Source organism: Melitaea cinxia, chromosome 30, assembly GCF_905220565.1.
Source record: "Melitaea cinxia chromosome 30, ilMelCinx1.1, whole genome shotgun sequence".
NCBI classification, from domain to species: Eukaryota; Metazoa; Arthropoda; class Insecta; order Lepidoptera; family Nymphalidae; genus Melitaea; species Melitaea cinxia.
In genome coordinates this window covers 6,591,395-6,646,169 of record NC_059423.1, presented here as the reverse complement: position 1 = coordinate 6,646,169, position 54,775 = coordinate 6,591,395, and the positions used below count along the sequence as shown (strand labels likewise).

Sequence of the window (54,775 nt, the reverse complement as noted above, 5' to 3'; positions counted from 1 at the left end):
CCCACAATTAGGAATTCTAAACATTTTTGAATATCATATCAAAAATTGACCGCTCCAGCGGGATTCGAACCCGCGTCTTCGACATACCGTGTCGACGCTCTAGCCAATTAAGCTATGGAACGATATACTCGCCAGAGCGAAACTTTTGATATGATGATTTTTACTTTCGGTTTAAGCGAACCGTGGCGCCGTCTATAGTGAGTTCTTTACAGAGACTCGTAACTATTCAAAGTTTCATATTACAATGAAAATCTTTGACAGGAGACGACACCATGCTATTTTTAATATGTACGATTTTTTTTTTTTTTTATTTTTGTGTTACCCACAATTAGGAATTCTAAACATTTTTGAATATCATATCAAAAATTGACCGCTCCAGCGGGATTCGAACCCGCGTCTTCGACATACCGTGTCGACGCTCTAGCCAATTAAGCTATGGAACGATATACTCGCCAGAGCGAAACTTTTGATATGATGATTTTTACTTTCGGTTTAAGCGAACCGTGGCGCCGTCTATAGTGAGTTCTTTACAGAGACTCGTAACTATTCAAAGTTTCATATTACAATGAAAATCTTTGACAGGAGACGACACCATGCTATTTTTAATATGTACGATTTTTTTTTTTTTATTTTTGTGTTACCCACAATTAGGAATTCTAAACATTTTTGAATATCATATCAAAAATTGACCGCTCCAGCGGGATTCGAACCCGCGTCTTCGACATACCGTGTCGACGCTCTAGCCAATTAAGCTATGGAACGATATACTCGCCAGAGCGAAACTTTTGATATGATGATTTTTACTTTCGGTTTAAGCGAACCGTGGCGCCGTCTATAGTGAGTTCTTTACAGAGACTCGTAACTATTCAAAGTTTCATATTACAATGAAAATCTTTGACAGGAGACGACACCATGCTATTTTTAATATGTACGATTTTTTTTTTTTTTTTTTGTGTTACCCACAATTAGGAATTCTAAACATTTTTGAATATCATATCAAAAATTGACCGCTCCAGCGGGATTCGAACCCGCGTCTTCGACATACCGTGTCGACGCTCTAGCCAATTAAGCTATGGAACGATATACTCGCCAGAGCGAAACTTTTGATATGATGATTTTTACTTTCGGTTTAAGCGAACCGTGGCGCCGTCTATAGTGAGTTCTTTACAGAGACTCGTAACTATTCAAAGTTTCATATTACAATGAAAATCTTTGACAGGAGACGACACCATGCTATTTTTAATATGTACGATTTTTTTTTTTTTTATTTTTGTGTTACCCACAATTAGGAATTCTAAACATTTTTGAATATCATATCAAAAATTGACCGCTCCAGCGGGATTCGAACCCGCGTCTTCGACATACCGTGTCGACGCTCTAGCCAATTAAGCTATGGAACGATATACTCGCCAGAGCGAAACTTTTGATATGATGATTTTTACTTTCGGTTTAAGCGAACCGTGGCGCCGTCTATAGTGAGTTCTTTACAGAGACTCGTAACTATTCAAAGTTTCATATTACAATGAAAATCTTTGACAGGAGACGACACCATGCTATTTTTAATATGTACGATTTTTTTTTTTTTTTTTTTATTTTTGTGTTACCCACAATTAGGAATTCTAAACATTTTTGAATATCATATCAAAAATTGACCGCTCCAGCGGGATTCGAACCCGCGTCTTCGACATACCGTGTCGACGCTCTAGCCAATTAAGCTATGGAACGATATACTCGCCAGAGCGAAACTTTTGATATGATGATTTTTACTTTCGGTTTAAGCGAACCGTGGCGCCGTCTATAGTGAGTTCTTTACAGAGACTCGTAACTATTCAAAGTTTCATATTACAATGAAAATCTTTGACAGGAGACGACACCATGCTATTTTTAATATGTACGATTTTTTTTTTTTTTTTTATTTTTGTGTTACCCACAATTAGGAATTCTAAACATTTTTGAATATCATATCAAAAATTGACCGCTCCAGCGGGATTCGAACCCGCGTCTTCGACATACCGTGTCGACGCTCTAGCCAATTAAGCTATGGAACGATATACTCGCCAGAGCGAAACTTTTGATATGATGATTTTTACTTTCGGTTTAAGCGAACCGTGGCGCCGTCTATAGTGAGTTCTTTACAGAGACTCGTAACTATTCAATCGAACCCGGGTTCGAATCCCGCTGGAGCGGTCAATTTTTGATATGATATTCAAAAATGTTTAGAATTCCTAATTGTGGGTAACACAAAAATAAAAAAAAAAAAAATCGTACATATTAAAAATAGCATGGTGTCGTCTCCTGTCAAAGATTTTCATTGTAATATGAAACTTTGAATAGTTACGAGTCTCTGTAAAGAACTCACTATAGACGGCGCCACGGTTCGCTTAAACCGAAAGTAAAAATCATCATATCAAAAGTTTCGCTCTGGCGAGTATATCGTTCCATAGCTTAATTGGCTAGAGCGTCGACACGGTATGTCGAAGACGCGGGTTCGAATCCCGCTGGAGCGGTCAATTTTTGATATGATATTCAAAAATGTTTAGAATTCCTAATTGTGGGTAACACAAAAATAAAAAAAAAAAATCGTACATATTAAAAATAGCATGGTGTCGTCTCCTGTCAAAGATTTTCATTGTAATATGAAACTTTGAATAGTTACGAGTCTCTGTAAAGAACTCACTATAGACGGCGCCACGGTTCGCTTAAACCGAAAGTAAAAATCATCATATCAAAAGTTTCGCTCTGGCGAGTATATCGTTCCATAGCTTAATTGGCTAGAGCGTCGACACGGTATGTCGAAGACGCGGGTTCGAATCCCGCTGGAGCGGTCAATTTTTGATATGATATTCAAAAATGTTTAGAATTCCTAATTGTGGGTAACACAAAAATAAAAAAAAAAAAATCGTACATATTAAAAATAGCATGGTGTCGTCTCCTGTCAAAGATTTTCATTGTAATATGAAACTTTGAATAGTTACGAGTCTCTGTAAAGAACTCACTATAGACGGCGCCACGGTTCGCTTAAACCGAAAGTAAAAATCATCATATCAAAAGTTTCGCTCTGGCGAGTATATCGTTCCATAGCTTAATTGGCTAGAGCGTCGACACGGTATGTCGAAGACGCGGGTTCGAATCCCGCTGGAGCGGTCAATTTTTGATATGATATTCAAAAATGTTTAGAATTCCTAATTGTGGGTAACACAAAAATAAAAAAAAAAAAAAAAAAAAAATCGTACATATTAAAAATAGCATGGTGTCGTCTCCTGTCAAAGATTTTCATTGTAATATGAAACTTTGAATAGTTACGAGTCTCTGTAAAGAACTCACTATAGACGGCGCCACGGTTCGCTTAAACCGAAAGTAAAAATCATCATATCAAAAGTTTCGCTCTGGCGAGTATATCGTTCCATAGCTTAATTGGCTAGAGCGTCGACACGGTATGTCGAAGACGCGGGTTCGAATCCCGCTGGAGCGGTCAATTTTTGATATGATATTCAAAAATGTTTAGAATTCCTAATTGTGGGTAACACAAAAATAAAAAAAAAAAAAAATCGTACATATTAAAAATAGCATGGTGTCGTCTCCTGTCAAAGATTTTCATTGTAATATGAAACTTTGAATAGTTACGAGTCTCTGTAAAGAACTCACTATAGACGGCGCCACGGTTCGCTTAAACCGAAAGTAAAAATCATCATATCAAAAGTTTCGCTCTGGCGAGTATATCGTTCCATAGCTTAATTGGCTAGAGCGTCGACACGGTATGTCGAAGACGCGGGTTCGAATCCCGCTGGAGCGGTCAATTTTTGATATGATATTCAAAAATATTTATTGAAAGATTTTTTATCGATTAAAACAAAACCACGATATACCTTAATATTATTATTAATGTCGAAATTGCCTTAATTATTCTAAATTATTGCCTCCAAAAAAAAATATTTTAAAAATACACAATCAACAAGACTGTTCACGCTTAAAACGCAGATTTTTTTTTTGTTGATTTAACACGCACAACGCTAAGTTTACACAAAGCGAGATATCGATATTTCAATTTGTAGTATTTATTAGTAATTAAAATTATAGTGAATTAGTTAATATTGATTCAATAGGAAAAGCTGTTAATTAAATTTAATCTACATTTATTTTATCAAATATGAAATGGCTGAAAGATTTGTTGTTTAATCCAATGACAGTTGTCAAAATGGCGGATTAAAAATAAGTTGAAAAATCATTTCTTTTTATGAAATATTAGCAAATTTTTTAAACAATTTTTCGTGATATTTTATGATACTACATTAATTACAGTTTTTTTTTCTTCTAAAAACACTGAAGAACAATATAAAATGACAATAGCTAAATTTTTTAGATCATTTGACAGTTCTTTTAAATATGTTTTTTAAAAAGAATTACGAGGAAAATGAGCGCCAAAAAGTAATTGAGGTCGGGCACAGCAGGAAATGTCCTGCTTATCAACCTGGAGCAGCCCGACTGGGGAAGTACCTCGACCTCGCTGAAGATCACAGCTAAATAATACTGCTCTTAAGCAGTATTGTGTTCCTGTGTGAGTAAGGTGGAGGGAGATTGGGGGTAGGGTCGATAACGTGCTTACGATGCTTCTGGCACGGTCTTATATAGAGATCAGGAAGCTAAGCCCAATTTCATTGGTGAGAGATTAGTACGATAGTGTCATAAATTTTAGTTCGCGTCACCGCCGCTGTACGTCGCTGCTATCGCTGTGTGCGGTCACGTGGTGCGGTGTACACGGAGCGCGCCGGTTGAGTGACGTTTCAATGTAATTGGTTATATTGTAAAGCATGAATACGTCACGTGTGAAGACCATCGATCATCATGCCTCTGGTGGCTGTAAACAATTAAGCCCATGGCACCCCCCACCACTGTCGTTGCCCGACCTGTGTATAAGACCGTGGCTTCTGGTGTAACAGACGTCTATAAGCTACGGTAATCGCTTACTATCAATTACGAACTAGTTATATAAAATAAATATTATTCATATTACTTTTAATTATTTTTGTTTCAACTGTCACACTTTCTTCGTCTAAAAATATAAATGTATGATATTAATTTCAAATAAATGTTCTTTTTAGATTATTTTAAAAAAGACAATGTACGTGTATAAAAATGATGTAAATATTTTTTAATTAAAATTGTATGATTTAATAAAATCTATATATTTGGATTCTGTGTTTTTAATAAGTGACTCGTACTTAAAATTATATTTTTTTATATTTCGCTTTGTGTAAATTCAGCTCGAAAGAGTTTTTATTACATTTGTATAGATTATATAATAGTTTTTAGTTATGCATTCATTCTCTCTCACAGATAATAAATTTTGAATGTCTTAGTGAATGTAATTTAAGTTTTTTTTTTATATATTTGATTTGTAGTTCGTACGATATACATAATTAATGTAAATATATTTTTGTAAAATGTTACATTTTTAATTGATTACAATGTTTTTTAAACTTTTGTTTTTCGTGTTTTATTTTACCTGTATTTAGTTGTGATTTTAGAGAAAAAAAGGTATTCTGCCTTGAAAATTCTATTTATGGGCTTTTCTTGCTTAATTTTTATGGATACAACAAATATGACACAGTGCATTTTGTCTTGACGCTACGTTGGCGCAACGGTTACAGCCATGGATTGTATTTACCTGTTGCGCTGGCGGTTGCGGGTTCGATCCTCGCACATGACAAACATTTGTATTGGCCATACAGGTGTTTGCCATGGTCTAGGTGTTTGTGCAGTCCTAGTGGGTCTCCCCACCGTGCCCCGGAGAGCACGTTAAGCCCTCAATCCCGGTTGTTATCATGTACACCTGATAGCGATCGTTACTCATAGTAGGGAATATATCCGCCAAAACGCAATGAAGCAGCGTGGTGGATTAAGCTCTGATCCTTCTTCTACATGGGGAAAGAGGCCTATGCCTATGTAGTGGGATATTACAGGCTGAAGCGAATTTTGTCTTAAGAAAAAAAAATACAGTCGAATTGAGGACCTCCTTCTTTTTTGGAAGTCGGTTAAAAATAGTAAAATGTTGATATGGAATGATGTATGATAACTGTCGTGACCGCGTAATTGCGGCTATAATTTCCAATAAAAAACATTCTACGAGAAAAAGAATTCGTTTCCATGTGTATGCAGCAGTTAGTGTTAATATTTCACTTTTTATCGACGCTTTTTAGGGTTACGAAAAATGTTATGCACGGATTCCGCGATGCTTGAAGCCATTGTCTTCGAGCAATGCGTCCTGCCTGTGTGTTAACACTACGTACGTAGGTATGTTAATACGGTGCCGAGACGTAGACACTGACGAAGGGACTGGTCCACAAGTTTAGGGTCGCTCAACGTCCAATGGAACGGGTTATGCTTGGGGTATCTCTCAAAAATAGTATTAGAAATGAGACTATCCGCGAGAGAACGAAAGTAACCGATCTGGATTATCTGGAAGAAATCGATATTTAGCGATAAGATCGCCTTTGTACATCTTGTATTGTATCTTTCTTTATATGTGTTTGTATTTCGATGTACGTTAAGAATAAATAAATAAATAAATATAGCCGACAGAATTATAAATTGTGTTTGATCTAAAACAAAACAAAAAAATTAATTTACATTAACAAGTCATGAAATATGAAAATCACCACCTTAATGGAAGTAAATTAAATATGCATTAATAGGCATAACCCAAAAACTTGCCGGATTTTGATCAAATTTAAATGGGATCACACGACCAGCTCTCTAATATAAAAAAACGAGTGTGCTTTAGAGCACACAACTGAAGTAAAACTTACAAAACGTAACTCTCTCTCTTTCTATCTTCACTAACTTATATATCCCTCTCAACTTCCGTTCGCCTCGCCCGATCACACTTTTCTTAAGGCTCTCATCACGCATTCATCAGCTTAATTCCCAAGTCAAGCGTGCGTAAAGAAATTTTACTTCGAAAAGAGTCATAAAAATCTGTGTAACCAGTATAAATTTATGAAGTAACATAATAATACAGCCGAATTGAGGAAGCTCCTTTTTTAAAATCCGTTAAACACTATTTATTACATAGTGCGTTAAAAAGGTATAATCAGTCACAACACCAACTATTGAAAATTTTTGTATGGGTCATACCATACATATATTTATCGTGATTTGAACATTTGTGTTCAAGTTGTGTTTGTCTAGGGGGTGATCTGTGTACCTGAGACACAAAATTACCACCTGAGAGCCGTCAACTGTCAATTATTTATTTACTTAATAGTATAGAAATAGCAATGATTAGGTACATAGTTATCGGCGTGGATATTGAGCGCTGATCTTCAATTTTACTTCAACATTTCCTGGATAAGGCATTTAGCGCGAACTTAGTGAAGTCTATAGAATATTTAATGAGTGCTAAATACTTTTAAATTGTATTTATTTTTATTTTTGCACTGAACAAAACTATCTTCTGTTTTCGACCTGAAGCGCACAACGTTCTCAATCCGAGTCGAGCGCTCAATATCCATGCCGATACTTTTGATAATATTTTAACCTCGTAAGGTCCGACCTAAAATTAGGTACCTTTCAATTAGTGTCTAACGTACTAAAATTAGCTTAGAGTAGTTGTTACCCAAGACTATTCTCTCTGCCGCAGTCGCCTGCCATTGAGAACGCAACGACTTTTTGTTAGAAAATGACAAGTTGACATTATTAAAATTAATGTTGTTATTGTTTTTCATTTTGTCCCCTTTCGGGGCAGGCAAAGATCTAAGACCATACAGCCTATTCAGACGTGTTTATTGTTAAAATTAAGGGTTGATATTATTTTGATAGAAGTTATAAACTGCGTTCTTGAAATGAAATAAAAAAAGTGGGTTACATCTTGTGTCATAATTCTAGGCCACTGGGCCGTCATTTCATGAATTTAGGAACTATATTGGGTTATAACATACAAATGTTTTGTTCCTTTGGGAACATCCATTAATTACGTGAGCTATTTTTCGATCAGTTTAGACCCCACCCCCCTAGGTGAGATTTAAAGAGATTTGCCTTCCTCTCCCCCTCCCCTTACGTGAGATTGACACTGAATATAATAGAGATTGACGGGTAATAATAAACTGTTCAAGTATACTATAGCTAATTTATTTAAATTAAATGAAAATCAAAGCTAAAACTAAATGATTTTAATAGCAATGAGATTTACTTTAGCGGGCAAAATGACCACTAAATATATATATATATATATATATATATATATATATATATATATATATATATATATATATATATATATATATTTTAAATATCTGTAATATTTTATATTTTTTGAAGTTGATGTGAGATTTTCGATTATCCCCTCTCTGTTTAAATCGAGATTTGGTGAGATTTCATTGGACCCCTCCTCCTATTCTGAGCTCACGTAATAATTAATGGATGTCCCTTCCTGTCCGATGTCCTACCACGGCAACGTTGTGTTCTACTAATTTACTATTATATATTTTTATTACTATTATTTATATCTAACTAGCGACCCGCCCCGGTTTCGCACGCTTGCAAAAACTACCAGTATTCATCTACTATATTATGCATGTATTATACATATAAACCTTCCTCTTCAATCACTCTATCTGTTTAAAAAAACCGCATCAAAATCCCTTGCGTGGTTTTAAAGATTTAAGCATACATAGGGACATAGGGACAGAGAAAGCGACTTTGTTTTATACTATGTAGTGAAGCGTAAATAGACAACAATTTTGTACAGGTGTATATCCATATAACACCAGTTTTTTTATACGTCTAGGTTGACAAACAAGCGTACGGGCACTTGATGGTAAGCGGTTACCGTAGCGTATATAGATACGCCTGCTCCAGAAGCATTGCAAGCGCTGCTGACCCTACCTACCTACATAAAAAATAATCGCCAAAATATTTAAACGCGTTTAACTTCTGAAAGTCCTCTCCAAATTGGCTAATTTTTGTTGTTTTGGTTATTTCTCAGGGCAAAGTTTGTATAAAACAAAACTTTAATTTTTTTATTATAATCACACAATTAAAAAACCAGTACTAGCTCGCGTGGTCATCTAGTATCAAAAATATTACAAGTACGTATCCACATCTGTCTCTCGAAACGAAATTAATTATTAAAATCAAATAATAGCGTGAATAAATCCCCACCACCTGACGTGAACATAAATAAATCCTCCACGAATAAATCAAAACTTACACGCTCCGATGAGATTTGGCAGCGACACGAGATGGGAGGGATTTCATATTATTAGTCGTGATATACAAGTACAACGGACTGGCGGGTAAACGCAGTTTCGCTTACTTATTTTTTTTTTTGTTTACTTACACTATTGAGTAATAGATGGCGTTGAGGATATATTATTAGGGCTAGGGATTTTTCTTGGAAATGCTAGCTGGGTATTTGTGTACTACTAAAAATATTTTAATAAATAAATTACCTACCATGATAGCCAGATGATTATAGGATGATGATAGACATGATAGGTTTTATAGGACAGACATATGTTTAGGGACTATTGTTGTGTCGAAATGAAAGTCTTGATCAGAAGGTGTCGATCGAATATATTTGCATAAAAAATGGTAATATTTATATAAAATAATTTACAATAAAAAGTAAGTATCACAATAGTTGATTAGTTTTTATGACCAATCACAGATAAGCCTTGCCTCTCTTTCTCGCGCGTGGCTCTCTTTTTCCGCGCGTGCCGCTGCCGATTACTCGTGCGCTTCGTCGCGAGTCGGAGGCACGGTAGCGCAGAGTGATAGCTATAAATAGATCATACGTTCCCGCGTCTCGCCCTTTTCGGCGGCGATCGGCGCGGCGAACGGATCTCTGACGTGTACTTCACTCGGCGGCGGCGTGATTGTACTTCGTGAAGATCATCATGAAGAATACGTGCGAGTTAGCTTGAAGACTTCTGTGAAGATCTGTGCATGTGATTGCTGGTGCATCCGCTTGCATGGTGTGCTGTGCTGCTTTCAAACAGTTCTTTTCAGAGCTAACAATCTTGTTTCACGAACATTAAAACAGTTCTTTTCAGAGCTAACAATCTTGTTTCACGAACATTAAAACAGCTCTTTTCAGAGCTATGTGCTTTCTGTTTCACGTACACGTCAATGTATCTTGGTAATGGTTAAGGTTATGAACGGTGAAGGTATTTTTAAGGTAAAGGTATCGGTAAGGTTAAATGGTAAAGGTATCGGTATGGTTAAATGGTAAAGGTATCAGGTAAGTTATCTTGAAGCGTCATTGAATTACTATTACTACTTAAGTAATAATAGTTCGATGTGGTAGGTAGCCACAGTGCTCCCCCTCAAGTGAAACGTACTGGAAGCTTGACGGAGCGGCCGGCTCGCGTTGTGACTTTATTATTATTCGCGGTCGGTTGTGACGTCACGCTGCCGTGCGGCTTGTCGGAAGTATTCTGTGGCGAGGTACTATTTTGTAGTGACGTGTCGTTAGGTATGTTTTCTTGTAATAAATAAGCGGGCTTGAGACGATCTATTGATATGTTAGTTTCGCGATTTTGTAGTTGTATCGTATATACTTTCTCTGTTCTTCTTATTACGCGATACGGTCTTTCGTAGGGTGGTTGTAAAGGTTTTTTAATTGCGTCGACTCTAACGAATACGTGGCTGCAGTTGCGTAGGTCTTTATGTATAAAAATAGATTGCTTGCTATTATGATGCGTCGTCGCTGCTTGCGGTCTATTTTGTTCTATTGCCGTTCTTATCTTGTTTACGTAAGTATAGTCGTCCGTAGTTGTAGGTATCGATGTAGTGAAAAAATCACCCGGTAGACGTAGGTTATAGCCGTATGTAAGTTCGGCTGGACTAACTTCGGCGTCTGTGCGTAGGGTGGCTCGTAATCCTAGTAATACAGTAGGTAGCTCGTCGATCCATGACCTTGTACTTGAGAGTTTCGTGCGTAGCGCGGCTTTTAATGTGCGATGCCAGCGTTCGACTATACCGTTGCTATGCGGATGATACGGAGTTGTACGATTTTTTGTTATTCCCATAATTTTCATTAAGTTATTAAATAGTTGACTTTCGAATTGACGGCCTTGATCGCTAGTTAATGTTGATGGACATCCGAATCTTACTATCCAGTGTTTGTAGATAGCTTCGGCGACGGTCTCAGCTGTTATATCGTCGGTAGGTATTGCTTCGGGCCATTTTGTTTCTCTGTCGATCATTGTTATGAGATAGCGGTAACCTTGCGTTGTAGTAGGTAAAGGTCCTACGATATCGACATGGATGTGTTGAAAACGTTCGGTAGGCGGGAATTTTGATGTAGCACTGTGTGTATGTCGTTGAATCTTATTTTTTTGACAATCGATGCAGCTTCTAGTCCATATTGATATGTCGCTATTCATTGACGGCCAAAAATATTTTTGTGATATCATCTTTCGTGTCGTACGCGTTCCAGGGTGGCTTATGTTATGTACGCTTCTAAATACATGTTGTCGATGTTGTTCGGGTATGTATGGTCGTATATGCGATGATGAAGTTTCACAATATAGTTCGATATCGGTGTTCGGGATAGTTATTTTCTTTAGATTAATATTTTCTTGAAGTAATAATTGTTTAATAGTAGTATCTTGTTGCTGTGAGGTTGCTATTTCTTCGTAATTGATTGCGGAAGGACATGTAATTGTTTCTATGCGACTTAGAGCGTCGGCAACGATGTTTTGTTTGCCGCTTACATGTCTTATGTCGGTTGTAAATTCGCTAATAAATAATAACTGTCTCGTGCGTCTCGGTGTTTCTGTAGTTGAGTTAATCTTATGCATTGCGAATGTGAGTGGTTTGTGATCGGTGAATATGATGAGTGGTCGTCCTTCGAACATCTTGCGGAAGTGTTTCACAGCCATGAATATTGCTTGGAGTTCTCTGTCGTATGTTGAGTATCTTGATTGCGCATCGGAGAATTTTTTTGAATAATAGCCGAGAGGTTGCCATGATTTGTTTACGTATTGTTGTAGGACGGCGCCAGCTGACTTGTCGGACGCGTCGCAGAATAACGCATACGTAGCTTGATGTGACGGATGAGCAAGCAAAGCAGCGTTGCTAATGCTGTTTTTGCATGCTTCGAATGCTTGTGTTGACTCTTCGGTCCATTGTATGACAGTCTTGTCTCGCTTCTTAACGTTGTGTAGGTATGCATTGAGTGGCGCTTGAATAGATGCGGCGTTAGGTATGTGGTCGCGATAAAAATTTAACATACCGAGGAAACGACGTAACTCTTCGATGTTCGTAGGTTTCGGATACTTCATGATGATGTCGATCTTCTGTGGTGGGGGTTTGATACCGTCTTTTGAAACGTGGTATCCTAAGAATTGAACTTCTGTTTGACCGAAGTGACATTTCGATGGATTTATTGTGATGCCGTGTTCTTCAAGTCTTCGTAGCACGGTTCTGAGGTGTTCTCGGTGAAGATCTTCGTTTTCAGATGCAAGAAGTACGTCGTCGATGAAAGGAAATACGTAAGGCAGTCCGCTTAATACTTGATGTATGAATCGCTGGAATGTCTGCCCTGCGTTTTTTAAACCTGGACACATTCTCGGGAATTCGAATAGTCCCATTGGCGTTATTATAGCAGTCTTTTCAATATCCTCTTCGCGAACGCAGAGTTGTTGATATGCTCTGTTGAGGTCTATCGTTGAAAATATTGTTTTCCCAGCGAGTTGATAAGTGAAATCTTTGACGCGTGGGACGGGATATCGATCGGCCTTGGTGATAGCGTTTAATCGGCGATAGTCACCACAGACGCGTATGTCTCCGTTCTTTTTCGCTACGACGTGAAGGGGTGACGCCCATGGACTCTTGCTGGGGCGACATAGACCTTGTTCCATCATGTTTTGAAATTCTTTTCTGACTTGTTCATAGCGATGCGGTGGTATAGGACGTGCACGACAATGTACGGGTGGTCCTTCGGTTTCGATATAGTGTTGGACGTTGATCTTGCTGTCGTTTATGTTCATTGCAGTCAGTCTTGTTATGCCGGGGAATTCTGAGAGGATATCGTGGTAAATATTATTGCTGTCTATGCTTCTTACTGTAGGTATAGTTGTAGCTCGAACGGGTGCTTTGACTGTTAAGTTAGTAACGTTATCGATGAGTTTCTTATTTTTTAAATCGACGATGAGTTGATGATGTTTTAGAAAATCGGCTCCTAGTATCGGCTTTGACACGTCAGCGACTATGAACTTCCACTTGTATGGACGGCGAAGGCTGAGGTCTAGTTCGAGTGTTTTTTCACCGTATGTCGATATAGTGGTGTTGTTAGCGGCGTAGAGTTTGAATGGCAGCGGTGTAGTGAAATGAGTTTTTTTTCTAGGTAGAACGGATATGTTAGCTCCCGTGTCTACCAAGAAAGATGTTCCTGTTTTCTTGTCTGTGACAAATAGGCGGTAGGAGTATTCTTGAGCGCCGGATTCCGCCTCTGCCAGCGTTCTCTCTAGTTTTCCGATTGCTTTCCTTTAGACGCGAAGGAACACGGTGACCTGCAGTTTCTTGCCTGGGCACCGTAACGTTGGTGGTAATAGCACACTGACGATGGTGAATTGTCTCTCGATCGAGATTTATATCGAGGGTTGTAGGAGCGGCTTCGAGAACGGTTTCTTCTGAAATTATGTTGCGGTTGTCTTGATTTTAATTCTGCGATTTCTATGGAGAGTTTTCTTATTTCGTTTATTAAGAAGTTTGTATCAATATTCTGAGATGCGGACGTATGAGGTGGTAGTGTTGTGCTGACAGCGGCGACTTCGCGGTGTTGTTCTAGCATCTTGTCAGCGAGGAGTGCGAGTTCTTCCAACGCAGTCTTCGTGCTGAAGGAATCGCTCACGGCTAGAACTGAGCGGATGTGTGGTGGTAGGTGGTTGGTCCACAGGATGCGTAGCGTGGCATCAGGGATTCTATCGCGGGCGAGATCGCGCATTCGTCGTAGTAGGTGTGATGGTTTCTGATCCCCTAATTCCATTTCTGACAAGAGCTTTTGAAATTGCCGGTTGTCTGACTCTTCGTATGCAGTGATGAGACGTTCTTTAATCGCTTGGTATGGCTTGGATTCGGGTGGATTGTAGAGAAGGTCCGATATTTGTTCGATATCTTGCTTCTCTAGTCGAGCGATTACCATTTGCGCTAGCTGTTGTTCGCTTTTCTTCTGGTCGTGAATGGCGGCTTCGAAGCTGTAGAACCATAATCGAACACGGTCGCGCCAGAAAGGTGGAATTCGCAGCGAAAGCGAAATGTTCGCGATTTCTGGCGGCTGGTCGACGGTGGCGGCTGCGGCGGGCAGGGATTCGATGGTTCTTGATTGATCCATTTTTCACGAGCAGGGATTCTTCTTCTTTACGAGCAGGGATTCTTCGTGTTCTTCGTCGGGTCACCACTTTAGGGACTATTGTTGTGTCGAAATGAAAGTCTTGATCAGAAGGTGTCGATCGAATATATTTGCATGTTTTTTTTTTTTTTTTTTTTTTTTTTTTTCGAAATGATAGTAGCTGTTGGCCCTACTGGCCTTTACAGCGTCACCGGTGAGGGGGGCCGGGCACTTAGGCAACCGGCCGCGAAGGAAGATGTGGGCCCTTTTCGGCGGGCACGGGGGTGACGTTCGTCCTAAGGGTGTCTCCTAGCGAGATCGCACCTCGGCTTAGAACGTCGTCGGGATGGAGGAGGCGCTATGCGGAGCGCTGCGGCGAGTTGTGGACGGTCGATGCGCCTAAGCGTATCCGAGCCGTCCTAACGCGGGGGACCTCGTCTTCGCCGGCGAAGGCGGTGCGTGAGTGTTCGGTGAGTGGGTGTGTTACCTATGAGAGGGGCGTTGGCTACGGTTATTCTATCATCGGGGTCTGTCAAGACGTGTTTAGGACGTCTAAGTCTCGTCTGTACGCTTCCTCTACCTACGTAGGAGCAGGCCTCTGCTACAAGAGGGTTGGGGTGTCGGAGTGCTCTCTCAAAAAACCTTGAAGAAAGATTTTTGAGATGCTTGGCGATTGAATCGATCCCAAAGTCCTTATGGAGGTCGACGTTACGTACGTACCACGGTGAGGCCGTGGCCGTGCGTAAGAAGCGGTTCTGCATCGCTTGCAGCCGTTGGATGTAGGTGGGGTGACAGTGGGCGAAGACTGGACTCGCGTAGGTCATGATAGGACGAACGCAGAGTTTGTATAATGTCGTCTTATTTCTAAGAGACATTTTACTCTTTCCGCATAGCATCATATACAGCCTACCGAGTACGAAGGCGGCTCGGTTACGAACTCGATTTATGTGGGACTTGAAAATAAGTTTACTGTCTAGAGTGACTCCGAGATATTTGGCTTCTTTTTGCCATGGGATCGGTTTCCCGAAGAGTTTGATTGTCTCCGGGCGCCCTTGTCTCCAAAATAAGAATTTTGGGTTTCGGGTGAAGTGCACCGCTGAGCTTTTCTCGGCGTTGACCTCGATTCTCCACTTCCTGAACCACTCGCCTAGTGCGGTGGTCGCAGATTGGAGGCGTTTGGACATCATGGCTACGGAGACGGAGGTCGTGAAAATAGCAGTGTCGTCTGCGAAGAGAGCCAGCTTGGTGGCTGAGCTTTGGCTGGGTATGGGGATGTCGTTCGTGTACAGAGAGTACAGGAGCGGAGAAAGTAGGGATCCCTGTGGGACGCCGGCGCGTATCGGCCGAGGCGACGATAACGTGCCTTCGACTCGATAGCGGAAGGTGCGATTCGACAAGTAGTCTCGTATGATGAGCACGAGTCTGTCTGGTATTTTTAGATTGTACAGCTTGTAAATTAAGCCGTTATGCCAGACTTTGTCGAAAGCTTTCACTATGTCGAAAAAGAGAGCGCCCGTCGAGTGGGCTTTCGATTTAGCGAAGCCGGACAGGATATGTTCGGTGATGCGGTGCACTTGGTAGACTGGAGAGTGTCCGGCTCGGAATCCGAACTGCTCATCAATGAGCGGAGGTTCCATGGTCTCCATGGCTTTCTTTAATCTATTCAGGATTATTTTCTCGTACACTTTACCGAGCGTATTGAGAAGACTTATAGGGCGGTAGCTAGTAGGGAGGTTCCTGGGTTTGCCAGGTTTGTGAATACCTATAACTATCGCTTCTTTCCACTGGTCGGGAAAGGAGCAGCCAGCCAGGAGGGAGTTATAGATCATTACTAGGAGGGCGAGTAACTGCCTTGGAAGAAGCTTAAGCGTCTTGTTTGAAATCCTATCGGGCCCCGGAGACTTTTTCGCGTGAAGGCCTTTGAGGATCGATTCAACCTCCTCGACGGTAGTCGGAGGGAGTGGTTCGTCAGTAGGCGGTGAAGCCGCCTTGCGCTCTACTTCGAAGTCCACCTTTAAGAGGTGACTTTGATCGACCGGCTCAGTGCTTGGCGAGCATTGGCTCTCCAGGCTACTAGCAAAACACTCGGCCTTATCCAGATCGTCGAGGGCTGGAGGGAGGTTCGGACGTAGCAAGGGGGGTATCGTGGTGACAGTGTCGCTTCGTAGAGATCGCGCTAGCGACCAGTAAGCTGTGTGCGAAGGCGTGAGCTCTCCGAGGCGCCTACTGTGGCGGTCGTCCCTGAGTTCGGCGAAGCGTGCTTTCACCTCCCTCTGTAGGGCACGGAGTTTCCTCCGATTGTCGTCAGTCGGGTAAGCGTCATGGGCTCTAGTCTGCGCGTTCTTGCGCCTGATCAGGTCTTTCAACTCCTCCGAGAGTTCCCATCGCTCGCCAGGGCGATTAGGAATCTCCCTTGAGCAGTGATCGATCTTTTCTTTAATAAAAGAGGTGAGATTTAACGCGGCTGCTTTCGCGACATCTACGGAGTCAATTGTGTCGGGTATTCTATTTAAATTCTCGTTGGAATCAGTATTATTTAACTCGATGTCGAGTTTCTTAAAATCTATTATGATTTTAGTGGGTTGGAGGAGATTCGGGTCTGGTCCTAGCTGGATTAGGACGGGGCGATGGTCAGAGTCTAACTCGGATAACGTCTCTATGGTTCGTAACTGTAAGGTCACTCCCCTCAGGATCGCTATGTCGAGTATGTCGGGTGAGTCATTGTTCCTATTGGGGTAGCGAGTGGGCGTCATAGGGGCGATCACTTCGAAGTCGAAGGTCGGTAGTGACGTCAGTCTGTCTAGTTCCGTGCCTTTGGTATTTGTTTTACGGGAATTCCAGCGGGGGTGTTTACAGTTTAAGTCGCCGGCCAGAATGACCGCGACGTCCAACGAGAGTAGTGATCTTATGTCACTTTCTAATAGGGGTTTGCTCGGAGAGGAGTAGGCGGATATTATTGTTATGGGCTGATGGCCCGTCAAACTGACTCGACACATTGACACCTCGATGTTGAGAAGCGTGGGTGGGTCGAGCGGAATGCAGTGCAAGGAAGACTTATAGTAAATGATAGTGCCTCCGCGGGCGGAGTCCCTATCATTCCTAACGAGCCGATAATTAGATATCCTAGGATTTCTAATTGACGGCTTGAGGAAGGTTTCCTGCACTAACATGACGTCGACGGGGTGGTCCCTCAGAAATTGACGTACTAAATCAATTTGCCGGATAAGGCCGTTTGCGTTGAAAGTAACAACGCTGAGCGATCGCGGTTTGTTCCTAGCGTTTGTAGCCATTAAAAACTACAAAGGGATTGCTCTATGAGCGCCGCCATGCTGTCAAGGTTAGCCCTGACACTATCTAAATAAGCCTTCATGCCTAGCAATTGGCTTTTCGTGACTGTTTCCGGCTTTAATGCCGGAGAAGTGGTGACTGTAGGGATGCCGTTGGACAACGGTCTAGCCCAGGCTCCCAACGGGTTATTGACCTGAGGGGTCTTTTGAATGGATGCGGGTGTGTGCTTTTCCGCCCGCGGGACTGTTTGCTCCGTGGGAGGAGCAGAGGGGACTGTAGTTTTCGCCGGCTGGGATTCGGCGGAAGCGGGGCTGGGCTTGGAACTCGTGTTCGAGTTCTTGTGGGCTTTGATAGCCCGTGGGCGTCTGCGCGGGGCCTTCGGGCAGCCGCGGTAATTCGCTGGGTGCCCCTGTGATTTACAGAGGACGCAGCTGGGAGGAGTCAAGGGGTCTGGGACCTTACGAGGACAGTCCGTCGTACTGTGGTCCCCTAGGCACTTTACGCACCTAGGCCTCGTGAAGCAATTGCGGGCGGAATGCCCGTATTTTTGACAGTTGTGGCATTGTCCGGGGACGCCACGTTTATGAGGGGCCTCTACAGTGAGACCGGAGAGGTAGCACACTGTTTTTATGTTGAATATTTTCTTCCCTTGCGGGGAGAGATCGAGAACGCACAGAACCATGTTGTATGGTTCTTTAGTGCGAAGATTGTACATCCTATGTACTTCTTGGATGGGGAGGTCCTGGGCTTTTAAGTCCTCGTGGATCGACTTTATGTCGATCTCTTTCGGGAGCCCGCGTATTACTACACGCAGCTGACGTTCGTCGTCGAGTGCGTGTGTGTGATAGCCGATTTTTTCGGCACGAAGGAGGGTCGCGAGTTTGCGATGGGAGTCAGAGTCCGTTAAGGTGACCCTGATACCTTGCGCAGTGGATTGCGCGTGGGTATAACTAATTTGTTTGGCCCTCATTTTGGCCGAAATGTCGTTCCAGCATTTTATATCCTGGATATATATGGGCGGAGGCTTTTTAGGCCCTGCCGAAGTTGCGGGGGTCGCGCTAGGCGCGGGAGCCGCGTTAGACGCGGAGTTTGCTGGCACACTAGTTTCCTGCGAAGGGTTCGGGGATGCGGGGGGCGTGCGGCGGGCTTTGTTGGCCGCTGTAGCGGGGGCGGGGCGCTTCTTAACGGGCGGCGGGCTCGTAGAGCAACCCTTGCGGCGGTTGCGCTTCCTCTTGTTATTTTGGACGGTCTCGAAACCGTCCGAGTCTGAATCGCTTCCGGTCGGTGAAGCCGACCGCGATCGCGACTCTGAGTCGTCGCCGTTCGACGACTCGTTTTCGCTTTCGGTATCCATCGATACTGAATCGGGGGAGGCCGGTCCGTCGGGAATCGAACCCGAGGCGGCAGCGGTGGGGGCTACGGAGGCCGCGTCTTGCTCATTGAGCTCGCGGTTTAGGGTCTCTAAGACCTCGGGGAAGCGGGTGGCGAGCAACTGTATAAGTCGCTCCATTTTCAAAAACCTATGAGTGTCCCTAGTGGACACGGGGAGATAAAATGTGTTTCTCCCCTGCCGGGGCAGGGGAGGTGAGTGCCTACGGTGTGGTCCCTAATGAGCTCTGCCCGTAGGTGACAGAGATGAGTCCCTAAGACTGACCTGATAATCCGGGTTGTGTGACTGGTCGGCTCGGCTCCGGGAGGAGCGGGCCCGCGTACGCGAAGACACTAAAAAGTCCTTGCACTTATATTGTCCGAGCACAAATACACAGAAAGTCCAACAGTCTATAAGCCTATCGAACGATCACTGCACTAATCTGACCTAATGACAGTCCAATTGTCCAATTGTCCGTGGCACTGCACTGAAAGTCCAAAATGTCCGTGGCACTTCAATCCGTTTCGGCGACTGCCGCTCTCATTGAGCGGCGACGGGCGACTGGGTCGTCGCCGGGTGGGCTCGCGGTCACGCTAGTGAGCGGACGCGAGCGATCGGCGGGGGCCGAGGGGGGTGCGTGTGAGCGCACCGTGTGTGGGCGGCGGGGGCCGGGGGCGCGTATGATCGCGCAGCGCACTGTGTCTGTCCACGTCCGACTAGGTCGGCTATGGAAATCCTATATTTGCATAAAAAATGGTAATATTTATATAAAATAATTTACAATAAAAAGTAAGTATCACAATAGTTGATTAGTTTTTATGACCAATCACAGATAAGCCTTGCCTCTCTTTCTCGCGCGTGGCTCTCTTTTTCCGCGCGTGCCGCTGCCGATTACTCGTGCGCTTCGTCGCGAGTCGGAGGCACGGTAGCGCAGAGTGATAGCTATAAATAGATCATACGTTCCCGCGTCTCGCCCTTTTCGGCGGCGATCGGCGCGACGAACGGATCTCTGACGTGTACTTCACTCGGCGGCGGCGTGATTGTACTTCGTGAAGATCATCATGAAGAATACGTGCGAGTTAGCTTGAAGACTTCTGTGAAGATCTGTGCATGTGATTGCTGGTGCATCCGCTTGCATGGTGTGCTGTGCTGCTTTCAAACAGTTCTTTTCAGAGCTAACAATCTTGTTTCACGAACATTAAAACAGTTCTTTTCAGAGCTAACAATCTTGTTTCACGAACATTAAAACAGCTCTTTTCAGAGCTATGTGCTTTCTGTTTCACGTACACGTCAATGTATCTTGGTAATGGTTAAGGTTATGAACGGTGAAGGTATTTTTAAGGTAAAGGTATCGGTAAGGTTAAATGGTAAAGGTATCGGTATGGTTAAATGGTAAAGGTATCAGGTAAGTTATCTTGAAGCGTCATTGAATTACTATTACTACTTAAGTAATAATAGTTCGATGTGGTAGGTAGCCACATATGTATAACCGACATAATTGTACATAATGCATATTACTCAAAATTTGTAGCAATCTGATTGGGGAAGCATCATATTCTTGCTGAAGATCACAGCCAAATAACAAAGTTCTCAAGTTGTGTTGTGTTCCTGCGTGAATGTCTGTGTGAACCCCTTCCTCGCGTTGCTGGCGTAGATAGTCTATGGTAACTGTTTTCCATCAGGCGTACCATATACATTTTTATTTATTTATTTATAAACCACTAAGAAAACATAAGTATAGCAAGTGCATAATACAATAACAGTAAAATCTAAGTCCTACCTTTACCTTACAATAAAAATATATTTAAAAAATTAATACGGTTTCAATTTTTATACAATACACATCTATTGGAGTTTCACGTATGTATAACTATTCTTAATGCGTAATAACTGCTCATATTTTACGAAAACGTAAGTAAATAATTGTGTTTGCTCGCAAACGAAAAAAAAAACCGACTTCAATTACATCGACGAGTAATACAACGTAGATCGACGAAAAAATAGTCAAGTAACTACGCGTTATCAAAGATTACTCAAAAAGTAGTTATCAGATCTCAATAAAATTTATATATGACCACATGACAAACATTAGCTTTCGATTAAATTAAAAATTATTAAAATCGGTACACCCAGTAAAAAGTTATTGCGGATTTTCAAGAGTTTCCCTCGATTTCTCTGAGATCCCATCATCAGATCCTAGTTTTCTTATCATGGTACTAAACTAGGGATATCTTCTTTCCAACAAAAAAAGAATTATCAAAATCGGTACACCCAGTAAAAAGTTATTGCGGATTTTCAAGAGTTTCCCTCGATTTCTCTGGGATCCCATCATCAGATCCTGCTTTCCTTATCATGGAACTAAACTAGGGATATCTCCTTTCCAACAGAAAAAGAATTATCAAAATCGGTACATCCAGTAGAAAGTTATGCGGTATAATACAACGTAGGTCGACGAAAAAAGCGTCAAGTAAAAACGCATTATTAGATATAACTCGAAAAGTAGTTGTTAGATCTCAAATAAATTTAAATGGGACCAATTGATACACACCACCTTTCGATTTAAAAAAAATACAGTCTCCTCCTTTTTTGGAAGTCGGTTAAAAATTAACAAACCTTACCTTAGTCGTCTAAGTACGTTTGTTAATTTTTTTCGTCTACTTACGTTGTATTACTTGTCGATGTAATTGAAGTCGGTTTTTTTTTCGATTGCTAGCAAACACAATTATTTATAGAATACTGCTTTTTTTGACTCTAATTAAAGATACTAATAGTATATATAAGGTAGTCTATAAGCGAGTGCTTTAGAATTAGGCCCTGTTTCAGTGGTCGTGGATAACGCTATTTGGCGGATGACAGTATCCAACAGACAAAAGATTTTAATAAAAGTATCATTATTTTTTACCATCGAATTCCACTACATATCTATAATATAAAAATGAGTCGCTGAATGTGTTGCTAAGCGCAAAACTCGAGAACGGTTGGACCGATTTCGCTAATTCTTTTTTTTAAATATTCCTTGAAGTACGAGGATGGTTCTTACGGAGAGAAAAATTCTAAAAAAAAAAATTTTAAATTTCCTGAAAAAGTCTAAAAACAACACTTTTCTATACTCCCATACAAAAGATTTGTGATAATACTTAAAAGTCACTGTTAGGCGATACGAAGTTCGCCGGGTCAGCTAGTTTAAAATATTTCTATTCGCAAATATGAATCTAAAAGTTGTAATTTATTAATTGACGACAAACAGGTCTTAACTGACAATTCTACCTCCAGCTGTTAAATTATAATCATAACTTATGTGCAGGATAAACTTTACACAACCGGTAAAACAGGTCCTTAATGGATGGAGAAATTTAACAATCATTTTTTAATATTTAATAATCAACAGTAATATAAAAAAACGAGTGTGCTTTAGACTACACGATTGAAGGAAAACTTCTGCACAATAGGCATGCACTGTGTCTTAGATAAATGAAACGTAACTAGCTATGAGTAAAGAGAGAAAGAAAATGTACTCGCACCTCTCTCTCATGCTCCGTTCGCCTCGCCCGATCACTCTTTTCGTAACGCTCTCGTGGTGCATTCACCAGCTTACTCCCCAAGTCAAGGAGTTTTCCTTCAAAAAAATTATCGCAAACAAACTAATATATCTATTTATATTATTAGTTACGAGGTATAGTTTGAACGGGGCGTGATCAACAACGCGAGCCCGCCAAGCTCCGCCTCTCAAACGCGGAGCTACGTTCACTCTTTAGATTAAATCGTCAAAAATTTTACATTGAGACAAATCTTCTTAATCTGATGATATAATGGTACTATTTATATATGTATATAAAGAAAATATGCTAATTTTATTTACGAAATATAAATCGGAAATTTATGAAATTGATTAGCTTTTGCTCTTATTTTATCTTATTAAATTAAAAATTGAATTTTAGAATTTATTCGAAATATTGTGTTGTTTTAGACACGTCGTTCAATTTCTATCCCTCCTAGTTGTAGTTAGGCGAGTACAACATCCACTCCCATCTATATAGATGAGTTAGCTACCTAGTTGAGTATAGCAAAATCTTATATAATAAAAACCTACCAGTTTTGGTTAATTTTTTTATCACGAGAACGATGAAATACTGCTGAAACTCCTGCCACACCTGGTGGGAAGTATATGTTAAAAAAAATGAACCAATCTTCAATAAAGTCGAAATTTCAGAGAATATTTTTCATTTTGACTTATTCTTTTAAAAGTCTTATGCAGAGTTATGAAGACTTTTTAGGCTTTGTTTTCAAACAAATATTTCCACCAGGGACCGTTCCACGCCGTCATGATTTACAACATACCTATTTATTTTAAGCTTTGTGGCTACGGCAGTAAAGAAAATAGTCACCTCCTCTCTTTCCGCGGCTGTCGTAAGAGGCGACTAAACGATAACTCAGTTCCACTACCACCTTGGAACTTAAAAAGCCGACCGATAGCGGGATAACCATCCAACTGCTGGCTTTGAAATACACAGGTCGAAGACGGGAAGCAGCATCTTCGGTGCGACAAAGCCAGCCCTACGGTCACCAACCCGCCTGCCCAGCGTGGTGACTATGGGCAACACATGAGTTCACGCCATTTTTGGCGCGAACTTGTGGAAGCCTATGACTAGCAGTGGACTGCGATAGGCTAAAGTGATGAGTGATACCTATTTTAAAAACATATTTTTGTGAATATTCAGTTTCGTAACATTAAAAAATATACTGTCACGAACTATTAAAGCGATAAATTTTGTAATTTACTTCCTAAAATCTTAAATCGTTATATAAGGTGCGCGCTATGGAACAAAATGGGGAACGAAATCTTGTGAACAGCAGATGACTGCTGAAATTCGCATAAAGATTAGAAAATAATATGAATTATTTTCTAATCTTTATGCGAATTTCACTCACTATAATGAAGCTTTTTCGGATTTTATCGCGTTTCGGATACTTTACAGCAACCGTGGTCACGGGAGGACTGAGGTCCGCCAAAAAAGTTGTTTCATTATAGCAGCAGTCATGTTGAGAATGACGCTGAAAGCTGACACTGTTGATAATGAAAATCATAATATTTTTAATTTGAATCATTTTATGTGTAATTCTGTATTATTATAATTTAATAGTTTGATGTCAATCTAAAATTAATAATAGGCGATGCTACTTTTTAACCGAATTAAAAAAAGGGGCAGGTTCTCAATTCGATTCTATTTTTTATTTATTTATTTATTTATTTATTGGTTTACCAGCAGTTATTACACTAAAACATTCATTACAGAACGGAACATACATTATACTTAATCTAAGTGCACAACTCATGTAGGTAAACACCGCATGCATATAGGTAAATACAATTCAGTAAACAAACATAAGATCAGTTATCCAAAACAGTGATTAAACTAATACTACAAAAATGATTTTATGTGTGTTACCTCGAAAACTTTTTACTGGGTGTAGCGATTATTGTGATTCTTTTTTTAATCAAAAGGTGGTACTTGCCATGTAGTCCCATTTTAATTTAATCGAGATCTGATAAACACTTTTTGATTTATCTCTAACAATGCGCAATTTACTTGACAATATTTTCGTCGTATAACACACCGGTCGATGTAATTGAAGTCGGTTTTATTTCGTTTGCGACCAAACATAATTATTTATAAAAGCTATAATACTGTTAAACATTTTTATTCTAACTTTTCTATATGTTTTATAGTACATTCTTGACTGTGTTAACATACGGAGGAGAAACGTGGACACTGACGAAGGGACTGGTCTACAAGTCTAAAGTCACTCAACGTGCAATGGAACGGGCTATGCTTGGCGTTTCTTTCTAAGATAGGACTAGAAATTAAACTATCCGCGAGAGAACGAAAATTACCAACATAGCCCTCAGAATTAGCAAGTTGAAGTGGCAGTGGGCTGGTCATCTGTGTCGCAGGACCGATGACCGTTCGAGTAGACGGGTCCTGGAGTGGAGACCGCGTCTTGGCAAACGCAGTGCGGGACGTCCTCCGGCCCGTTGGACCGACGATCTACGTAAGATTGCCAGTATAGGCTAGATGAGGATTGCGGAAAACTGTCTGGCGCGAACTTGGGGAGGACTATGTCCAGCAGTGCACTGCGACAGGCTGAAGTGATGAATATCAAAAACTGTTGTTGTTTAAATAACATATTTTTTTAATTTATACATTATTATAACACCGTTTATTTTCAAAATAAAATTAAATAAAGATAAAAATAAATTAATCTAATTAAAATAAAACTGATTTAAATATATACAACATTAAGACATTATTTATCGATTCCAAACTGATCTGAAAAATTCCTGACATAAAGTGCTATAAATAACGCGTCGCTACCTCACGTCTCCGGGATTACGGGATTGCTGTAAATTCTGGGACGCGGCAGATCCCGCGTTATGGAGATTAATGTTGATAAGTTCGATCTAACAAGATATTTCCGGTTACAGCCAGATTTATCTTAAACGTTAGACGTCTAAACTATTATCTATAATCTGTATATAGATTATGTATGTATATAATTGATGTAACAAACAAATGCCTATTTTCCGCGTGTACATTATATTTTCATAGATATACTGCGATTCAATGGGATATCGATGTCTTTAAACTTTTCTCTCAGAGATTCCTTACATCCCTTTTTAACCGACTTCAAAAAGGAGGGGTTACTTAATTCGAACGTATTTTTTTATGTGTGTTCGGGGATAACTTCGTCGTTTATGAACCGATTTTGATAATTCTTTTGTTGTTGAAAAGGGGATCCTAAGTGTGGTATTATGATAAGGAAACCAGGATCTGATGATGGGGTCCCAGAGAAATCGAGGGTAACCTTCGAAAATCCGCATAATTTTTTACTGGGTGTACCGATTTTGATGATTTTTAATTTAATCGAAAGCCGATGTTTATCATGTGGCCACATTTAAATTTCTTTGAGATTTGATTATAAATTTTGGAGTAATCTTTGATAATGCGTATTTACTTGACTATTTTTTCGTCTCCTTACGTTATATTACTTGTTGATGTAATTGAAGTCGGTTTTTTTTTCGTTTGCAATCAAACACAATTATTATATACGAATATTATGGATTAGCCCAAATCTCCAGTATGAAAATGGAATTCATATCTGCCGCATTGCCCTACACTGCTAATTTTTTTTTTGTATTTAAAATAAAGTGTTGGAAATCAGTTTGTACTCAGTTTTGTAAATTTACTATTCTAATTTAATATAAGAAAATTACAATATATTCGTTGAAATTTATTAAACTTTTACTGAAAATAAGTTTAGTAAAATTCCTAACACGTATTGTAATGTTCTAATCAAAAGATACCCAAGATGTTTCATCTCATCACTTCAGCCTATCGCAGTCCACTTAAGACATAGGCCTTTACAAGTTCGCGCCAAAATAGCTAAATATAGTTTATATCAAAATATTAAATATTAATATCGTAAAGGTTTAATTAGGTCAACGTCAAATGAAATAATTCGTTTAAAATAAATATTTATTGTTGAGCACCGAATTTCACTTACAATATTGTTTAATATTAACTAAATCACTATTTAAAGCTACGGGTCCTTTGTCAGAGCTTGTACGATGCAACGCAAGCGCGCTAGACTGTTCAAGCCACACGCGGTGGAGTCTCCTGTAGACGAAAAAGACATTATTTGTACAATTCTTAGAACCTGTAGAATCAGTATCGAACTAAAACTCTAAATACAGTTTATATAAACCATACAGATGTATTGTATTGGCCATACAGGTGTTTGCCGTGGTCTGTCCAGCGATGTAACGAAGGTAACTACATAGTATTAATAGTTGCTTACCATTAAGGAATGGTTTTTCTTTGTCTGTCTTCGTGTCTTTAACTTCGCTCTGTGTCTTCGTGACTGGTTCCACGTACCCCTTACAGCTGTCTGTCTCCAACTAGCAAAAGAAATACACATGTAAATAAATAATATATGTATACTTGAACTGTTTTTCACTATTACACGAATTTATCGCTAATTTAAAAAAACAACCAACCATAGATAAAATTCCGAGTAGTTTAACTTTTTTTTTGTCATCTAAATCTAATCTCCCACATAGCTCTGTATTAAAAAAAATACTATCTTAGTTAAAATTAACCGTATAATTAGTCAAAGGAACTCCGCGATATAAACGGCGAACTTTGTTTTATTTATGTTTTCGACTCTGACACAGAACGTGAAATATAAAAGAAATGATATTATATAGACGGTCTCAATTGTTGTTGATAAGTCACTGATAAGTTACTGTAAGGATTTGAGGTTGAATTTAGAACCTCCTCCCTTTTTTGAAGTAGTTTAAAAAACGAAATCCTAGGCGTCTTTATATGTATATTTAGGTGGCAATAGAAGCCTTATATATATAAACTAGCTGACCTGGTGAACTTCGTATCACCTTATTTTTTTTCTGAAATATAATAATAACATAATATATCAAAATAAAATATAGCCTATCTTTTAAGTTGGATCAAACTGCACATGGTGTGCAAATTTGACTAAAATCGGTTAAGTAGTTTAGGAGTCCATTGAGGACAAACATTGTGACACGAGATTTATATATATTAAGATATTATAAATGTTATACAGACCTCAGTATATACATATACATAATACCTAGCAAACAGAACAGAACTATCTCACATGCGATTTCTAAAGTACACCCAACTCTATGACATCAGATGTGTATCAAAACACATCGCGACAGGTCGACGGTGCATGACGGACGCGCAGACACGCTACATATCTGCTGACTGATATATTACGTGTAAAACGTATCTATGTGTCGAATGTAACTTTATTAATTACACATAATCTATTTGTAGTACGTGCTAACTATTTTCAAGAACGTTTCAAGTGCTAATTTTCGTCTGAAGGTTCGTCTCGTGTTTGAGTACTAACTTATATAACTAACGTTATCAATAGGCCTTGCTTTCTGCTTTTGTAAATCACCAGTATAAAAACAGGAAGCGAAAAAAACAACAACAAATAATGACAGGAGTTTTTTTTTTTGGTTAGAGTTGACGGTATTTTTTTTAATTTCATTATAGTGTAGTGTGTGTAGTTTAGTGGCAAATAAGCCTACGGTTTGCTTTAGAGTAAGCGATTACCAAAGGATAGCCATCCAACTACTGGCTTTGAAATACACAGGCCGAAGACGGGCAGCAGCGTCTTCGGTGCGACAAAGCCAGCCCTGCGGTCACCAACCCGCCTGCCCAGCGTGGTGACTATGGGCAAAACACACGAGTTCACGCCATTTTTGCCGTGAACTTGTGGAGGCCTATGTCCAGCATTGGACTGCGATAGGCTGAAATGAGATGAGATGAAAAAAAATTAGAAGCGATTACCATGGGAGTGATTACCATCAAAAAATTACACAACAAATTACCAGTCCTGACTTAGATGTCAATATAACGCACCTCCAGAACCTCTGGCTACATTACATCACAGGAACACAACACTTATTGAGAGCAGGATTTTTTTGTTTTAATTTTTAATTTTATTTATTTTATACTTTATTGTACACCACAAACATATTACAAACAAAGCATAAAGATAGTTACAGACAGTGAAGTACAATGGGCGGACTTATGGCTAATTAGCCATTTCTTCCAGACGACCCAGACATAAAAAGGAAACTTATTATCAAAATTGGGTAGGTGCTGTAGATGTATAATACATACATACAAATGGCTACATTCTAATAATTATAATAAAATAAAGAATTTATTATTATAATTTTTACACTGTAAGGGAGGCAAACAAGTGTACGGTACGCTTAATGGTAAACATATACCGTAGCCTACGGACGGTAGCAACACCAGGAGCATTGCAAGCGCGTTGCCAGTTCTACCCTTGACCTACACCCGGAGCTCAGGCCACCTTACTCACCACAGGGACACAACAATACTTAAGAGTGGTATTATTTAGCTGTGATCTTCTGTTAGACTGAGGTATTTCCCTAGTCGAGCTTGATTTCCAACAGAGTATTACCCAGTGAGCCGTGACTTGTAAAAAATTCCGCTTTTATAGTAGGACCCAAGATAATTTGATGGAAGAGTAAAGTTACAGGAAGTGATTTACACAGCTTTCGAGTAGAAAATACTTCGAATTTCACTTTCAAGGTTCTATCACCACATCGACACTCTTGAAGTTTTTCAGTGAAAGGCAAATATTAATTTAAAATTTAAAGTATTGAAATAAGCCTGTAAATACCTCACTGGATACAACCCTCTTCTCCAATCTATATAATATATATTCAATCTATATAAACCTAAAATATCTACTAAATTTGCAAGGCAGGCGCGGATCCAGCCCTCAAAAAAGTTTGTAATTAGGGCGACCCGAAAATCAGCTACTTTTTAATTTGATTGACTTTGGACTTAGGTATGAAATATCCATTAGAGGAAGTCAGACCTGATTTAGGGTTGTGGGCATTGGAGTATTTTAAGATTCGGCGCCCCATCATTTTAATTTGCTACCCCATAAATTAAGAGAAAAAGGTAAAAGCAGCGCATGTATTTGGAATGTGTCAATACAATAATCCATTATTTTCGTTAAAATTTTTCGGTTAGCCATTTTTTACTTTCGACCACCCATTCCATAATTAAATAAAATAAGCGAGTAGTTAAGGAAATATTCGGAATATATTTCCGGTGATCTTTTTTTAAAGTCATTATAGATAAAATACGGACAAAATATGTTTCGGCTGAAGGTTGTGGGCATGCCATCGTGCCCACAACTGTGGATCCACTTGCACCTCTGCACCAGAACGGTTTCCATTATTTATTACACAATTATAAATATATTAAACAAGCTGAACCGATGAACTTCGTAGCGGTATATATTTTCAAAATATATCAATTTTTGTCAATTTTCTTTCATGAAAAACTTATCCAAACAATATAGAACACAAAAAGAAATATCCAGCTTAGTGCAGTCGTCCGTTTGCAGTGGTTCATTTTATTACGAAAGATTGGATGAGGAACTGCTGTTTGGCTACGGCAGTAAAGAATATAGCCACCCCCTCTCTTCCCGTGGGTGTCGTAAGAGGCGACGAAGGAACAACTCAGTTCCACTACCACCTTGGAACTTAAAAGCCGACCGATGGCGGGATAACCATCCAACTGCTGGCTTTGCTGGGCAGCAGCGTCTTCGGTGCGACAAAGCCAGCCCTGCGGTCACCAACCCGACTGTCCAGCGCGATGACTATGGGCAAAACACACGAGTTCACGCCATTTTTGGCACACTTGTGGAGGCCTATGTCCAGCAGTGGACTGCGATATGCGCGTGTGTGGGTGTGTTAACGAGTAAGACGATTCTATAATAAACTAATAATAAAATGTACTAGTCGGTTGTAACAAAGATACATATTGTACAAAATATTTCAAAGCAGCAATTCCTTTGTAATTTGTCAGCAAAGATAAAGATAAATTTAGATGGCGAAGGAAGAGGCGCATGTCGCGATGTTAAATCGCCATTAATACGCGTCGCTGATTATTTATCTGTGCGAGAAATAGAATACTCGGAACACGACGGCGCAACTAGCGAATACTGCATATCCATTATAAGGATTTTTTACTTATAATATTTAAAAACGATATTTTGTAGCAGGCTTTTATTCTTTGAAAGATAAAAATTCGAAAAATATTGTGTTATTTAGTATTGGTAATTCTTAGGTACTTTATCTCCTTGTAATATGTATTTGCTTGCCTATCATAGTTGAAATGTTTGCTCTGTAACTGTGTATATCATTTGTAAAAGTACATTTCGTGCATATAAATGATTTGTTTTATAAAATTATTAATTGATTAACTAGGTCGCCAACAAGTGTACGACTCACCTGATCGTACGCGATTACCGTAGCTTATAGACATCTGTAACACCAGAAGCATAGCAAGCGCGTAGTCGACTCTATCCCCTATTCCCCGCAGGAGCTTTGGTTACCTTACCCACCAACAGGAACACAACACTGCTTGAAAGCAGTATTATTTAGCTATGATGTTCTGTAAGGTCGAGGTACTACCCCAGTCGGGCCGCTCCATATTTTGAGCAGAAAATTCCCTGCTGTGCCCTTCCTCAGTTAAAGGCTTTGTACATCTTCCTCTAATTGTACTACTTTTTTATCTTTTAATGGTAATATTATTTATTTGTTAATATTATTGTTGTGTTTATTTATAAACTAAAAAAAAAACATATGCAATTGACATGTGCATACAATCTCAAAAACTTCTCCCGCGTATAATATATGGGACCACACAAATACAATATAAGCTTCTAATATTAAACATCTAGAAACTTGGACAAATTAATTTATGACTAGTCCGTTGGCGCAGTTTGTAGTGACCCTGTTTTCTGCTCCGAGGGTTGTGGGTTCGATTCCCACCCCGAGTCTGGGTGTAATATAAATATTTATTTATATATTTATAAATAAATAAGTCGTAAGTATAATAATAAGTCTGGGTGTAATATAAATATTTATTTATATATTTATATATGTATTATTTATAAGTATGTTTATTGAAAAAAAAATATGTAGCTATATACCAGTCGGCTGTTACATATAACACAAGCATTAAGTTGCTTACTTTAGGAACAGACGACCGAGTGTGTATTGTGTAAATATTTATTTATTTTACTTATTTATTTAATCTTAACAAACAAACAAAACGAAAAAATTACTGACCAAACCAATTAATGGATAAAGCGTACTTGGTTAAAAAATAAGATTGATATATTTGAGAATTTTCGAAAATTCAACCTCTAATGAGGTGAAAAATTGCGACAAACTTTATATGGTCCATTTTTGATTGACGTCAGATTTACTTTAAGTTTTGTCAATCGAACATTTTTGTTTTTCTTTTTACTTTATTTCCTCCATATTGGATAGATGAAAATATCATTACGAAGGAAATCCATTAAAAGTCAAATATAGTCTAATCATATCATTCCAGTAATGGTAAAAAAAGTTTAGTGTAGTTAACAAAAAAAAAAGGTTAGGTTAGGCTGGCTAGAAAAAAAAAGAAACTAATAGTCAGTATATAGTTTAGAAAAATTTATAAGTTTGTTTACGTTTTTATAAATACAGTTAAGAATTTATGAAAAATAAATAAGATTTTTTTATGCCTTTTCTAATATATTTTTTAAATATCGCTTAAATATCTTGGCACATACAAAGTCCTCTAACTGAACACGCGTGTTTTATTATAATTGGACGGGAGAGGTTTGACGATTCGTTTTTTTATTATTATTTCATTTTGTCATGTTTTATACACTTTTAATAGATGTATATTAATATTTTTATTACTTTTGAAGATGTTCGTAATATTTTTACGATAAAATGTTCGTTTTATTTATTAAAATGGCGTAAAACACTTTTCTTCTTTACAAATTGGATGAATAGAATTGGATAACATAAATGTAAATATTTTATTTTTTAAAACGAGTACATATTTATTTCTATTTATTTCATTTACGACTTGAGATCATTCTAATAAAAAATAAATTATTATATTACAACAAAGGACATTGTAGACTTGTCAGCATTAGAAGCCAATAAGATTTTTTCTATTATGAAAATCACTAAAACACTTAGGCACAACAAAAAAAAAAGCAAAATCAATATTTCGATTTAACCGATCACTGAACCGATAGTAATGAGCCAACTCGAAGTCAGTCGTGAGCCACTTCGCTACATGCTATGAACCGTTTTATCATTTTAAGCCAACCTTTTTATTGGTTAGCCCATTAGCACAGTTTGCTGGCCAGCTTGCTAAGTTCGACTCTCGTCCCGATTCAGGGTGTAAAGTAAATATAAATGAAATGAACTCACGGCAGCTGCTCTCAGCGCCGCTTGTAGCCTCTCTATGTGTTGTATCGCCGCTCGCAATATTTCCAACTTGGGTAGCCTCCCGCTGCCCGCCCTGGCTCGTATTCGAAGTTCCTCGAAAGCTGCGTTTACCTAAAGAAATTATAATTATTTCATCACTAAAATTATATTTGTAATAATAACATCTATACTCTATACAAATAAATAAAATTGGAGTGTCTGTTTGTAATATTAAAATAACCATTTTTTACTAAATGCATATGAATGTATACACGGCACATATACCAAAATAACATTTTTTACTATATTTATCTGGCTCTCTGTCTGTTTTTTCCGGCTAATCTCTGAAACGACTGGACCGATTTTGACGGGGACTTTTACTGGCAGATAGCTGATGTAATAAGGAGTAACGTAGGCTACTTTTATTTTAGAAATTTATTTATTTTATAATTGCGAAATGAACAATAATTTTTTTGTTAAATCCCACGCGGATGAAGTCGCGGGCACATTTAGTTTTTTATATATGGTTAAGTTGTAAAATATTCCAATTCGCGCACCAATTATTTTTCACTTTTTAACTGCAGTTTCTATATTGTGTCCTTTACCCAAAGGTTGTCTGGAAGAGATTGCTCTTTCAGCGATAAGACCGCCTTTGTACATCTTTATGTTATTATTTTGTTGTTTCTTCTAATAGTGTACAATAAAAATTGTTCTACGGACTTAACACGATTGTCATTTTGTTATAACTATTCACCCACGACAAAGGCGCTTTCAAGATCGCCAAAATATCGGATGTTACAAAATTACATGATAAATCCTTTAGAATCAAAAGTGTTATCACCACTTCAGCCTATCGCGCCCGACATAATGGCGGGAACTCATGTGTTATCAATTGTTATATTATTAACAATTTATTGCTGTATTTCGAAATGAATACGTTTATGTTTTTCAGTTCAAAGGAAAACAATAAAGATTTTTCTTTGGAAATGATTCCTCTACATTGTTGCTTATTCATGCGTATTCTGTCAGTTACATTCCATAATAATTAATTTTGCTGACAAACGAAAAAAAACCGACTTCAATTACATCGACAAGTAACACAACGTAGGAAGACGAAAAAATAGTCAAGTAAATACGCATTATCAAAGATTACTCCAAAAGTTGTAATCAGATCTCGATGAAATTTAAATGTGACCTAATAAACATTGGATTTTGATTAAATTAAAAATCATCAAAATCGGTACACTCAGTAAAAAGTTATGCGGGTTTTTAAGGGATTCCCTCGATTTCTCTGGGATCCCATCATCAGATCCTGATTTACTTATCATGGTACAACACTTAGGATATCTACTTTCCAACAAAACATCAGCCCCCACTAAAATATTCTCCTGTGTCGGGGGTCCAGAAGCACAATACACAAGCACAAACACCCAGACCACGGCAAATGTCTGTATGGCCAATACAAATGCATGCCATGTTCGGGGAAATGTGTATTGATTTGAATTAATAAAAATACTACAAAAATATAAAAACATCAAAAAATTTAGATACAGAGCATTCAGGTACACAATTACAGAATAAAACTTGTGTAAAATATTAAAATTAGTTCAGACTTATTAGTTCCGTCTCGTTTGAAACAAGCGACACAATTCCGAGATCAAATAAAAACTGTTTTGACAGCCATAAAACAGAATACACGTTCGTCTTTAAGATTTAATGCGTGTATCTGTAGGATTCCAAAACTATTTTTCAGTTCCCACCCTGAGTTCACAATAGGGATGCCAAAAAAAGGAATTTGTATCGATATATCGTATCGTAATGTATTGCATACGTTTGTATATAATATTATCAAATCCTTTTGTATCGATGATATCATACGTTACATAGTATATTTTTGGTATGTTTATCATAACGTAATGATAAAGATAACATTGTACCTTTTTAGCCTACTATCTTAGCGTTTTCATCATCATCATCATCATTCCAGCCTATTGCACTCCACTGCTAGACATAAGCCTCCAAAAGTTCGCGCCAAAAATGCGTGAACTCATGTGTGTTGCCCATAGTCACCACGCTGGGCAGGCGGGTTGGTGACCGCAGGGCTGGCTTTGTCGCACCGAAGACGCTGCTGCCCGTCTTCGGCCTATGTGTTTCAAAGCCAGCGGTTAGATGTTTATCCCGCCATCTTAGCGTTTTGCTTAGTCATTATTATATACTTTATTGTACTCAAAAAATACATATAGAAACATAAAATAATAGTAAGTTTTATAGTTCTACTCACAATTCCCAGTAACCTAGTTCACACTCCCCCTCACTCTATAGGTAGGTGTATCGAAATTTTTAATCATTAATACTATAGGTACTATAAAAAACAGTGTGGGACGTCCTCCGGCCCTTTGGACCGACGATCTACGTACGATTGCCGGTGTAGGCTGGATGAGGATTGCGGAAAACCGGTGTGTCTAGCGCGAACTTGGGGATGCCTATGCCAAGCAGTGGACTGAATAGGCTGATCTGATGACTGATGGATAAAATACTTCATCGTCTCAAGTTCAGATGCATTAGTTAAAGTTTGTACTGGATAACACTTGATGTTACTACAGCTTTCTTCAAATATTAAGTAATTAAATTTAATAACAACTGACCAAAGCAAGAATTTATTTTAATTTTTGTTTTAATTATTTGTTCTCCTAGCATGTCATAGTACCAATTGTATCAATCGTATAATTTTTTCTTTATATATATAGGTCGGCAAACAAGCGAACGGTTCACCTGATGGTAAGCGATTACCTCGATCGCAAGTGCGTTCTCGACCTCATCCCTAAGTCCCACTAGGAGCTTTGGTCACCTTACTCATCAACAGGAACCCTACACTGCTTGAAAACAGTATTATTTAGCTGTGATCTTCTGTAAGGTCGAGGTACTACCCCAGTCGGGCTGCTCCAGATTACGAGCAAACATTTATTGCAATTAAAAATATTGGTACAGAAAGATTTTTATAGATGTTTAATAATGGGCCGCAGGCCGCAGCATGCTGTGTGGCTACGGCACTAAAGAATTTAGCCACCCCCTCTCTTCCCGTGGGTGTTGTAAGAGGCGACTAAGGGATAACAAGGTTCCACAACCACCTTGGAACTTAAGAAGCCGACTGATGGCGGGATAACCATCCAACTGCTGGCTTTGAAATACACAGGCCGAAGACGGGCAGCAGCGTCTTCGGTGCGACAAAGCCAGTACTGCGGTCACCAACCCGCCTGCCCAGCGTGGTGACTATGGGCAAAACACATGAGTTCACGTTATTTTTGGCGTAAACTTGTGGAGGCCTATGTCCAGCAGTGGACTGTATAGGCTGTAATGAGGCCGCAGCATAGCTTGCTCAAAATTGGAACCAGCACGACACAACTCAACCTACCAAATTACCACTATCACTCTCCTACGTACTCTCAAGTAATGTTGAGTGCCTGTTGTAAGGTAACCAGAGTAGTAAAATTACGATTCAAAACTGCTTTTGAAGCCATGACGTTTCAAAAGTTGAACCCTTCTTAAATAAAGAGATTTTCGGTTTTAATCAACAAGTCGTCTGTCAAAATAGCCAACTTCCAATTGTTTCTGTATCACAATGTTTTGGCCCTATGTTTATAATGTTGGTTTCCATATTTCAGGTGCTAACATAACTTGTTACGTTATTTAACTTCTGTAGTATTACTATTATATATTACTTCTGGGTTATGGTATTCGCATGTATAATAAAATCCCAGGACAATTTTGCAATTGTTACAAAACAAATTTAAAGCGCTTATTAAAAAGAAATTGATAGATAGTTTCTAAGGATGTGTGAACTTAGTGACGCTGTATTTCATGCAAAATATTACTAATTTTGTACTAATACACAGTTTATATAACTATTACAACGGAGTTTCTTCTCGATTCTTCTCTACAGAATCTACATTCCGGTTCAGTGGTAGCTTTCATTTTTAACCGACTTCCAAAAAAGGGGGAGGTTCTCAATTCGACTGTATTTTTTTTATGTATGTTACTTCAGAACTTTTGACTGGGTGGACCGATTTCGACAAAAAAAAATTTAATCGAAAGGTGGTTTTTCATTTGGTCCCATTTAAATTTATTTGAGATCTAACAATAAATTTTCGAGTTATATCTAATAATGCGTTTTTACTTGACGCTTTTTTCGTCGATCTACGTTGTATTATACCGCATAACTTTTTACTCGATGTACCGATTTTGATAATTCTTTTTTTGTTAGAAAGGGATATCTCTAGTTTAGTACCATGATAAAAAAAACTGGGATCTGATGATGGGATCCCAGAGAAATCGAGGGAAACTCTCGAAAATCCGCAATAACTTTTTACTGGGTATACCGATTTTGATAATTTTTAATTTAATCAAAAGCTGATGTTTATCATGTGGTCACATATATATTTTATTGAGATCTGATAACCACTTTTTGAGTAATCTTTGATAACGCGCAATTACTTGACTATTTTTCCGTCGGTCTACGTTGTATTACTCGTCGATGTAATTGAAGTCGGTTTTTTTTCGTTTGCGGGCAAACATAATTATTAAAAATAATAATCACTTTAAAATTTTAATGTATAAAGTGACGAATCAAAAATACTTTTGAATTCTATAGTTAATAACGATGTGACCAGTATTTCGCTGCGGTCTTCTGTAAGGTGGAGAGATACTTCCCTAGTTGAATCCAGATTTTGGTAAAGAATTTCCTGCTGCTTATCTTATTGATGTATTTTCAAAGAATCCAACAGTGGGACAGAAGACTTTAGAATAGCTATAGTTTTTTTTTTTTCAAGATATAAGTTAGTGAAGATAGAAAGACAGAGAGTTACGTTTCGTATATTACTGTGGGAGCTAATAATTGTGTTTGCAGGCAAACGAAGAAAAACCGACTCCAATTATATCGACAAGTAATACAACGTAGGTAGACGAAAAAATAGTCAAGTAAATACGCATTATCAAAGATTAGTCCAAAAGTTGTAATCAGATCTCAATGAAATTTACATGTGAATGTGTGATAAACTTCGGCTTTCGATTAAATTAAAAATCATCAAAATCGGTACACCCAGTAAAAAGCTATGCGGATTTTCGAGAGTTTCCCTCGATTTCTCTGAAATTCCATCATCAGATCCTGGTTTCCTTATCATGGCACCAAACTAGAAATATCTCCTTTCCAACAAAAAAAGAATTATCAAAATCGGTTCATAAACGACGGAGTTATCCCCGAACATATATTGTATATATATTTATATACGGTCGAATTGAGTACCCTCCTCCTTTTTTTGAAGTCGGTTAAAAAAGTTTTACTTCAGTCGTGAGGTCTGAATCACACTCGTTTTTTTTTTATTCAAACTCGTTTGTTTCTATAGGAATATAATCAAAAAGCTATTTTAACTTTCTTACTCAATATATAAATACTAACAACTGTAAAATATATTTCAGCGATAAATTTCCCCCCTTTCAATAAATTAGTAAACGTTAAGCGAGGGACAGATTTATGCGCGGCCATCATAATATTTAACGACATCTAACGAAAATATTAAGTCGATATAAAAATAAAATGTCGCCGTAGGTACGTACGAACATGATTTTATGTGATATTAAGACGTCCGCCGTATATTCACGACTTTATTACACGATCTATTTTTGATTTGACGATGTCACGTAGTTTTATTTATTATAATATACTTCGATACAGAGCTTGGTAGTTCGTTAGACGCTTTAGTGCCGTAGGAATTATATGTTTAATAAAAAGGAGGAGGTCCTCAATTCGACAGAATATTTTTATTTATATTCTATATTGCACCTAAAAAAAAAAGAAACAAGTATAAATCATATTTACAAAAAAGTTGCAAGGGCGAACTTATCTCTAGAAGAGATCTCTACTAGTCTACCCATGGTGGTGAGAATTGCTGTTATCGCGGGGCACAGAAATGCAAGAGTGATTAATAATAATGATTATAAATCTATAAACTACTTAATATATATAGTATCCTTGACTACATACACATTTACATGAACATGTACATACTACATACATACATAAAATACATACATACATACATAAATACATACATTGAGAGTATACCCATTAAGAGGAGTGGTTGGTAGGATGGTTTTAAAGATGTGTTATCTCATAACTTTTTAATAATGTACCAATTTTAATGTTTTTTTTTTTATTGATAGCTGGTGCTTGTCGTTTGGTTTCATTTGAATTTGATCGATATCTGAGGTTTTATACCTAGTAATGCTTATTTAATCGACTGCTTAACCAAATAACTACGTCGTATGTATTGGAATCGATTTTTTTTGTTTTTTTTTTTTTGTTCCAAATTATTTATTCTACGGGACATGAGCGCGACTGTCATTTTGAAACTGTCGATATTTCAATGACGTTGCAGACGCCATGGTCACGGTTGAATTATATTTTAAGTTACCTTGTGTGTATTTGTGCTATAACTAGATTTATATCATTTTAGCTATAATTACGATGTATGGAGTTATCGATAATTAAAATTCTTACTTTGTAGTATATATGTGTGGCGTAAACATATATATATATATATATATATATATATATATATATATATATATATATATATATATATATAACCGAACTAGAGACGATTTTCACCCATCTGTTTAAGCTTCAGCCTGTAATATCCCACTGCTGGGGTCTTTTTCCCCATGTAGGAGAAGGATCAGAGCTTAATCCACCACGCTGCTCCAATGCGGATATATTCCTTACTACGAATAACGATCGTTTTCACGTGTCTATGATAACAACCGTTATTAACAGCTTAATATGCCCTCCGAGGCTTGGGGGGAAGACCCACCATTAGACCAAAGACCGAAGAGCAGACCCAGACCGTTAGTAAAAACATATAAAATAAAAAGTGACGTACTATCGATGATATAATTAACACAATATCATAATGTTTGGAATCAATATATAAACAATAAAATGAATGTAATATAAGCATGTCTATTTCCGTAAAATTACTTGAAAACACGTCAACTATAAATAGACTAAATTATTCTTGATGGCGTACTCCCCAGAGTGTAGGGACGTTTTAGAGATACTTTAATTGAAATCCTAATGCGGTTTCGCCATTACATTGACGTTGACGTTTGTAATTTGACTTTGAGAAAAGGGGATTTGTAGGTTTAGTAATCTTTATTAATGTTATAAAGCAGAAGGATTGTTTGTTTCAACACGCTAACCTCAAGAACTATTGATTCGAATTGAAAACTTATTTTCGTTTTGGATAGTCTATTAGCCGAGTAAGGCTATATACAATATTAGTACGCTGTTTTCTCAAATTAACGTGGGAGAATGTGCGGGAAAAAGCTAGTATATTTAGTAGGCTGAGGACCTATCCGTCATATATTAAGTAAGTGGTTTAATTCATTTGTCTCTCGTCCTTTGTTCTTCTGTGAATTGTAAAATTATTTCGCAAAAGTTTTACAGATTCAATAAATTACACCATAGATTTGTATTATTTTTTCTGCTCTGACAAAGTTTTTGTCGATGGCGCTGGAACGGAAATCTAAAGCTTTAGATTTTGTATAAATATAAACGAGACTTAAAAATTAGTTTACCAAAGAAGTTTCACTTCTGACATGTGTACTTTGTACGCACGCACTTTTTTTTATATACATATATAATTAAGAGTAGGTTGGCAAACAAGCGCACGACTCACCTGATGGTTAGCGATTACCGTAGCTTATAGAGGTCTGCAACACCAGAAGTATGGCGCGTTGCCAACCCTATTCCCAATTCCCCCCAGGAGCTCTGGTCATTTTCGTCACCAACAGGTACACAATATTGCTTGAAAACGTAGTATTTAAAAAAAAAAGTAGTATTTAGCTGTGATATTCTGTAAGGTCGAGGTACTTACTACCCCAGTCGATCTGCTCCATATTTTGAGCAGGAAATTAATGCTGTGCCCTACCTCAGATAAATTTCGATCATTTCTTTTTTTTTAATAATCCAGTCACAAATATTTTTATTTAAAAAGCTTAAAGTCTAGTCATTATGTAAATAGTTTTTATATTTCATTAAAAAAAAATCAAACAAAATACTTCAAAATATCATTTCTAGTTATCTGAAATGTTGTCTCCATCCATTTAAAACAACATTTATTTTCTATCGAAGCCAGTCCCCATGTGTCAGTCAACTTAATTGTTCTTTAAACGCTCATGTGTAGCAACTGTCACATAATATTACTATTTCGACTGAGTGACTTTTAACCGACTGTGTGTAAGTTGGGTAAAGCTGGTATAAATTAAATAAAAATAATCAGTTGTGTGTATTCCGACATGCGAATGGCTTCGTAAGACGATTACTATTATATCTCAATATATGTATAAAACAAAGTCGGGTTAGTTCGAACACTTATAGGACCGATTTTTGTGGTTTTTGATTTGTTGTATTTGTCTTTGTCCCGAATAGCAGAATAACTATTAAATACATTGGGAAATTGGCGAATCTTATATTTATATATATATAAATGAATTTTGTCTATATGATCTTCAGCAAAGTGTTATGCATAAGACCACCAATGTTTCTGAGTTGGTACGACCATAAAAAAGCAAAGCAACGCGCCTAGGATACGGCTAGTAAAATATTAATGGGTTTCGTAACTGTCAAACATTTAATATACACCCCGTCGATACAGTAAACTCCCCTCAAATTAAAGAACGTATTTAAATAAAGGTTTCTAGTCGAACAAGATCTGTTCACAATATTCGATAAATGTCGTATTTTGGATTGCAAAAATGTAGTGAATGTAATGTAGTACAATATTTTTATGCGTGCGTTCAGAAATTTATTTTGTGTAACAAACAGCTATCTTCATCCACTAATTGTGCATATTTAACAGCGAAAAAGATATAAAATAAAGATATGATATTAATTTTATTATCATCATATAGTGTAGGCTGGATGAGGATTGCGGAAAACCGGGATGTCTGGCGCGAACTTGGGGAGGCCTAAGTCCAGCAGTGGACTGTACTAAGCTGAACTGACTGACTAACTGAACTGACATATAGTTTATTTTGGTTATTCAATATGAATATATGAATCTATACTCTTTTTATAATGCTGAAGCGCTTGAATCTTCAAAATGATAATCATCAATATCAATCATAATATCAAATGATGCTGTATTAGATAGTAGGAAGGCTCTAGGCTATATAAAATTTTCGTACCTTTTTTGTCTCAAATCAACGCGGGGCGAATCGCAGCGCACAGATAGTTTACTAAATATATTCATCTTTTTCTCACAAGTGACGTCTCGTTACTTTTTTTTCACAATTTCACTCCTCATTTTATTTTCATACCACTTATATCGTGTCCTAAGGAGTAATCTCAAAGATAATCTAGCTTATTATACGTTTTTTTTTCATGAAGTAAGTCAGGACAGATAAAATGTAGTTTTAAGTCTGGAGTAGCCCTACTGGGAAAGCTCCTAGTTTTGTGTTCCTATGTAAGCAAGGTAGAGAGCTCCTGGGAATGGCGGGGGTGGGATCAGCAACGCGCTTGTGATGCTTCTGGTGTGACATGCGTCAGTAAGCTACATCAGTATATTGTTATTACATGTCTGTTAAGAACACAGATAAAAAATTAGCGCCTTTATGTCATAGTAAGTCTCATTGTAAGTACTCTTTAAAAATAATTGCAAAACTAATATCACGTTCAAGCAAACAATATAATCAATCTAATATTAAATTTATGTTATAACCGCTTCAGCCTGTAATATAATGTGGGATACCAGTGGCAGACATAGACCCCTTTCCCCATGTAGGAGAAGGATGTTAATTTAACTTGAACCGAACAGCGTTTTTTTAAGAATACATGCAAAATGAAACAGCATTCCCAGTGTTTGTTACTTTATGGCTGTAATTATATATAAAAAAAAAACTAAATATCGATACTTTTTTTTGGATAAAACCTCAAATGCCGTTTTTTGTTTTAATTAGTCATAATAATTCATTTTGATTTGACTTGTTTTGATGTGAACTCCTATGTGTACTACATAATATATACATATATATACATAGAGTTTCTCTTTTACTTTCTTAAGTAATTTAGATGTCATAATATCATTCAATCTATTTTCCGATTGGGTTGGTTCTAATACGTTAATTTATTTCGTATCTAATCCCGACAAAGATTGTCCCGGAATTTCCCCTAATCCCGTAATCCCGGGGACGTGATGCGACAACTTATTTATAAGTCCTCTATAATCGTCTCAGAATATTTGTATTATATGCGTATATCTCTTTATCGCCTTGTTTTTCAATTGAAAAATTGTTTGATGAAAACTTTATTATATATATTTTTTAACCGACTTCGAAAAAGGAGGAGGTTACTCAATTCGACCGTATATATATTTGAAAAATATATATGTATATATACAGGGGCGTAGCTACCGCCGTATCAGCCGTATCAATGATACGGGGCCCCCAGGCTACAAGGGCGTGTTTAAGCAAAAAAAATTTTAAACTGTTATCCACGATGTTACTTAATTCCGTGCTTGCCGGGATTTCCAAAACTTACTGTATTTTAATTGGATTCCCAATTTCTAATAGGAAGTGATAAGTTGTAGTCAATAAATATTTATTTTAATTCAATGCAAGCATTTTTGCTTCTTTTGTGAGCAATCTTTACCCTTCTTTTGGGCCCCCTAACTAAATAAGATACAGCCCTAAAAACCACGCTACGCCACTGTATATATATTTTAATGTATGTTCGGGGATAACTTCGTCGTTTCTGAACCGCTTTTGAAAATTCTTTTTTGTGTTGGAGGTATCCTGAGTGGTGATCTGATGATGATGATCACTATTATTATCAGTTTCCTTGTTGAAAACGAATCAATCTGATAAATATTTTTAGTAATTAAATCGACCGGATTACAAGATCATTGCATGAAACAATTAAATTTACAACTCAACACAACGTACATACTTCGACCCTAATACAATTTTATTTATATATGTATAATATGAGTAACCTCCTCCTTTTTTGAAGTCGGTTAAATTTTTTTTATAGATTAAAGCCTATTATTCGGTGCAGGATTACATAGTCGATAAAGATGTGTGGACTTAGTGACGCTGTATTTCGTGCAAGATATAACTAATTTTGTACTAAAACACAGTTTATATATTATTTTCAAAAGAGTAATTGCGGAGTTTCTTGCCAATTCTTCTCTGCAGAATCTACATTCCGAATCGTTGGTAGTTTTACTGATTCATCATTTTTGAAGATTTTGTAAAATTACGATTCGAATGTGCAATGATTTTATATAAAGTAAAAATTAAAGTGCAGTGCGGTCAGCGCGCGAGCTGAGCAGCAATCTGCAGCTGCTTATTCGTTTATAATTTTGAATTGCATTGCATTAGATTAAATTATTAGATGTAACAGGCTTTTACTTTTCAGTCATCCAATGGCTGCCGGAGATTAATCACGTGGTGGTTTTTTTAGTCAGTAGCAGTCTGACATAACCCTCTGGCGCCCTCGCGCTGGAGGGTATCCATTAAGGATTTTCCCCACGTAAAAAAAAGAGTAATAAACAATGATGACACGAAAGACGCGAGTAATTCCATGTACTCAATTTAATAAATAAATATGTATTGTCAAGAAAATATTGGATACATTCGGATACTTACCAGCAACCATGGTCACGAGAGGATTGTGAGGGGATGACGTTTCGTCGGGCACGTTAGAAGCCCAATAAACGGCGATAAAATCCGAAAAGTTTTTGGCGCAGTTTGTAGTGGCCCTGCTTTCTGTTCCGCGGATTGCGGGTTCGATTCTCGCCTGAGTCTGGGTGTGATATTTGTATTTATATTTATATATGTATTATTTCTTTGTATATTTATCAAAAAAAAAATAGTTATAACAGTTGGCTGTTACCTATAGCACAATCATTAAGTTGCTTACATTAGAAACAGATGACCGTGTGTGTATGTTATAAAAAAATTATAATGAGTGAAATTTGTGTAAACAATTAGAAAACAATAATAGACAGCTACTATAATATTAGACATAACTAGACTTAATTTACATAGAAACGCGATCGAAATCATCAAAACCAAAAACTATATTCAAACAGCCTACAACAGCACTTTCGAATTGTCATTTTACAAATTGATGAGGGAACCGCCGCTTACATAGTCCCTCCGTTAACAAATCTACTACAATCACATTTGGTTGAATGTTAAAAAACCATAATATTAAACAAATACTTAATCTATCTTTCGACAAAACAATTTGAGGAAATATAAAATTACTAGCTGACTCGGGCAAACGTTGTCTTGCCCTTAAACGCTATTTAAAAATAGGGGTTGGTGGTAGAAGGGTGAAAATTTAGGGTTGTATGTATTTTTCAACGCCAAATCATAATAAAATAAAAAATAAATAATTTATCTAAAAATAAAAAATAATAATTTAGGGGTGAGACTACCTTTAACATTTAGGGGGACGAAAAATAGATGTTATTCGATTCTCAGACCTACCCAATATGCACACAAAATTTCATGAGAATCGGCCAGTCCGTTTCGGAGGAGTTTAACAACAAACACCGCGACACGAGAATTTCATTTATTAGACTAGCTGACTCGGCAAACGTTGTCTTGCCGCTAAACGCTATTTAAAAATAGAAAATAGGGGTTGGTGGTAGAAGGGTGAAAATTTAGGGTTGTATGTATTTTTCAACGCCAAATCATAATAAAATTAAGTATAAATAATTTATCTAAAAATTAAAAGAAAATAGGGGTGGACTACCCTTAACATTTAGGGGGACGAAAAATAGATGTTGTTCGATTCTCAGACCTACCCAATATGCACTCAAAATTTCATGAGAATCGGCCAGTCCGTTTCGGAGAAGTTTAACTACAAACACCGCGACACGAGAATTTTATATAATAGATTAAAATACATTGTATATTGTATATTGTTTATGTGGGGAAAATCCACCATGGATACCCTCCGGCGCGGGGGTGCCAAAGGTAATGTCAGACTTCTACTGACTAAAAAATCACCACGTATGAGTAGTCGCCCACGTGGGTGGGGCGAGATGAGGTCGCGCTAACATTCACAACCTCGCCCAGGAATATCGATGCACCTTATTTGCATATTTTACTCTATCTAAAGATCTATTCTATTCTGTTCTGTTCTATTCTGTTCTATTCTGTTCTATTCTGTTCTATTCTGTTCTATTCTGTTCTGTTCTATTCTGTTCTATTCTGTTCTATTCTGTTCTATTCTCTTCTATTCTGTTCTATTCTGTTCTATTCTGTTCTATTCTGTTCTATTCTGTTCTATTCTGTTCTATTCTGTTCTATTCTGTTCTATTCTGTTCTATTCTGTTCTATTCTGTTCTATTCTGTTCTATTCTGTTCTATTCTGTTCTATTCTGTTCTATTCTGTTCTATTCTGTTCTATTCTGTTCTATTCTGTTCTATTCTGTTCTATTCTGTTCTATTCTGTTCTATTCTGTTCTATTCTGTTCTATTCTGTTCTATTCTGTTCTATTCTGTTCTATTCTGTTCTATTCTGTTCTATTCTATTCTGGTCTATTCTATTCTGTTCTAGTCTGTTCTGTTCTGTTCTATTCTGTTCTATTCTGTTCTGTTCTGTTCTATTCTATTCTGTTCTGTTCTGTTCTAGTCTGTTCTGTTCTGTTCTATTCTGTTCTATTCTATTCTGTTCTGGTCTATTCTGTTCTGTTCTATTCTGTTCTGTTTTGTTCTATTTTGGTCTATTCTATTCCGTTCTAGTCTGTTCTATTCTGTAGCGTACAGTGTGGATATTAGTTGAAGACGTAGCAGAAGAATATTGAATATATAATATTTTAATAGCGACGCACATTTCTTTATTCGGGAAAATCCATTATGGGTACCCACCGGCGCGGGGGAGCCAAAGGTTATGTCAGACTTCTACTGACTGAAGAATCACCACGTATGAGTAGTCGCCCACGTTGGTGGGGCGAGATGAGGTCGCGTTAGCACTCACTACCTCGCCCAGGAATATCGATATCGAATTATTTGCATATTTTCCTCTATCTAAAGATCTATTCTATTCTATTCTGTTCTAGTCTGTTCTAGTCTGTTCTATTCTGTTCTATTCTGTTCTGTTCTGTTCTATTCTGGTCTATTCTATTCTGTTCTAGTCTGTTCTGATCTGTTCTGTTCTATTCTATTCTGTTCTGGTCTATTCTGTTCTGTTCTGTTCTGTTCTATTCTGTTCTATTCTGTTCTGTTCTGTTCTGTTCCGTTCTATTCTGGTCTATTCTATTCTGTTCTAGTCTGTTCTATTCTGTTCTAGTCTGTTCTATTCTGTTCTGCTCTGTTCTATTCTATTCTATTCTGTTCTGTTCTATTCCGTTCTGTTCTGTTCTATTCTATTCTGGTCTATTCTATTCTGTTCTAGTCTGTTCTATTCTGTTCTGTTCTGTTCTATTCTGGTCTATTCTATTCTAGTCTGTTCTGTTCTATTCTGTTCTATTCTCTTCTGTTCTGTTCTATTCTGTTCTGTTCTATTCTATTCTGTTCTGTTCTGTTCTATTCTGTTCTATTCTGTTCTGTTCTATTCTGTTCTGTTCTGTTCTATTCTAGTCTGTTCTATTCTGTTCTGCTCTGTTCTATTCTGGTCTATTCTATTCTGTTCTGTTCTATTCTGTTCTGTTCTGTTCTATTCTGTTCTATTCTGTTCTGTTCTCATTCTGTTTTATTCTGTTCTATTCTATTCTGTTCTGTTCTGTTCTATTCTATTCTGTTCTGTTCTACTCTGGTCTATTCTATTCTGTTCTAGTCTGTTCTATTCTGTAGCGTACGGTGTGGATATTAGTTGAAGACGTAACAGAAGAACACTGAATATATAATATTTATAATAGCGACGCACATTTCTTTATGTCGGGAAAATACATCATGGGTATCCACCGGCGCGGGGGCGCCAAAGGTTATGTCAGACTTCTACTGACTAAAGAATCACCACGTATGAGTAGTCGCCCACGTGAGTGGGGCGAGATGAGGTCGCGCTAGCATTCACTACCTCGCCCAGGAATATCGATATCGAATTATTTGCATATTTTCCTCTATCTAAAGATCTATTCTATTCTGTTCTGTTCTATTCTATTATGTTCTATTCTGTTCTATTCTCTTTTCTTCTATTCTGCTCTACTTTGCTCTACTCTACTCTATTCTATTCTATTTATTAACCAAATTAAAATAGAGGAGATTAAAACAGCGTTGTTATATTAATGATTATTTATTTTTTTGTTACATTTTTTTGTTGGATCGAATCGTTGTGCTTGTCGTGTGGGTGCCATTTCAATTTCAATTGGATCGAGTTCGATCGTTTTGACTACCGACGAGTACGTTGTATTACTGGTCTATGTAAATTGAACTCGTTTATTTTTAATTTGCGAGCAAACATAATTATTACACCTATTACTTTAAGGCAGGCTAGGCTTTTCTAACAATCACATAACAAATATTGCTAAACATTTATATGAACATCTGCTCTGATATAGTGGTGTATGTAGGCGACTAAACACGGTTTGCGGTTTCGATTCCAGCTCGGGATGGATATTTGTATTTACAAATATTTCTTTCTAGTTTCGATGTTTGTTCTTATCTCCCCACCGTGCCTATGAGAGCACGTAAAGCTGCCTATCCCGTTTTTTATCATAAATACTTGATAGCGATCGTTACTCAAATTAGGGAATATATCCGCCAAACCGCAGTAGAGTAGCGTGGTGGATTAAGCACTGCCCCTTCTTCTATATGGAAAAAGAGGACTTTATTTTTCTTGAGGAGACTTTTGTAGCATGTTAAATGCTGAATTGTGATCATAATTGTTTTTTAACTTAGAGCAGACGAAACCGAGTGTCAAGTATAGTGAACATAAACATGAGTAACAGTTAGGAAGTTAGACCAATTATTTAGCGCTCAAAATTTAGGTCACTTGGAAAATGATGAGACTTGATGATTCAAATTTTTATATATTAAAAATAATAATGTTCCTTTTTCGTTTCTTTTTTTTTTTAGTTTTGTTCACTTATGTGTTACTTAAAACTGAAGTGTTTTCACTCAAAGACTGAATGAAAAATATATTTTTTTGTCGCGAAGGTGAGTTAAGCTGAGGCACGTGCATCCAAGTCGAATTAATTGGCGAATAATAATAATAATATACAATAATAATAATTTTATTTGGATTAAAGATGACATACATTATACAACACAGTTACTTTCTTCTATAAATAAAAACGTTAGAATTTGATGTCGTAAAAAAAGTTACATATACATGTTTAGTCAACAATATGACATGCAAAAATTTATCACAAAGTATTCAAAAATAATATTAAAATTAAATTTGTCGTATCGTCCAGCAAAAGATTACAATGTAGGTACCATCAAGTTAACATTTTTTAAATTCACACTAAAAGACTACAAACAATCCTAAAATCATTAAAAAAATTAATAATAATAATCCTTATAATTTACATAATACAAAACTATATTTCAAAACTTTTGAATTTGAATGAATGTGAAAAAATTGAATGAATTTAGATTTAATGGCTTTCACTAGTGTCGAATAGCACAGATGATTTCGCCAATGTGACGTAAGATGGAGAAGATACGACGGAGATTGGTCGGCTTAAATCAAATTTATCATGGAATACAATACAATGTCAAAATAATATGTCAATAATTTACACAATACAAAACTATATTTCAAAACTTCAAATCAAGGAACTCTTTTACGGAGTAAAAGCATTTATCAACTAACCAGTTATATTTATACATATCTACTCCTTGACTATGCACCTCCTTTTTCAAACCCCAACAGCAATATATGGAACATTAAGTTTACTTCAAAAGTTAGATGTACATAGATATTTAATAATACTTAATACTTTAACACTTTGTTTATTTTTATTGTTACTCAGAACAAAACTATTTTCTGTTTGCGATCTGTACGATACGTAGAGCGATCGCCATTCCGAGCCGAGCTTTCAACACCCTCACAGATATAGACGACCCACTGTTGGGTGAAGGCTCCATATAAAGGTGTGTATATGTACTTAATTTAATTTAATGAATGTAATATTAATGTGTAATAGAGACACGCGGCGCACAGTGGTCCCGATTTAATAAAATATGTACATTGATTCTACATAAAAAAAAAAAAAAAAGTGTAACAGGGAATGTCTTGCTTAAAATTTGCAGCAGCTGATCATCCAGCTGGACTGGGGAAGTACCTTGACCTTATAGAAGATCACAGCTAAATAACACAGCTCTAAAGTAATGTTGTGTTCCTGTGTGAGTAAGGTGGGGAGCTCCTGGGGAGGGTCGGGGGTCGGGGGTAGGTTCGGCAACAGGTAATTTTTATGCTATGTATAACAAATTACTTTAACAAATCAGATAATTGTTTTTTTTTCTGAAGTCAAACTTCTTTAAGCGCGTGAAGGTAAAATTTTTACGGATGAAACGGCAACGTTTTGATGAAACGGCAACGTTTTTAACGTTTAATTATTTGAATATTTATATTAAATTTGTTGTAACTTGTACACCTATGCTGATGCTAGACCATTTCCTTTGCCCTAAGGTTGCCTGGAAGAGATCGCTTTTTAGCGATAAGGCCGCCCTTTGTACCTAATGAATATATTGTCAATATTTTTTCTTTCTTTGATAATATGTATCATTTTTGTTTTTGCTGTACAATAAAGTGTATTATTATTATTATTATTATAATTCTACTGAATGTCACTCCGCCCGCCCAATACATAATAGATACATATATTATAATAACTACTTATATAAATAATATAGTAAATTTACTTATACTTACATATATAAATATAAGCGGGTGAAGGAAACGCCCCGGCAGGGAGATCAAACGGCCGGGAGTTAGGGCTGTAGGCTGAGAAACCGGCGGACAATCCTAGCCGAGTCAAGTAACACCGCCTTCTGCATCCTGGCTGCGAGCGAACCGTCCCGGATCCCCAGTTGCCTCAGATGGTGAGCGAGGCTAACCGGGATCAAACCGTTGGCAGATATTACGATAGGGATTATTTCAGCAGACCCCACACCCCACATGTCGACAATCTCGTGCGCCAGATCCAGATATTTACGTTTTTTCTCAGTCTCGGCTTTCACGAGGTTCTCGTCATGCGGGACAGTGATGTCCACTAAAAATACCCTCGACCGTGCCCTGTCCATCACCACGATATCAGGCTTGTTCGCCAGTATCGTCCTGTCTGTGGCGATAGGCAGGTCCCAGTAGAGCCGGACTCCGTTGCGTTCGAGTACTGGCACCGGTGAGTATTGGTAGTACGGCATCCTTTGTTCCAGGAGACCGTACATAAGAGCGAGCTCTTGGTGGAGAATCTTGGCCACTTGGTTGTGTCTGTGCAAGTACTCAGTATTAGCAAGCGCGGAACAACCCGAAAGCACATGCCTGAGTGACTCACCGGGATGACGACAGGCTCGACAGAAGTCGGGAGTGCCATCCTTCAGGACGTGCTTTCGGTAGTTGTTCGTCTTGACCACCTGATCTTGTATTGCACAGACAAAACCTTCGGTTTCCCCAAAGAGGTCGCCGAATCGCAGCTACTGCACGGAGGCCTTACTGTCAATGTGTGGTGCGTGAAGCGCCTTGTAGAACAGTCCATGCAGTTCCTTCTCCATCCATACGGTTTCCCGGTCAGAGGTGCTCAGTACGACCGGTTTCTGCCACTTCTCTTTGGCCAAGGCTAGGGGGGTTAGTCTTTTGTCACACATTGAAACGTCACCATGCAAAGCGCTGTCCCGTCTCGTTTCAAAGTAGGCCCTGAGGCTGCACACCTCGCGGTTATGCATGGTCTTAGCGCTAAACATACCTCGACCACCACACTTCCGCGGGATGTATAGTCTCATGACCGACGACTTAGGGTGATGCACGCGATGGTACGTCATAGTTGTGCGGACTCTTCTGTCCAGGGCGTCAAGTTCGGTCTGAGTCCATCTGAGTATGCCAAAGGTGTACAAGAGAGTGGGCATGACCCAAGCGTTATAGGCTCGGACCTTGTTGGCTCCAGACAAGTAGGTCCGAAGAACTTTTGTCAGCCGTCCAAAAAAGATTTCACAATTTTTTATTTTCACTTTTTTATTATTATTTTGGTAAAGAAAAAAAGGAGACATATTAAGAAAAACATTGTGGTACAAATCAGCCGGGTCAGCTTGTTCAGAATATTTTTCTCTACCTATATACTTGTATATTAGTAAAGTTTCATTTATATTATTACAGCACGTATATATTGTGTTTACCTTCATATATTTTTATTAGATTTGGAAGAAACAAATGTCAAATATTTTTGAAACATCGCTTTTAAGAACTTCTTTTATATTTTATATTTTTATTTATATTTAATCTCATCTCACTAGTTTTTTTTAGGGTATATGGTAACGACGCGTTGGCGCAGCGGTCTCAGCACTGGCTGATGCGCTGGCGGTCGCGGGTTCGAACCATATAGATGTTTGTCGTACTTTGAGCGATTGTGCTTGTGTATTGTGTATGTTTTATGGAACCCCGACACAGGAGAAAAACCTACTGGAGGCCGTTGAGTGTAAAGCGTTTATTTACTTATTTATTATTTAACAAAAATAACAGTAAAAAATATTAGTTAGTGTAAATAAATCATTGCAGCCTATGACTTTATTTTGCAGTTTATTCGAAAAAAAAAAACAAAACCTATTTAGCTGACATCTAAGCCTTAAATATATAAAATTCAAGCAAATAACGCTGGAATTTTTTAAGCATACAATACCTACTTTTCTCAGTCTCCGTCGCTCGCGTAGTGTAGCCGCTTTCCTCCGATCGACAGCTGCTGTTTTCCGCTTGCAAGCCTTACAGGCCCACGCTAGACACCTCCTACTCGGCCCTAACACGTGTTGTATGTGATCCTCTTCCTTTAATTCCACACTCTCGTTACTATTTGAATCCTTATTACAACAATCATTTTTATCCGTCACTTTTTCATAGTTAAAATTATCGTACAATCCACCATAGCTCATTTTGAATCTGTGCTATTTCTGATAGTAAAAATTAAACTCAGCTTATGGTTTATATTTAGTGTTATTCTTGTTATATTTGTTTAAAATCATTAAAATTTAATGGCGTATATTTTAGGGTTGTTTGAAAAAAAAAAGGTTTTATTACTTGAAGTACCGTCAAAAAATTTTAGTTTAATTTGAACATCAGAATTGACACTAGAGGTATTTTTTTTTTAAATTTCCCGCGCGCTTCGCGCCGCGACACACGACACACTGATGAGGGTGAATCTTAAGACGATTTACAAAATATGTTATCTATTAATAAACAGTCTATCTGTGTGTGTAGTGGTGTCACTGAGAGATGCCAATTTATTAGTGTTTGGATTGAAATTGATGCGGGCAATATTTTTCCTTTGAATTTGCTGCGTTGAAAGCTCTCAGACGTTTTATCGTGTCGTTTTCGAGTTCGATTTTTTACGTCACTAGTTTTTTTTTTTGTTTGACAGCTTGTGTCTTTATTTTGACTAGACGTTATTTTTAAACATCTTTTACATTTTAAGAAGAAGAAGAAGTAGTACATTTTAATAACATCTTTTATTAAAAATTTACTAAGTTTCATAAAAGTTATACCTAATACCTACACCTTAATTCCTTTGTTAATACATTTAATTACTAGTAGAGAATTAATTACGATTTAAGATAACAATTAATCCAGTTAATAAAGTTTCATTAGTACCTATTTCACGTCTGATTAGTGTGTAGGGTAAAACACGTACAATATTTTTTGTTTTCTTTTTGTTTTGTAAATATGTTTAATAAATCTTGGATATAACATCAAAAACAAAACTTCATCATAAATACTATATATAATAGATACCAAAGATATTTTATTTATAATATATAAAAACCATCGATACGCCCTTTGATTTTAGCTTAAGAATTACTTAACTATTTTATTTATCTTTTGTTTTATAAGCTTTCTAAAACTTTGTAGAAATTACTAAGTGGTTTAAAAATTTAGACATTTGAGGAAAAAATCTAAATAGTTTAGGAAGGTAAACAAGCATGTGGCACCCCTGATGATAAGCGATTATCGTAGTCGGCACTGAGGTAGGGCAGAGCAGGAAATTTCCTGCTCAAAAAATGAAGTAGCCCAACTGGGGTAGTACCTCGATCTTACAAAAGATCATAGCTAAATAATACTGCTTTCAAGCAGTGTTGTGTTCTTGTTGGTGAGTAAGGTGACCAGAGCTCCTGGGGGAGTTGGGGATAGGGTCGGCAACGCGCTTGCTATGCTTCTGGCGTTGCAGATGTCTACAGGCTACAGTATTTGCTTATCATCAGGCGAGCCGTACGCTTGTTTGCCGACTTAGTTATATATATAAAAAAGCCAGAAGCATCGCAAGCGCGTTGAATACCCTACCAACAGTTTTCTCTAAGGAGCTCTCTACCTTAATCACCACAGGACCAGAACACTACTTGAAAGCATATTATTTAGCTGTGATCTTCTGTAAAGTCGAGGTACTTTCCCAGCAGGGCTGCTCTAGATTTTGAATTATATTCTGCAGTGTTTTTTGTGGTGCGTGAGTTAAGGTATTTCCGACTCCTCTGACTACGTTATATATATCATGTCATTTATAAATGGATAAAAATAAATAGTCTTTTTAAATTATTTCGAAGCAATAAAAAACGTATTATATTGAAACCGGAAATACTTTCCGATTTTTAAATGGTCGCCATTAGCTCTGCTTACTACATTAATTTTTATTATTTTTTATTCTTACTACGTGTATACCTCAACGACTAATAAAATAAATAAGAAAGTCTG

At 37.7% G+C, this 54,775-nt stretch overlaps 1 protein-coding gene across 2 annotated transcripts; it reads right to left on the bottom strand.

Annotated features, from left to right (window-relative positions):
• Window positions 1-26,513: 26,513 nt before the first annotated feature.
• Window positions 26,514-53,237, bottom strand: LOC123668267 (transcription factor SUM-1). Of its 2 annotated transcripts, XM_045602034.1 has the most exons (5): window positions 53,114-53,237; window positions 52,726-52,986; window positions 32,878-33,006; window positions 26,850-26,949; window positions 26,514-26,668 (listed from the first exon to the last, which is right to left on the bottom strand). In XM_045602034.1, the coding sequence occupies exons 2-5, from the start codon at window positions 52,966-52,968 to the stop codon at window positions 26,592-26,594; spliced, it is 549 nt and encodes a 182-aa protein (XP_045457990.1). In that variant the 5' UTR covers window positions 52,969-52,986; window positions 53,114-53,237; the 3' UTR covers window positions 26,514-26,591. The 2 variants fall into 2 exon arrangements, with proteins under 2 accessions (XP_045457990.1, XP_045457989.1); XM_045602033.1 differs by lacking the exon at window positions 53,114-53,237 and having other exon boundaries at window positions 52,726-53,076.
• Window positions 53,238-54,775: the final 1,538 nt, after the last annotated feature.

Bases quoted from the DNA above. Each gene is read 5' to 3' on its own strand.
- LOC123668267 (XM_045602034.1), bottom strand. From the start codon at position 52,968: ATGAGCTATGGTGGATTGTACGATAATTTTAACTATGAAAAAGTGACG. The intron at 26,950-32,877 runs GTGAGTTCATTT...TTCTTTTGCTAG, and splicing joins CGGCGCTGAGAGCAGCTGCC to TTGGAGACAGACAGCTGTAA. The intron at 26,669-26,849 runs GTAAGCAACTAT...TTTCGTCTACAG, and splicing joins AGAAAAACCATTCCTTAATG to GAGACTCCACCGCGTGTGGC.